Source organism: Coenobita brevimanus, chromosome 73, assembly GCF_032717465.1.
Source record: "Coenobita brevimanus isolate Jiangsu-jjx chromosome 73, ASM3271746v2, whole genome shotgun sequence".
In the NCBI taxonomy this organism is placed as follows: domain Eukaryota; kingdom Metazoa; phylum Arthropoda; class Malacostraca; order Decapoda; family Coenobitidae; genus Coenobita; species Coenobita brevimanus.
The window spans coordinates 25,619,877-25,691,965 of record NC_137026.1 but is presented as its reverse complement, the minus strand read 5'-3'; positions in this window follow the sequence as shown (position 1 = coordinate 25,691,965).

Here is a 72,089-nt window from a genome sequence, read left to right as displayed (position 1 = left end):
ACGTCAGCAGTCAAGGACGACGTGACGTGCTTTATCACCACACGCTCTCCACAGGTTACCCTTGACCCTCACTTGTTGGTGACCAGACCACAGGTTATCACCAGGGTATATTATTGTTTAATACTAGTATAAACAATACATGTCATGTGAAAAGCAGTATTTTGTAAGGGTCAAGACTTGACTGCCCCGGTAATTGGATGACTGTCCTCGTCCTCTCGTCCGAATTTACCTGTCTCATCTGCTTTTTTTATTTTTCCTTACGATTTGTTGCTTATTCAGCGCAGCTGGTGACTTGTGTTGATGGTTATGCAGTTTAGTATTTTACTAACGTGGATTATGAAGGTTTGTGTTGTATATGGATGGACCTGATGGTTATGTGGACTTCATGTTGGCAGTATTCAGTCATCCTCCCATCAGTTTTCCTGTATACCTGGAAACATAGACATTTATTTCATTTGTCTTCCTGCAGGTGAAATATTTTTTTGGACAAGACCTCGACATCTTTTCATTATCTGGCCGTCAGCACCAGTAAACAAGCCAGTATTATGCCGCATATCGTGATAACATAGTATTGTCCCATATGAAGTGATTTACAGTGACGGATGATGTTTTCCGCCGTAATTACTGTGTGGCCGCCATGATATATTGTGATGGATGCACCAAATACTGTGTGACATTGCGTCAGCGGCCACAGACGTTGATTATTGTGGACTTGTGCTACATATACACTTGTCAACCAACCTAACCGGTGGTGAAGATATGGCTGTCTGTGAGTGTGGCAGCCTCACTCACTCAACTTGGTGGTTCTGTGAGTGTGGCAGCCCCACTCACTTGGCTTGGTGGGTCTGTGAGTGTGGCAGCCTCACTCACTCATCTTGGTGGATCCGTGAGTGTGGTAGCCTCACTCACTTGGCTTGGTGGGTCTGTGAGTTCTGTATGCTCAGGGTTGTCACCAAGGAGCATCATTAGTAATCTTATGAGTCTTAGAGGTCTGTCTCAAGGTGAAGATCTTCTGATGGTTTGGCAGAGAATAACAATAAGACATCATCGCACTGGGAAGATATACGACCTGTATTAAGTGTTAGGCGGGTTATACAGTCTGATCTTCTATTGTGCATTGGCAACATAATTATTAGAGTATGTTACAACTACTCAGCTAAGTCACTGGTCATTACGGAGAACATGGTAGATGGGGGCGACCATCATTCACTCAGTCGATGTAGTGCCGCCTACTTCTTCCTTCACATTTCTCATTCTTTTTCGGAGTCCACCTTCTTTTCTTCCTATTTCTTCCATCGTTCCTGTCACTTTATCTTACTCCACTTTCCTTTTCAAGTTGCTTTACATTGAGTGACGGGCCAAACGGTTTCCTGTAAGCCAGGAAACCATTTGCAACACCAACCAACACATACTTGTTCCCTGCTGTGTCAGCAAGTGGGTTGGTGGAGGGTTAGTGTCTCTTTTCGTACAACAGCTAACTCAAAGTCAAACGGCCACCTCTTACGGGATTATGTCTTCTGGATATAGGTAGATAACTGTAGCATCAACATTACCGCCTTCCTTTGGAATTATATTTCTTTAGTTAAAATCCAACTACTCATTCAGCTGGACGAACGTCACTGGATATTTTATGTCGGGGTTCACAGTGATATATATTTTACATTTCATCTGGCACTGACTGACAGTCCATTTAGGTTGTTTTGTAACGCAAGTAATTATATAATGTGCAGCAATGTGGTCCCTGCCACACCACCATTCTTATCTGCCTTCCCTCTCACACGCTCTTGTCAGTCTTTCCTTCCACAACACCACTCTTATATGCCTTCCTTCCCACACACAGTCTTGTCTGCCCTCCCTACCACACCACCACTCTTGTCTCCCCTCCCTCCGACACCACCACTCTTGTCTGTCCTCCCTCCCACACCACCACTCTTGTCTCCCCTCCCTCCCACACCACCACTCTTGTCTGCCCTCCCTCCCACACCACCACTCTTGTCTCCCCTCCCTCCCACACCACCACTCTTGTCTGCCCTCCCTCCAACACCACCACTCATGTCTGCCCTCCCTCCCACACCACCACTCTTGTCTGTCTTCCTTCCCACATCACAACTCTTGTCTGCCCTCCCTCCCACACCACCACTCTTGTCTGCCCTCCCTCCTACACCACCACTCTTGTCTGCCCTCCCTCCTACACCACCACTCTTGTCTGCCTTCCCTCCCACAAGCTCATGTCTGTCTTCCCTTCCACAACACCACTCTTATATGTCTTCCTTCCCACACACAGTCTTGTCTGCCCTCCCTACCACACCACCACTCTTGTCTGCCCTCCCTCCCACACCACCACTCTTGTCTGCCTTCCCTCCCACACCACCACTCTTGTCTGCCCTCCCTCCCACACCACCACTCTTGTCTGCCTTCCCTCCCACACCACCGCTCTTGTCTGTCCTCCCTCGAACACTACCACTCTTGTCTTTCCTCCCACCCACACCACCACTCTTTCTGCCTTCCCTCCCACACCATCACTCTGGTCTGCCTTCCCTCCCACACCACCGCTCTTGTCTGTCATCCCTCCCACACCACCATGCATGTCATCTCTCCCACCCACTATTGTCTCTCACCCACACCCTCGTCGCCCCTGTCGTTTGAGTGGATCTGTAGTTCTGACTTAAAATCAGTATTGGGTAGCTAAACTTATATCAGTAATTTTTATACTGAACTTCACACTCAAAGGAATTTTACCTTGCCACCAGCTTTTCTTCAGGCCTGCTTATTTACCCACCGTTTCACCAACTAAGAAGCTTTCTACTCGTACTAAATTATGATCACAAAGCTTATTACTCACGGTAATTGCCTCCTTAGGCTCCCTTCCCATGTACTGAGTAGGAAACATTTTCAGTACCACTAGCATTCGTTCTTCGATAATCATTTGTCTTTTATCTGTACATGAACTGGGCCCTGCAATGGCGTGCGACTGACAAAAGAAAATATATATTTTTTTGCCTTTAAAAAATTATTTTCCCTTGCCACCCTCACGTTCTTTCATCCTCACACTCTCTGCTTCCTTCCACTCCCCACACACCCTATCTTCCTGCCATTCCTTCCCTGACCTCTCTTTTTTTTCCTCTCTTCATCTTCCATTGCCTTCCCCTGTATATGTCACCTGGGAGACATATCTCTCTGCCACCTCAATTTCTCCACCTGTCTGTAGTCTCCTCAGTACCATCATCATCTCAGTATCGTGGCCCTCTGTGTGATGTGATAACAGCCACACTGATTGACGCTGCTTTTCCTGCAACTGTGAATAACAGACTTATGGTAGGACCTCTTTGGGTTTATGGTAAGTAGCTACTAAATAACACTTTGTAGTAGACGCAGAATCCAAGTCTGCTTCTCAGGAGACATGCTTTATATATCTATCTGCTGATTATAGAGTCACACATTTTTTTTTTTTTTTTATTGCAAAGATGAAAGAAATACAGATGAAAGTCTGCAGAACATTTGTTGTTTTCGTGCAAAATTATACAAAGGAGAGCACATTGTAAGATCAGCTCACATCGAGATATCTAAACACATCGCACCTAAAAGGCTGGAATCCATAGGGAGAGGGAAATGCAGACAGTGAAAGACAGTTCCTGAGCTGACCTATTGTGTACATTAAGGAATGGGAGTATCAGTTAACATTGCATTGAGAGAACTAGGCAGTAAGAAAGAGCACAACGACACTAAAAATATAGCCAGATCATTAGCTCATCAACTTGCTTCCCCATTTTCCTTCTGTTTTTCTACCTTTCCCCCCACCCTCCCATTCGCCCCCCCCCCCACACACAAACACACACTCACACACGTTACTCTCCATCGTCAGATGTTTGCAGCAGCACCTCAGATTGACTGTGATGGGGATTCTTACTTAGTTATTGCCAAACATTTCCCGCGCCTAAAGCTGCCAGGCTGACCCCGTCACACTGGAGGATTGATTGCCTCTTCTCCAGCTCTGTTTGCTATCACACTCTTGCATCCCCCAAACCCTTTCTTGGCTGTTTCTTGTCTTACTTTCTGTCTTCCGTTTATCACCCGTTCTGGAGTCCGTTCTGATCCGCTTATTTTGTACCTCTGCCTCTCATTATGAGCAACTTGATTATACTGTCCCCATTCTTCTCCTTCGGCGCCATACTAGTGTATGCTTTGTAAATTTTTAAAGAATGTCTTGTTGTTTGCACTTAGTCACTTATAACTAATATACTGGCAATGATTGTCATAACGTTAGCTCTGATGTATGTAAATGTTCTTAAGATCGTCTTAGGATGTATTAATTACTCGGCTAATGAGGCAGAGTGTTGGTGTGTGATGTGTGTGTGCTATACTGCCCTTGTGATGATGCCCGGTTTTAATGCAAGCCACTCTGTAATACGACCCATTACATCTGTGTTGCGGCATTTTGTGATCACCACAGTGTTTATGTATGTAAGTGCCTGCAGTTATTAGGATGTATGTTTATGTATGTAAGTGCCTGCAGTTATTAGGATGTATGTTTATGTATGTAAGTGCCTGCAGTTATTAGGATGTATGTTTATGTATGTAAGTGCCTGCAGTTATTAGGATGTATGTTTATGTATGTAAGTGCCTGCAGTTATTAGGATGTATGTTTGTGCATGTACGTACCTGCAGTTATTAGGATGTATGTTTATGCATGTAAGTACCTGCAGTTATTAGGATGTATCTTTGTGTAAGTGCCTAATTAAGATGTATGTTTATGCATGTAAGTGCCTGCAGTTATTAGGATGTATGTTTGTGTATGTGACTGCAGTTATTAGGATGTATGTTTATGTATGTAAGTGCCTGCAGTTATTAGGATGTATGTTTGTGTAAGTGCCTGCAGTTATTAGGATGTATGTTTGTGTAAGTGCCTGCAGTTATTAGGATAGAGGAAGGAAGACAGTAATAATATGTTCACATTGCGTCGCTTCCGTTATTATCGACAACGACGAATGTACTTAATTTAATGGGGTTTATGATACTCCACCAGCTGTCAGTCTGTCTGTTGGCTCCTTCTGTACTGTTGTCTGTCCTGTTCTAATATTACTGCATCGTTGGAGTATTACAAACTACACAGTGGTTTATATATCGCTGTGTTTTCACTTTTCTATAGCGATGTATTGACTAGGGATATATAAAATGGAATGTAAAAATCATTATTAAAATTTTAATACGAACAGTCTGCTAACTGATGTGTTCTTGAGCAACGATACTGTAAATGTTTTCATTAATGAACATAATAAAAATCTGTCATAACATATCTAATATCTCTAAAACTTATCAATCTCTTATTAAGAACTTAGAAGAAATGGGAATATTTAACTTAAAAACATTTGTAGTTATTGCAGTGGTTTGAGTTACTTGTTCCAGACAGACCTAAACATATTTAAAGTGTTCCTTATCCCAAGGTATTGGTCCATATCTGTAGTGTTATGATAACCCCAAGAAATACATGTGTGCCTGTGTAGCCTACAGTACAGGGGGAACAGCACACCGTCTCAGGCCAGGCATCTCCATAGGCCGTGTATGGACTGCGATTAAGCCCGACTGTTCTAAAGTGGACAAATGGTGGTGTCAATACAGATCACCACATTTAAACTTAATCTGATGGTGACAACATTAGGACAGTGACATCGGAATGAGCTGATCACCCTACGTCTCTCCCTTACTCCTGTTTGCTTCCCTCTTTCTTCCCCCTCTCATGTTTGCAAGTGTGGTAAGGGCTTCAAATGTTTTGTTTTCAGGAAAATTTTCTCTGCCAGTTGCCACAAGCCTCGGTCTGTGTTTGTGTTATCCCAGTGGTCCATATCAAGTGTTTTCTTGGGTCCTTTGGTATTTATTTTGGCACACACGAATCCAAAATTCTCTCCATATCCTGCTGCCGCCTTGGGTCAGCCATTCTTATTCTCCAACGTAATAGCGTCCAAGTTTAACATAAGCCTTCTTAGCGTCCATTAGCTTTTTAGTTAGGTGTTCTTCCAACTCAGGTGTCTCCTTTCTTCCCTCATTTATTGTAATTAATATTATGTTCTCAGACACTGTTAGCATTATGCTGCTAATCAGGCATTACGCTGCTAATCAAATTACTACCATACTTATCGAATTCTTTAAATCTTTTGGTATAGCCAAGACATGTTATCTGATGGTGACTTCTTATTGGCTACTTGCCTTTCATCGTTTGTTGTTTTCTTGCCTTTGTAAATAGTTTTAGCATCGTTGTTCATAAATGCGAGTAAATTGATTGAAGTGAATTTTTCTCATTTTGAGGTAAAAACTGAATGGATACCTTTGAAGGATTCACCGTTGGTGTGTGTGAGTATAATATTTATTGTTTAAGTAATATTACCGTCTGCCCAATACTGAGCATGTTGATACAACATGAGACAACAGTGAGTGGTTATTACAAAATGGAATATTGTTTTAGAATTCATCTATCTATCTACTGTTACGGAACAGAGAAAACTGTCCCTCAAAGTTCCAGGTTCAAAACAAAAGAGTTAGATAAAATTACAAGTTAAAGTTTAATGCACAAACTAACAACAAAACATTCAGGACTCATAAGGATAATGTAATGGCAAAAAACAGGTTAAATATATGGTTAACTGCAATAGCCTCTATTAACACGAAATTAGCAAGAGTAAATTTATCTAAGTCAGCCCTGATAAAATGAAAATACACTGGGTAATGCTCAGTTAATGCAAGATAAATTATTACAGATACAAACTATTATGATCAATTGCTAACAACAAGAACCCTACATGAATCACAAAAACCTCACTAGGCCTACAAATTAACAACTTATGCTCTACAGAACAAGAACAATATGCAATAACACTTATACTCAAATTACACAGCTGCTAGATGGTTGGACAAAGAGTTGACAATCCTGCTCAGAACAACAGAAAGAGCGACTTACTCTACTATAAGGGAGGAGGGGGGGGGAGTGAGGTAGAACACGCTCGTGATCAAACATGCAGCATACTGTACGTTAGAGTTACACAAAGGATGATGAAATCATAGGCTATGTAACACCTCCCCACAAAGAAAAAGAAATTTACAAAGGAAATTTCTTATTACTCTAAAACAATCTGTCTAAAGTCTAGACAAGCAGTCTGCAATAACATTTTCTTTCCCCTTGACATGCTGTATGTCTAATGAATACTCCTGAAGAAGTAGACTCCATCTTGTCAATCTCTGATTTTTATCTTTAAACTTACTAAGGAATTTCAGTGGGTTATGATCGGTATAAATGACTATGGGGTCAAAACCAGAACACAAATAAAATGAAAAATGTTGTAAACCCAAAATCAAGGCCAAAAGCTCTTTCTCAATAGTTGAGTAGTTCTTTTGAGGTGGAGTGAACTTCTTACTGTAATAAGATACAGGGTGTTCAATACCCTGATCATCCTCTTGCAGCAAAACAGCCCCAGCTCCTGTATCACTTGCATCAACAGCCATCTTAAAAGGCTTAGCAAAATTTGGAGTAGCGAGCACTGGCTGACTTAATAGGACAGCTCTAAGTTTGTTGAAAGAGGATTCACAGTTATCGGTCCAGACAAATTTAACTCCCTTTTTCAGTAGGTCTGTAAGTGGTGATATAAGAATTGAAAAGTTAAGAACAAATCTCCGGTAATAACCTACCATTCCCAAAAATCTTTGAAGCTCTTTCCTACTTTTAGGTCTGGGAAGATCACTTATAACCTGAACCTTAGCTGCTGGTGGTGCAACATGTCCATCACCAATTACGTACCCAAGGTACTGAACTTTAGCTTGACCAAACTCACACTTTGATAAATTAGCTACAAGATTAGCCTGAACCAAATGCTCAAGAAATTTACTGACATGGCATAGGTGATCTTTCCAGTTGTCACTGAAGATTAATACATCATCAATATAAACAACACACCCTGCCAAACCCTCTGTTACAACATTCATGAGCTTCTGAAATGTGGCTGGTGCATTCTTCATACCATATGGCATTACAGAACATGCAAAAGTCTTTCCTAGTGTTACAAAACATGAGATCTCCCTAGCACATTCAGTCATAGGTACTTGCCAGTATCCCTTTAACAAATCAAACTTACTTATGTACCTAGCCTTTCCGATCTTGTCTATGCAATCTTCCACGCGAGGGAGAGGGTAAGTGTCTGTTTTGGTTATCTGATTAACACGTCTGTAGTCGATGCAAAGCCGCTGTGACCCACCCGGCTTAGGGACCAGAGTGACAGGAGAACTCCACTCGCTCTGACAGGGCTCAATCATCTTGTGGTCCAACAGGTAGCCAAGCTCCTTCTCGATGAGAGGAACTTTCACTGGGTTCACACGGTAAGGAGGCAATTTAATTGGCTTTGCGTCTCCAACATCGACATCATGCATCAACACAGTGGTTCTTCCTGGAGTGGCACGGAACACTTGCGGGTACTCCTGCAGTAATGCCGAAAACTCCTGCCTTTCCTCGGGAGGTAGATGAGAAAGCTTAGTATGGAGATCATTCATGATATCAGGATTCTTCCCCAAACTATCACTCAGGCTCATGCTGCATGGGAGAACTTCACTTGCAGACTCGGGAGGAACAGCTACATTGCAGACTGGGTTATTTTCGTCCCGCCTGTGATATAACTTTAGCATGTTGATGTGACAAAGTTGCTTGTTCTTTCTACGATCTGGTGTGGCGATGACATAGTTGACATCACTGAGTTTCTTCTCCACGAAATAAGGACCACTAAACTTGGCTTGAAGAGGTTGCCCATGAACTGGTAGCAGAATCAAAACCTGATCTCCTGGCTGAAAGTGGCGTAACTTGGACTTCTTATCATACCAAGTCTTCATCTTCTCCTGAGCAGCTCCTAAATTCTCTCTCGCCAGCTGTAAAGCAGTGGACAGCCGTTCTTTGAACTTCATCACATACTCCAGCAGGTTGACGTCATCTTCCTCTGATAGCCAGCATTCCTTGAGTAACTTAAGGGGTCCTCTTACTTCATGGCCAAACAGTAGTTCAAAAGGTGAGAAGCCCAGTGATTCATTTGGAGATTCTCTTGCGGCAAATACAACAAATGGAAGACCTTTATCCCAGTCTTTCTGATGTTTCAAACGGTATTTCTTGAGCATCGATTTGAGTGTTTGATGATATCTCTCCAAAGCTCCCTGGGTCTGGGGATGGTAAGCTGAAGACGTGATCTGGGTGATGCCCAACTCTTTCAGAGACTGCTTGAAAACATTTGACATGAAATTACTTCCCCGGTCTGACTGTACCTCCTTGGGCAGACCAAACTTTGTGAAGAACCCTAGCATTTCCTTAACGACATTCTTTGCCAAGATATTTCTAAGTGGAATGGCTTCAGGATAACGAGTAGCCATATCAATCAGGGTCAACACATAAGAAAATTCTGAAGAAGTCTTAGGAAGAGGACCCACAATATCCAACACGGGTGAATGGAGCCTCAAAAAGAGGAATGGGAACTAGAGGTGCAACCTTTTCGGTCTGATTACACTTCCCCACAACTTGACAGGTGTGACAAGACTTACAATACCAGGAAACATCCCTGAAGATACCTGGCCAGTAGAAGTGTTTCAAAATGCGTGCCACAGTCTTCCTCACTCCAAGGTGTCCTGCCAAACTGGAATCATGAGCCACTCTAATGATATCCTGCCAACAAACACGAGGGATGACAACTTGATGTACAACCTCCCATTCACAGTCGGCTGATGCTGTTGGGGGTCTCCACTTCCTCATAAGTACTTCTGACTTTACATAATAACAAGTAGAGGCATCGGCTGACTCTTCTTCACTGTAAGCAGAGTTAGCTAGACCTTTCAACTCAGGGTCAGCAACCTGGAACTCAACCAACTCTTGACGAGACAAATTATCAACACTACGGGATACTGCCTCATCTGGTGAGTGGTCCAAATTAGCAAGAAAAGCGTCAGCTAGGATAACATCATCATCATCATTATCCTCTAAGTCACCAGTAACTTTAGACTTAGCCCTAGTGACAGCACATGCAGGGAACACATCAGGGACATCGCAATCCTGGGTCGCAGCCAGTGGCTCACTAGACAACTGAGGAGCTGGATACACTTGACTTCCACCAATATCATTTCCAAGTAAGAAAGTTACACCTGACATTGGGAGTGTCTCAACCAACCCAACCATAACGGAACCATTAACAAAACCAGACTCTAAATTCACTCTGCACAGAGGGACAGAGAAGTAATTATTCCCTACACCTTGTAAGATTACAGTTTCATCAGAGGAATTAACATTAGAGCCTAGAACACTGGTCAGCATAAGGGATTGGCAAGCACCTGTATCACGATATATTTGAACTGATTTCCTGTCATTACTGTCCAGAGGACTGACAAAACCATCAGACAGGAAATTAGCACATGAACTCATGAGAGTGTCACCCACGTTACTGCTCAAAAGAGGAGCTCCATCATGAGAATTTAAGTTACCCCTCAAAGCAGGTTCAGTTAACTCAGTTAAAGAATTCTGGGAACTCTCAAGGGTGGACACTAGACCAATTGACTGAACATTTAAAGACTCCTTTTTGTTCACATCACGCTGTCTCCTGAAACATTTCTCCGTAGTATGACCAAGCTTTCTACAATAAGTACATTTACTTTTCTGAAATCTAGAGGTGAAGCTGGTATTTACTTCCTGAGAAACATCATCTTTATTCTCTTTCCTGTTACCTGTACTCTGAGTAGAGGCAACGTACTTACTCTCAGCTTTCCTTTTTTCTCTATAATATCTCTTGTGAGTGAGAAAATATTCATCAGCTAAAACTGCAGCATCAGACAAATTATCTATTCTTTTCTCATCAAGATATAGGCTTACATCTTTATAAATACACCTTGTGAAGTCCTCCAGCAAAATCATCTGCTTAAATTTACCAAAATCAGAATCCACATTCTTAGAATTTAACCACTGCTCTAACAGATCTTCTTTGATTTTTGCATACTCAACATGGGATTGCTTATCTTGCTTGTAAGTTGTCCTAAATTTTACTCTATAGGCTTCAGGAACAAGCTCATAGGCCTTAAAAATCAAGCTCTTAACTACATCATAATTATCAGATTGATCCTGAGGCAAAGATGCTTAAGTTACTTGAGCTTTACCGGTGAGAACAGTTTGAAGGAGTACTGGCCAATACTCTTTGGGCCAATTAAAACCTGTAGCTACCCTCTCAAACAACTGAAAATACTTTTGTTAAATCAGATTCATTAAAAGGAGGGACAAGTTTAACATTTTTAGCCACATTAAAATCATCAGAGCTAGATGATCCAGTTCCACCTTGTTTCATGCGATACTCATGGTCTGCCTGAATCCTAGCTAGTTCAATTTGTGCCTGAGCCTGTATCTGTGCCTCATGAATCCGAGCCTGAGATTCAGCCTCCTTTGCATTTGCTTGAAATTCAGCCTCCTTAACACGAGCCTCCTGCAGGTCTAGCTGTAACTTAGCTATTTCAATCTGCGTTTGCTCATTTAGAGGAGTTACATTAAACAAGCTCTTATTAATCATGCCAACAATTTGATCTTTAGAATGATGAGAGTGAACTGCAATTCCCAATTGTTGAGCAACAAGCTTAAATTCATTCTTTGTTCTGTTTTCTACATCACACACTGTTTGCACATTTGACAAAAAATCTTTGGCTTCATCAAGCGTAGTAATAGCAGACACCATGAATAAATCACAGTCACAAAATATCAAGCAATATCCTTATGATAATATCCTGAATATCCTGATAAGAGGTCGCCAAATTTATGTTACGGAACAGAGAAAACTGTCCCGCAAAGTTCCAGGTTCAAAAGAAAAGAGTTAGATAAAATTACAAGTTAAAGTTTAATGCACAAACTAGCAACAAAACATTCAGGACTCATAAGGATAATGTAATGGCAAAAAACAGGTTAAATATATGGTTAACTGCAATAGCCTCTATTAACACGAAATTAGCAAGAGTAAATTTATCTAAGTCAGCCCTGATACAATGAAAATACACTGGGTAATGCTCAGTTAATGCAAGATAGATTATTACAGATACAAACTATTATGAACAATGGCTAACAACAAGAACCCTACATGAATCACAAAAACCTCACTAGGCCTACAAATTAACAACTTATGCTCTACAGAACAAGAACAAAATGCAATAACACTTATACTCAAATTACACAGCTGCTAGATGGTTGGAGCACTCACAATAATAACTGTACAGGGGAGGACAGAGATGTGAACAAAATGAGGAGTAGATCTAAGTGGCAATAATGTAGAGACTGAGCTCATTATATAGGGGCCGGCAGAGCTTGATACAACTTGTAAGAAGGACGCGCAAATGAAGCCATGGGGACAAAGAGTTGACAATCCTGCTCAGAACAACAGAAAGAGCGACTTACTCTACTATAAGGGAGGAGGGGGGGAGTGAGGTAGAACACGCTCGTGATCAAACATGCAGCATGCTGTACGTTAGAATTACACAAAGGATGATGAAATCATAGGCTATGTAACACTACATACCTAGGCTGCTTCCCCCAAGGAAAGGGAGGTAGCCGAGACAGGACGACACATTCCCCATTTACTCATCCATTCAAACACATTCATTCGCATCTTAGCCCCAGATGGGAGAACGGACAGATCCTCACCGCACCACACCGCACAAGGGTCAACTGCGCAGTGCAATCAATGACATCCGCAGCAGGGCCCGACAGCAGAGCTGGTTTACCCCTGCCACATCATAACAGACCCATCCCCTTACCCGCACCTGACCTGACTAGCTGATCAGACCAAATGTGGGGGAATATCCCCTCAGGGCTGCGTCATCATTTATTCATTCACAATTTCTCTCCATTTACTTCTGTCACGCACAGCCACTCTTCCTTGCTCAACAGACATCCCTCTTGCATCCAGTGCTCTCTTCACACTGTCCATCCATCCTATTCGTGGTCTTCCTCTCAGCCTTACATCTCTCACATCAGGTCTAGTTATCTTTTTCACCAATCGCTCATTATCCATTCTCTCCATATGCCCAAACCATCGCAACACCCTCTGCTCAACTCTTCCGGCCATCTCCCGAACAACTCCAGTTCTCCTTCACACTTCATCATTTCGCACTCGATCCATACGTGTCGCTCCACACATACTCCTCAGACATCTCATCTCCATTACATTCAAAGTTTTCCTCTCTGCTACACCCATATTCCATGTTTCAGCCCCATATAATGCAGTCGGTACTACAACACCCTCATACAGCCTTCTCTTTACATCCATTCTAAGCGAACGACATCTAAACACTTTTTTCATTCCTCCCAGCACCTTTCCTACTTCATTTATTCTAAACTTCACTTCTGCATCTATTCTTCCACCCACAGCAACATGTGACCCTAGATATTTAAAACACTCTACCTCCTCAAGCAACTCGCCATTGAAAACTATATTCATCTCCCTACCATCTACCAACCTCGTACACTTCATCACTTTACTCTTATTCTCATTTACTTTCAATTTCCTCCTGTCACACACCCTTCCAAACTCCTCTACCAACTGTCTCAACCTCTCCTCTGAATCAGCCACCAGTGCAGTATCATCTGCAAACAGCAGCTGCTTCAGATTCCACTCTCCACCATCAACATTCACCAGACTCAGACCTCCACCTAAAACTCTTGCATTCACCTCCCTTACAACACCATCCATGTAAATATTAAACAACCAAGGCGACATCACACATCCCTGTCGAAGCCCCACTCTCACGGGAAACCAATCACTCACAGCATTTCCCAGTCTTACAGACTCTGTACTATTTACATGAAAACTTTTCACCCCCTTTAGTAACCTACCATCAAGTCCATACAATCTTCAACCAGTCCACAAAGCCTCCCTATCAATTCTGTCATACGCTTTCTCTAAATTCATGGAAGTTAGTAATTTTTAGTGTGTGTCATGTATAGGTGTGGTGAAGTATATGGACTGAGATCTGTTATGTGAGATGCCTGGGTGACACCTGATAATGATCCACCCAACAGAGGTAACATTACAGAAAGAAAATGGTTGATCATCATCATCATCATCATCATCATCATCAAAATAATAATAATAATAATATTATTATTATTATTATTATTATTTTCAGCCTGTCTTTTCCCCTGAGTCTCTCGCTGTCTCCACCCTTCCCTCATACACCCTTCATTTCTCGTTCAGCCGTGTTGCCTTCCACTCGTCCCTTCTGTCCCATTATAAGTTTTCAGAAAATTATCGATGCTTGTCCTCCCTCTTCTCTATTACTCGTCACTTTCTTCCCTCTCTTATATGCTCCATCTCTGCTTACCTCCATTATGCTTCATTTCTCTCCCGTACCCAGTGTCTTTCCTCCCTCACTTCCTCCAGTTCTCCCCTCTCTGACAGCTTCCCCTACCTCTACCCTATTCACCCTCAACCTCATTCTCAACATCACGCTGACACACCCACGTATACCCTTACCCATTTCCTTAAGTTTATTTTCACATATTTTAACTAACTCTCTCACTTTGACGATCATCCATGTTCTTTCCAAATGCATTGACCTTGTAAATGCTCTCTCTCTCTCTCTCTCTCTCTCTCTCTCTCTCTCTCTCTCTTGTTTGGCTCAGGTATTCTCACTTCTTTGTCACTCTTATTTTCTCCTACACATCGCTGTCTTCCTACCTTAATTTGTACATATCCATTCTCTCTCTTTTCGGCCACACTTTCCCATCCAGTTTCCTCTCCCTCTTGAATATCCTTCCTTCGCTCTCCCATTTCTCCCTCCCTGTTTTCTTCCTCACGTAATGTTCTTCTCAGCCACCACTGTTCCACCTCATACGTTTTATTTTTTTTTCCCACCATTTCATCCCGTTGTCTCAGATCCCTGCCCACCCGCTGTGATAGTAAGAAACAGGCTTAATATGGTGACGATGATGAGTTGTTCCTTATGTTGTTATGCTCTCCTTGATTTTCTTTTTACTCCACTTTCATCTTTCACTCTCTTCCTTCACTCATCTATCCTCCTGGGCTGTCTTCCCTTCTCTTTTTACTCCGTACGTTTTTCCGTCCTCGCAGTCGCCTCTCTCTCCTCTCTAGTATGCATTCCGGTTGCCTCCCAGTGGTATCACCACACCCTCCTTTGTTGTGTATTTTCCTTTCTGCAACATCTGCATTTTCACTCTCCCTCTTCTGATGTTTCCTTCACTTTCCCATGTCCCTCAGTTATTTCTTATTTTGAAAAGTACGTGTTACGTGTTGGCTATGGTGTCAAGCAAAGTTGCATTTATATGTCTATTAACTCATAAAATTCCGCATATATTAGTATATAAACAGTCCTAAAAGTATGATGGTGATTACTGGTTGCTGGGAGGAACAAATCTCACGACCTCCATTAACTCTGGCAGTCCGGCCCAGCATTACTTACATATTGCATTATATCCCACTCCTTTACCATTCACACACACTTCTATACCCATGGTCTTCTTCCTAAATTCTTTCATCTCCTCATTCAGTCACTACCCCTACTAATCATTCTGTTCTTTATTTTTTTTATTTACAAAATTTCCTTTTTCCTCTCTTAAGTTAGAGTGTTCCGTTTCGCCTGTTACTATAACATTCGGAATACATTGTTTAGGAATCCCCATGATAAATACTCCAAGGAATATTCGCCGTTGCAACACATCACCTACACTAAACACCGCCTTCCCCCATGTGTTCCTTCTTCATCACATTACCTGTTTCCCCTTCCTTTATCTTCCATAAGCTATTACTGTGTTTTCTCACTCACTTTATTACCTCTTTATTTTTTATTAATCACTGCGTATCAGATACCCCAAACGCATCATTATCTGTGTTCTTCTTAACCTCTTGAGCCTGACAACAATTTTTTTAAACTTTCATCGCGGTATCTCCCAACAAATATATTTTCCAGACGGTTGTTTTCGAATGTGGTGGTATTTTTACCGCCTTCAATAAGTCCTCCACTAGTAGGAAACACTACTAATTTGATCAAAATTCCCAGTGCGTTACAAGAAATGATAAAGCAAGTGCTAAATTATCAGACAGATGCACGCCATCACTTTTCAAGTACGGTGGTGAAGCACACGTTGGCTCAGTGGCGAAGCATGGTGACGAAGCAGGGAACCAACCAGTGGACTGCTTGTTTACACGGGCTTACCTCTCAGTCTCCATCGTTACTGGTCAGTGTGAGGTACAACGCTGGGCAGTATGGGAATGGCACACAGGCACACTAAGCAGCGACTGATGACCGCACTGCCTCGGATGATTAAAAAAAAAAAAAAAAAAAAAAGGCGGTCTGTTTGAGTTAAAAAGTCGTTAATAAACAAATGGCGTGATGTACCAAATCCCTGCTGAGAGAGAGAGAGAGAGTGTGTGTGTGTGTGTGTGTGTGTGTGTGTGTGTGTGTGTGTGTGTGTGTGTGTGTGTGTGTGTGTGTGTGTATGTGTGTGTGTGTGTGACGGGGGAAGGGAATGTCAATTTTTTATGCTACCTTCTTCCACTGGGAGTGGACACAATTTCGTTAATTAATTTTCCTCTACTAATATAATACAGAAATTCACATGATGTTGATTACAACCGTATTGACATGCTAATATAATTTCCCCAGTGACGTTGCCTCGACCCACCATTAGTTACCTCCGCCAACCAAGTTGGAGGTGGCTATGTATTCACCTATGTTTGTCTGTTTGTCCGCATAATCTCTAAAAGTTCTCAATGAATTTCAAAGAAATTTTGTGGAAGGGTGGGCCATGGGCCAAGAAAGAATTAATTAAGTTTCGGGGCTTATCCGAATCCGGATCTTATGTATCCTGCACATTATCTCCAAAAGTAGTCTATTAATTTCAATAAAATTGTATGAAAGAGTGGGGCCTGGAGTCAAGAAACAATTGATTAAATTCGGGGGCGGATCCGGATGCTATGTATTCCACACAATATCTCCACGGATCCGGATCCGAATCCATTTTAATGGTAATGGCATTGTCGGAGGTATGCGCTCTCTGAGTGTATTCTAGTTTAGCACTGCGTCAGTCGTGCTGCATACCTTTTTTGTCTCTCTCAGCCACCAGCACATACCTCCACGTCATAAGTTTCCCGTCATGTGTTTTGTTGTATTAGCGCTTCTCCCCAGTAACTTTTTCTGTTAAATTGTTTTCTACCTACCGGCCTGGCGACACTAATGTAGTGACTGTGGGTTTAATGACTGTATTTGTACAATACCATTCAATCTTCCATCAACCATTCAAGTCCTCTTATATTCCACAGATTCACATCTGCCTGCCTGTTAATACAGGATGTTGGATAGGTGCCGGACTCAATTTCAGAGGGATCGTAGGCTCCAGATAATTTGTGGATATTGATTAAGAATAGGGCAACTTTCTCGATCCAGTTTCCCATGTCCCGCAACGGAAAAATGCAAAACTAATTAAATAAGTGGCAGCCGGTGGGCTCGCCACATCACTTTGTCATTACGCATTTTTTTATGACTATCCACAGTCCACGGAAAGGAGGAAACTGCATGAGAAACCAGTTACTAAACCAGGGTCGAGAATTATGAAATAGAACTGCCAGTGCTGAGGCCAGGCAGAAAACAAATATATGAACCTCTTCCCGTTACGAATGATATCTAGCAAAAAGTTTCAGATCAGTTAAGAAAGTAACATCAAATAACAGGAAGACACCCAATTATCAGGTGTCACCGTTCTCACCTTAAACTTTACTCCAAATTTCTTTTCCCAGCGGGAGGTGGCGGCGGGGATGGCTAAGCCGAAGGAAAGTGATGGAAGTGAAAATAACAAAGAGCAGAAGCAAAGAAAAGTGCGAGGATATGGAGTGAGGATGACGCGGTGGGTGTGAATATGCTGGTGAAGGTTAGCGTGAGTGAGAGTGCGTCTGTCAGTAAGGCTGTGGTGTGTGTGTGTGTGTGTGTGTGTGTAATGGGGCTGTTGAGTGGTGTGGTATATGGTATGAGTGTCTTACTGGTAATATTCAATTTGCCTGTCACCAATTATGGTTCCTATATCTCTCGTCCTATATTGTCTCGCCTGACTAAAGCGTCTCTCATTCCCTCCAGCTCATGCCTCCCTCCCTCCAACCCAGTCTCTCCCTCCCACAATCTCTCTCACTACCATTCATTCTTCAGAATCCTTCCCTCTTATTATATATTTCCGTCCTTCTTGCTTTCACTGTCGTTCATCTCTTCAGTTCTGGCCTCGTACATTTCCTTTTGATTACATTCTCTTCCTATACGACTGTTGCCACTTGTGCACTGACGCCACGCTCCCATAATTTTTTTGTGCAAGGAAGAAGGAACGAAAGGCCAGGAGCTCGCAAACCGTTTCTTCCAAGAAAAAGCAAAAGCAATACAAATGAGACAAATTCAAGGTCCGTTCATTTCTAGATGCCTGGACACACTGCGAAGACTGGAGATCATAGGAAGTAGGAAATACAGAGAGGGAGACAGTTCCAGAACTGACCTGTTGCATAAATGAAGGACTGGGAATAACGGTTAATTCTTGCATTAGAAAGTTGGACAGAAGAGGGATGAGAGTTTGTTGCTAGACGGGTGCTACGCGCCCGTTTCAGAGGTGGAGGGAAGCAAACAGACAGTTCATGAGGAGCAGTGACCATTGAAGTAGCGATAGAAAAGAGATAAAGATGCAACAGTGCGGCGAAGAGACAGAGATTGAAGGAGGCAATTTATTCCCCAGCTGTGTGTTGTGACAAGATTAACAAGCACAGTGGAAGAGGGGACACAGGTCCTGAGTGAGAGTGTGTTTATAAAGTTACTTGGAGAAAATCTGATGAATGAACTACACTGAAAGAGAAACCTTTAATTGAATATGAAATTACTTTCGACATGCAGATGAGGAGAATATCTGAAAGTGAGAATGACTGTGACATGAAGTGATAAATAAGAAGACGAAAAACCCGAGATAATAGATAAAGAAAGTGCGATGGAAAGTAACTAAAAAGTATGAAGGCCTTTGTGTTGTCCACCACTGATCAGTTTTGGAAGAACCGTATGGAACTGAGGAAGGAAATTCTGGCACTGTACTGTAGGCCTCAATAGTAAAATCAATGGCTTCATTTATAAAGGCATCAGACCCTTGCCTCCATTATGGTGATATGAAAGTGTTGGATTTTTATTCTAATTAAAGAAGGATCAAAGAGAGTCAGGCTGTGGAGGATCAATAGATCTGGTGCAGTTGTTGCTCGGTGTTGGGCGAGGGGGTGATTCACTGAGGTGGCCAGAGGGAGGGAAGCCGAAGACACCAGGAGAAAACAGTTCAGGAGGTAGTTAGGTAGACAGAATGGACAATGATTATGACATTGATGATACTGATAATGATAATGATGATATTAATGATGGTGATGATAGTAGCTGGAGTCAGGAAATTGAACGGGGCGGGGAAGAGCAGGGCGGGACAGTAGCACACAGCTAAGAACAGCTTGGATTTTAAGGAACTGATGCAGACTGTGTAGGAGCTTGCCTGTATCCCTTGACTAATACATCTAAATGATCAACAGCGATTTTTGCCAGGCTGCGTGAGGTGACGAACGGCACAATACCCTTACACACTGGTTAGTTCGTGGTAGCAGGAGAGCATACTGTAAGTGATCAACTGTAATTCCTGCCATGATGTATGAGGTAAAGAACGCTACGGTACTGGCACACACTGGCTAATTTGTGGCAGCAGGCAGGACAGACGTATAGCCATAAAGTACAGTACAGACGCTTTCAGTTTATGGCAGCAGGCAGGACAGACGTATAGACATAAAATATCGGTACTACACCAGTCAGTAGAGATAAATGTCTTGCTGGGATATATCGATACTACACCAGTCAGTAGAGATAAATGTCTTGATGGGATATGTCGATACTACACCAGTCAGTAGAGATAAATGTCTTGATGGGATATGTCGATACTACACCAGTCAGTAGAGATAAATGTCTTGATGGGATTGTACAATCCCAACAAGATATTAACTCCACTGACTGGTGTAGTTTCGATATCCTTAGTGATCATATCGATCTTACTCCCAGGTACAGTGTTTACATATTTTTCTCTCTGTTATTTGGTGGAAAAGCAGAGCCTTTGGCTCTCACTACTACCACTACCAGTGTGGTACACTCCATTGCACTGAATTTTGATTCCCGATGACGCTTCTCTGCTTTATCCTTAGCTTACTAATTTTGGCCTTAACGTGCATATATATATATATATATATATATATATATATATATATATATATATATATATATATATATATATATATATATATATATATATTCTGACTGCCTGTATATTTTTCCCTTTGTCTTCAAAAACAGAAAACATGTTCATCATAAGAATTCCGGGCATTTTCTTAGGTGTTTGTTTAGATTTACGTGAATTCTTCGCTACCTGGAATGCCTGGTCAGCTGGGGTCATACTCAGTAGGCTTTCTTTCAGCTTCGTTAATTCAGCCTTCAGGTCTGCGTTCTCCCGTTTTAAGTCCTCCAGGCCTCATCTTTCTAAGAGTAATATGATCTTACTGAATTTTGTTTGATAGAGGTGGCAGCCGACGATTTATAAAGGTTTTTTTATGTACTGGGCATGTGAACATTTTGCAAACTCTTCTTGAACCGTTTCAGCTTCTCTTTCTTCTTCTCTTTCCTCTTCCTAGTAATTTAATGTTCTCATTCTTCCCTCTTCATCCCACCTTCACGGGTCCTTTTGTGCCTCCAGCAGCCGCCACCGACACTCCCGTTCCTGCAGCAGAAATTTTCTATTGAACTGAGGAGGCTAAAAAATGGAAAGAAAGTAAGAACCAGAGAATTACATGATCCGTAAAACTCAATACCGATGATGGAATGAAATATTTTATTACAAACGATATGGTTAGAGGATATACAGTAGTCGTGGACAGGTTCATATCTTGTTAGAAGCAGAATGAATCTTCGGACCTCTGTAGCATTTCAGCTGTAATTTGTATGTTAATGAACCAGTGCTTACCAAGTCTTCACGAGTTGCATGATTCGACATTAATGGTAAAGATTTTTTTTTTTTTTATGTAAATGTGTGTTGGCCGGGATGCGGAACATTAAGTAACGTTCACTATGCCTCTCTTCAGTTGCAGCTTACAAAAATATTTTTGCATATACCGTTGCAAGTATTATTTTATGTGGGGCATTCTGCTTTTCAGAATTTCAAGGCGACAGGAGCTTTGAGCGATGCAGTCGATAAAATTATGCCGCTTTTTACAGGTATGATAATGCTACACAAGTCATTAACAGGTAAGACTTGAAGTATGGGCAGGGCAGTGAGTGAGTGATGTGGGGTGTTGTGATGCAGTGTAATTAAAGCAAAGGGAAGATGATGGTTAGGGCTGGGAGAACCTGATAATGAGTGGGTGGAACTGGTGCAGCCTCACCTGGCTAATTGACTGCTGGACTAATAGTCTTACCTGACAATTAAACTTCCCTGGCACTTGACCTTATCTGTACTGCTAGATTGGATTATCTGGTAATCCTGATGTTCTTATTTATCTGTTATGTGTATTATATTGGTCTGGTTTTGCCATAGGGCTTTGTTGACCAAACATACCGCCATCTGTACATCCTACGATACAGGAGGGTGGAGGGCAAAACCGGAAACTCCAGAATTTCTAGTTGATCCATGTCCTTTAAGAGTTTAAATTGTTGCTTCAGATCTCTTTGCCCCTTGTGAAAATGGACTAAAATGTCTACATTTATTTGAGGGAATTTTTGATGCTTTAAATTGTTGTTCCTGTTCAGCACGTACATCATCACTTTTAGGGTATTTTCATCATTAAGTTAATTCCATCATTCCACTCCTTTCCCAGATCACTTTCATTGTTGAAGTCATAATGTAAATTGTATGTATAGCGTCCCAGACATCATTACACACAATTTATCTGTGGGAACATCCGCTCAGTGCACGGAACACCCCGTCGTGGGCAATTGCTTACCAGCAGTTGATAGATTTGTTCGGCCAGACAGACCGGGGTTGCTCAGCAGCAGCAAGAAATTTCTTCTCTTTTATTGCAACTTCTCAGACATCCTGTTTCATCCACGACTTTCAAAACTGTATCGTGATAGTTTTTAACATCGTTTTGCCAGTGCATTCCACTTTATTTTTGTTTTCTTTCGTTCTTTCTGGGGAAGGAGGGGAGCATTCAGTCTGAAAGTTACCATATTGCTTTCTTCAGAATTTTGCTTCTTCTCTTTCTTTTTTTGAGAATATCGTTCCTAACATATTTAGCATCCTTTTTATTAACCAACTTTCTCTATATTTGGGAAGTTTTTATTGCAATTTAAATCTCTCATTTTTTCAGCGATGTTTAACATTACAGTTTTCTCCGCATATTTAATAACTTTACAGCATCATGACATTTTTATATTTGAGATTATAATTCTGCTCTGTTTCAGAAAGACTTTTTGAACTGGAAGGGATATATTACTGTGAATACTCTTCACTGCAAATAGTATCCCCTACGCTGAATAAACTTTTGATGGTAGTAAGAATAAAGCAAAAAAGACGCCATTTGTATTGAAAGGTTAAAGTTGCAGTTAGTAAGTCCAAAAAATGCTTTCTATAATTGTTTACACTGTTTTCAGCATTATTCCACCACGGTTGTCCTTCATGTTGCTGATTCTTATTTATTTTTTTTACCTCCCTGCTCAGAGTATCAGTCAGTGAGTCAGACATATTAGTCGAGCAGATAGGTGAAATAATAATTTAAATGGTGATATTTGCACCAGAATTTACATGAATATTCTTCTTAAGTCACTTTTAAGAAAAGTATGCGGCCCACTTGAAATTGCAAATTGGGTGCCATGCTGACCTAAAAATGCATATTTTGAGCAATGAATTCCAATCGCTTGGCCGAATTGGATGTTTCTGCTGTCGATTTATGTTTTTGACAATTCAGAAGAATTTTCAAGACTAAAACTTCTTAAGTGCTGTCTTCTACGAATATTTGCACAAAGCAGGATATGTTTAACAAAGGTTTATTTTCAAGAATCAGTAGAGAGCTAACATAGGACATACTGAGATACACCAAACAGTACCTCTCCAAAGTCATCTTGGCATCAGATGTAAAATAGTCAGATGCAGAATCGCTGATATATATACACTGGATGGGGCATGTTGCATATGACTACAAGTGGGCGGTTGAAGCTTGTGTGCGATGGTCATCTTGGTGGTCCCATTGAGCCCAAGCACCTGCATGTATACACATGTAATGCAACCCAATAAATGGAGAACTTCCATCAGAACTGAGGCACCTGTGTTATTAATTTGGGAGTTACTCATTTACTGCCATAAATAAAGTCACTGATAATGAATAACCCACTTACTGTACCATTGCCACCCTTTATGGTGTCACAATATGAATGACGCCAGTCTGATCACTATCAGTGTCCCATCGGTAAACTCCCGATTAGCTGGATGCATTTATGCCAGCCATTTTCTTGCCGTCAAGTATTACTTTAGCGTACAGCCTATATAACTCAAATTGCACACAAACAATCACAGGTTATTGAAGAACAGAAGCCAAATATTCGAGGTTTTTGCGAGTGAGTAGGTGTAACTGACAAAGTTATATATCAGTGGAGTGACGAGAGATCGCATATTGCACATTAACCCCTTAACCGTGGGGTGTCACTTTCGTGACACTTGGGAGCAGGGGATCATACCGCCGGGCGTCACTTTTGCGATTCTGTGTTATTTTGAATTTGCCTGGGCTTTCAAGTGCTGGCTTGTATCATCTATCAGTACTGCCAATGTCCAACACTAGTCAGCACTCCTAATCCCATCTGTACTCCCATCCATTGTTGACAATTTAGCCATTTCTCCCCGTTCTTGACTCCCCTCCCTACCTCCCCTCCATTACCCTCTCCTCTCGCCTGCCCGGTCGTGCTACGCTAAGTAAATCTTCCCTGGAATTTTCCACTGATTTCATCCATTGAAATAAGCCCTATGCCCTATTCTTATACCAAATAATATATACAAAAAAGAAATAAGGTAAGTCAGAGTGCCATACACCTGGAATTGGCTAATTATCACCTGACAACACCTCACGTGCACTCGTTTGCTAATTTTCGCTGTTTATTTCCCCTTGAAATGTGCCGTATAATCTATTCTTGTAATAAAAATATATATAAGAAAGGAAGGAAGAAGTCTAAGTGATATTTACATTCACCTGGAACTACCTAATTATTGCAGGCCACCACACTGTATTCTATCCTAAGTAAATCTTCCCTGGAATTTTCCACTGATTTCATCCGTTGAAATAAGCCCTATGCCCAATTCTTGTAACAAATAATATATTCAAGAAAGAAATAAGGTATGTGAGAGTGCCATACACCTGGAATTGGCTAATTATCACCTGACAACACCTCACATGCACTCGTTTGCTATTTTTCGCTGTTTATTTCCCCTTGAAATATACCGTATAATCTATTCTCGTAATAAAAATATATATAAGAAAGGAAGGGAGAAGCCTAAGTGATATTTACATTCACCTGGAACTACCTAATTATTGCAGGTCACCACATTGTATTCTACGCTAAGTAAATCTTCCCTGGAATTTTCCACTGATTTCATCCATTGAAATAAGCCCTATGCCCTATTCTTATACCAAATAATATACACCAAAAAGAAATAAGGTAAGTGATAGTGCCATACACCTGGAATTGGCAAATTATCACCTGACAACACCTCACATGCACTCGTTCGCTAATTTCCGCTGTTTATTTCTCTTTGAAATATGCCATATAATCTATTCTCATAATAAAAATATATATAAGGAGGTAAGAGAGAAGCCTAAGTGATATTTGCATTCACCTGGAACTACCTAATTTATAATGTATTGTTTAGATTTCCTGCCAATCATTTCATAGCTATATATTAGCAGCTTTCACGAGACTGACGTTGGCAGTAATGCTTTCTCCCTAGGTAGGCCACCCCGGCTCACCAGTATCAGTTTAATGTCGTCTTTCAAGGTGAAAGTACGTCGGATTCGCACCTGCTAACTTCTGCCGCTTTTTAGCCCCATGCAAAGGGCCCTGTGACCTCTACCCCCTACTAAACCTCGTGTGGAAAGAAGTAAAGGGCTGACAATTGATAGAGAGTGACTACGATCTTTCTGGTGAGTAAAACAGTGCAAGTGGAATTGTAAATAATGTGTAAACAGCAAGTGAAAACAATGGATGTAAATATAAGTGAACAGTGGAAAATAGTTTTATAAGTTACTGCAAGTGACTGCATAACACAGTGTAAATAAAATAGAAATGTAAATAATGTACATAAAATAGAGAACGTAAATAGAAATGTAAATGAGTAGTATTATAAGAATACGAGTATATATACTAGGAGTAATGAAAGTGAAAGTTTCACTCTAGCATGTATGAATACTGTGAGTTATGAGAGTGAAGGTGAAAGTGACATTCACTCTCAATGCTAATATACAGGAAGAGAAAGTGAATGCTACGTAGTTTACTGAAAGAGAAATTGAATGCCTACAGTGACAATAAGCTACTATTACTGAAGGAAACGTATGGATAAAGACTGTAGATATATATAAGTGTTATATAGTAATAGAAATATAAACTGTGAGTGTTTTTTTGAATAATAAATGACAGAACACCAGCGGCGAACGATGTTAAGTGGGAAGGTCATACGCCCTCGTAATTTTCATTGCTTTCACAGTTTTTTTTTTTTTTTGGAGTATGGATTCCAAACTGAGAATCATAGAATAGTGTTTCTAGTGATAATATCAGGCTGTGGTAATCATATTATGGGTTGTCGGGAAGTGTAAAGTGGAGACTTCGTTACCCAACTTCAGAGGTCTCCACAAGTCCTACGGTACTCGACGAAGGCTCAACAAACACCCCAGGAGAAAGCTGATGGTATGTACCATAAGCATATATGATTTTAATATTTTAGGGCTAATAACTGATTTTTGGCAAATATTTTTAGAGTCTGTCGGAGCGCGAATATGCCCGCAGGAGCCGCAAGTCAAAGCAAAACAAGCCCGCGGTTAAGGGGTTAATAGTCATAACATAATCCAACATATTTCAACAGCATACACAATCACTCTTGCCTGAATAGGATCAACTTGGACAGTTGATTCCTAAGTGATGGTCCATTCAGCTTCGTGAAGCTCTTGGCCAAATGATGCATCCTAATTTTTATATAACAAGATGCGATACATTTGATCACCACAAATAGATGATTATGATCTGCTGGACAGTCCAGCATGTGCCCATGCAACTGCACATACAGTTGTTGCTGTCCAACATCGTCCAACACGACGGTAGCAAGTACTGACGTGATGTGCAGTGACCGAGGCAAGGCACCCTACATGGGTGGAAAGCACCCTCAGTTTCCATGAAACTCTCCATGTAGTTCAGTTCTTACTGAGCCATCAGGGTGCAGTTTGATGGCAATCCCCCACACTGGGCATTTGCACCAAAAAATTTAGTAAATATGTAGCGCACCACGGACGCTGGTGGCACTTCCAGTTTTACACTATTTTTCAGCTAAAATATATATCGGATACTTGAATGTTGTCAAATATTGCCTAATCAAACTCTGCCTGTTTAATCACCAAACAACAGAGTTCAAGTGAAATTAAACAAGGACCACAAATGTTTGTAGTGTGCAATAGTTTCATTGACATTAAATTTTTGGTGGAGTGGCCACTGATTATCAAAACAGTCAGAAGAGCCATATTTTGTTGTTGTTATTTACCCTGATATCAGAAAATGCAACCAACAATACACTGACAGAGAGAATAGGGAAGCAGCTAATAAGAAAAGGGAAAGTTCATTTCACCCAAGTATTTTATTTAGTCCAATTTGATTGAAGTGTCTGGGTAATGTAAAGGAATCGAATGATAAGAAAGAAAATGGAAAACGTAGTAAGTATACATTGTAAAAACAGATCAAGTGTTACTGATAAATAATCTGAGTGCAGGGATATCCACCGGCAGACTGTTGTGCATCACTGCTTATTTATGATGAGCTGCCCGACAGTTTTCATATACTATCCAAACCCCATACTTTGTGTTCTGGTCTTCTCTTTTGTCCTCATTTTCTTTTCATATCGTAACCCCCCCCCCCCATTTATGGACTCTCATCCACTTAGTACTCATTATTTCTGGTTCTACTTTTCCAGAAAAAATTACGTGTTAATTACGTCGTCTTGCGAGACTGGATGGGATTAATATTAAATTTTCTACCTACTCCCCCACCCCTCCATTTCATCCCAAGACCCTCTCCTCGCCCATCTGTTTGCTTTCCTTTGCCTCCTGCCGCTTACCTACATGTAGGCTCACTTCCTTTTCTTTAATATGAAATCATCGCAGACTGGGAAAAAACAATTTGTGTTAGTGATAGGAAACTGATGAAAGAAATATGTAACAAACAGTCAAGTAAGGCTTGTAGCACATCTTGTAATGGGCAGACGAGATGTCCTATTCAGAATGCTAGTAGCATTTACAGAAAGAAACAGTCGTAGTGTGGTGACGGTGCAATAGTGCAGCCTGGTGCAGTGAGAAGGCAGGTAAGGTGGGGATGAAAGATTTTAAATTTTTTAAAAGGCTGATTGGGATTTTAGGTCGTGGGGGACGTTTCTTGGAAAGAACTTGGCAACATCTTTCCAGCCTTCTCGTGTTTTTCTGACTCTATTTTCTCTTACCCCTCTTCTTCCTTGCATTCCTCAGTTTTTAGTATGTTATTAAACATAGCCGTTTCTCTTCTCATATTTGTTCCTTCTGATATTTATAATCAGTACTTTTCGCGACTTACTGTACTGTACGGTATTTACTAACTTCATCTTCCACATCTTTATTCTCCAGATATAACCTTATTCTTCTTCATTTACACTCCCAACTATTTCCTCTTCCCATATTTAATATTATGTCCTTCTTTGCCGCCCTGCCCTGACAGTTAGTATATTCACATTCCATATACTCAGCTAATGACATGATTGTGAAGTTGAAATAAATGTAAAGGGATGATGAAATTCCATAGGAAGTGCTTGCAAAGAGCTTTTCTGACACATAAGTACAGGGCTCAGTTTAAGAATAGCATGAATCGTGGTTTGCAATATATTAAGTCTTGTAGTCCCTTTCCTTAACTGTTTGTTTTACCTACAAGTATTACACCTAAATAATATTTTCTTGTTATTATTGTCATTACAATATAGCTATACTCAGCATAAAGCGTATAGAGTAGATTATTAACGTGCTATGCTAAAAAAAATAAGCTGATAAGCAGTAAGTGCTAGAGAGCCCCCAAACTAACAACAATACACCCCATTGTGTGGTGTAATGGCCTGGCAACTTTTCAGGAAACTTTACGGAAATGGTGGCCGAGGGATCCATGTTGTACCATTACCACGAGGCTCTACTGCCACCCTCGTCAGTTGTACCCCAGTGGCTGCAGGTCCAGGCTCTGCTGCCACCCTCTTACTTAGTTGTACCCCTGTGGCTGCAGGTCCAGGCTCTACCGCCACCCTCTTAGTTGTACCCCGGTGGCTGCAGGTCTAGGCTCAACTGCCACCCTCTTACTAGTTGTACCCCGGTGGCGCAAGTCCAGGCTCTACTACCACCCTCTTACTCAGTTGTACCCCGGTGGCTGCAGGTCCAGGCTCTACTGCCACCCTCTTACTCAATTGTACCCCGGTGGCTGCATGTCGAGTCACTGCATAGTACATTCAGTGTCCTGATCGGCAAGTTGACTGGTGTATCATTCAAATCAATTTCGTAACTACCTTGGTCTCTAATTTATGTTACAATGATCTTGTTAAACCGTCAGACGAACCCTAACTCCAGGCAACAAAAGCGGCCTGATCCTCCAAGTTAACACTGCAATATTTTTACCTCTGCCAACCAAGTTGGACGGAAGATAATGATTCATTCATGTGTCTACCTGTTTGTGTAGAAGATACCTCAAAATGTTAATATCGTAGTTCAGGGAAATTTATTGGGTAGGTGGGAAGTGGGTCAAGGAAAGGTTTATTTGACTGTCATGAGGATCTGGCTCCGGATTAAGGAAGAAATCATAGATTCAATTAGGGTTGTCGGAAATAATGTGTTCTCTCAGATGGGATAACAGGGCAGACCAAGACCATAAAATTAATGAACTGTGTGACACCATAAAATGATAACTTTCTCAGAAAGAGGAATGATAAAAATGTATCAAAAAGTTTATTGGCATTGATGGAGGTATGCGCTCTGAGTGATATCTTATGATAACTGTGGTTTATTGATCATGACAGTGTTGCATTGTGGAGTGGCAGGGCAGGTGGTGGTGTTGCGTTGTGGAGTGGCAGGGCAGGTGGTGGTGTTGCGTTGTGGAGTGACAGGGCAGGTGGTGGTGGTGTGTGGTGGAGTGGCAGGGCAGGTGGTGGTGGTGTGTGGTGGAGTGGCAGGGCAGGTGGTGATGTTGTGTGGCGGAGTGGCAGGGCAGGTGGTGGTGGTGTGTGGTGGAGTGGTAGGGCAGGTGGTGGTGTTGTGGACTGGCAGTGCAGGTGGTGGTGTTGTGGAGTGGAGTGGCAGGGCAGATAATGGTGCTGTGTGGTGGAGTGGCAGAGCAGGTGGTGGTGTTGCGTGGTGGAGTGGGGGGGCAGGTGGTGGTGTTGCGTGGTGAAGTGGCAGGGCAGCTGGTGGTGTTGTGTGATGGAGTGGCAGGACAGATCGTGGTGTGTGGTGGAGTGGCAGAGCAGGTGGTGGTGGTGTGTGATGGAGTGGCAGGGCAGGCGGTGGTGTTGTGTGGTGGAGTGGAAGGGCAGGTGGTGGTGTGTGTGGTGGAGTGGCAGGCAGATGGTAGTGTGTGTGATGGAGTGGCAGGGCAGTTGGTGGTGTGTGTGGTGGAGTGGCAGGGCAGGTGGTGGTGTTGTGCAGAGCGGCAGGGCAGGTGGTTGTGTTGTGTGGAGTGACAGAGCAGGTGGTGGTGTTGTGTGGTGGAGTGGCAGGGCAGGTGGTGGTGGTGTGTGGTGGAATGGCAGGGCAGGTGGTGGTGTTATGTAGATTGGCAGGGCAGGTGGTGGTGTTGTGTGGTGGAGTGGCAGGGCAGATGGTGGTGGTGTGTAGTGAAGTGGCAGGGCAGGTGGTGGTGCTGTGTGGCGTGACAGAGCAACTGGTGGTGTTGTGTGGTGGAGTGGCAGGGCAGGTGGTAGTGTTGTGTGGTGGAGTGGCAGGGCAGGTGGTGGTGTTGTGTGGTGGAGTGGCAGGGAAGGTGGTGGTGTTGTATGGTGGAGTGGCAGGGCAGATGGTGGTGTGTGGTGGAGTGGCAGAGCACGTGGTGGTGGTGTGTGATGGAGTGGCAGGGCAGGCGGTGGTGTTGTGTGGTGGAGTGGCATGGCAGGTGGTAGTGTGTGTGGTGGAGTGGCAGGGCATGTGGTGGTGGTGTGTGGTGGAGTGGTAGGGCAGGTGGTGGTGTTGTGGACTGGCAGGGCAAGTGGTGGTGTTGTGGAGTGGAGTGGCAGGGCAGATAATGGTGCTGTGTGGTGGAGTGGCAGGGCAGGTGGTGGTGTTGCGTGGTGGAGTGGGGGGGCAGGTGGTGGTGTTGCGTGGTGAAGTGGCAGGGCAGCTGGTGGTGTTGTGTGGTGGAGTGGTAGGACATCTCGTGGTGTGTGGTGGAGTGGCAGAGCAGGTGGTGGTGGTGTGTGATGGAGTGGCAGGGCAGGCGGTGGTATTGTGTGGTGGAGTGGAAGGGCAGGTGGTGGTGTGTGTGGTGCAGTGGCAGGCAGATGGTAGTGTGTGTGATGGAGTGGCAGGGCAGTTGGTGGTGTGTGTGGTGGAGTGGCAGGGCAGATGGTGGTGTTGTGCGGAGCGGCAGGGCAGGTGGTTGTGTTGTGTGGAGTGACAGAGCAGGTGGTTGTGTTGTGTGGTGGAGTGGCAGGGCAGATGGTGGTGGTGTGTGGTAGAGTGGCAGGACAGGTGGTGGTGGTGTGTGGTGGAATGACAGGGCAGGTGGTGGTGTTATGTAGATTGGCAGTTCAGGTGGTGGTGTTGTGTGGTGGAGTGGCAGGGGAGATGGTGGTGGTGTGTAGTGAAGTGGCAGGGCAGGTGGTGGTGCTGTGTGGAGTGACAGAGCAGCTGGTGGTGTTGTGTGGTGGAGTGGCAGGGCAGGTGGTAGTGTTGTGTGGTGGAGTGGCAGGGCAGGTGGTGGTGTTGTGTGGTGGAGTGGCAGGGCAGGTGGTGGTGTTGTATGGTGGAGTGGCAGGGCAGATGGTGGTGTGTGGTGGAGTGGCAGAGCACGTGGTGGTGGTGTGTGATGGAGTGGCAGGGCAGGCGGTGGTGTTGTGTGGTGGAGTGGCAGGGCAGGTGGTGGTGTGTGTGGTGGAGTGGCAGGGCAGGTGGTGGTGTGTGTGGTGGAGTGGCAGGGCAGATGGTGGTGTGTTTGATGGAGTGGCAGGGCAGTTGGTGGTGTGTGTGGTGGAGTGGCAGGGCGGTGGTGGTGTATGTGATGGAGTGGCAGGGCAGGTGGTGGTGGTGTATGGTGGAGTGGTAGGGCAGGTGGTAGTGTTGTGTGGAGCGGCAGGGCAGGTGGTGGTGTTGTATGGAGTGACAGAGCAGGTGATGGTGTTGTGTGGTGGAGTGGCAGGGCAGGTGGTGGTGGTGTGTGGTAGAGTGGCAGGACAGGTGGTGGTGGTGTGTGGTGGAATGACAGGGCAGGTGGTGGTGTTATGTAGATTGGCAGGGCAGGTATTGGTGTTGTGTGGTGGAGTGGCAGGGCAGATGGTGGTGGTGTGTAGTGAAGTGGCAGGGCAGGTGGTGGTGCTATGTGGTAGAGTGGCAGGACAGGTGGTGGTGTTGTGTGGTGGAGTTGCAGGTCAGTTGGTGGTGTTGTATGGTGGAGTGGCAGGGCAGGTGGTGGCGTGTGGTGGAGTGGCAGAGCAGGTGGTGGTGGTGTGTGATGGAGTGGCAGGGCAGGCGGTGGTGTTGTGTGGTGGAGTGGCAGGGCAGGTGGTGATGTGTGTGGTGGAGTGGCAGGGCAGGTGGTGGTGTGTGTGGTGGAGTGGCAGGGCAGATGGTGGTGTGTGTGGTGGAGTGGCAGGGCAGATGGTGGTGTGTGTGATGTAGTGGCAGGGCGGTGGTGGTGTATGTGATGGAGTGGCAGGGCAGGTGGTGGTGGTGTATGGTGGAGTGGTAGGGCAGGTGGTAGTGTTGTGTGGAGCGGCAGGGCAGGTGGTGGTGTTGTGTGGAGTGACAGAGCAGGTGGTGGTGTTGTGTGGTGGAGTGGCAGGGCAGGTGGTGGTGGTGTGTGGTAGAGTGGCAGGACAGGTGGTGGTGGTGTGTGGTGGAATGACAGGGCAGGTGGTGGTGTTATGTAGATTGGCAGGGCAGGTGGTGGTGTTGTGTGGTGGTGTGGCAGGGCAGATGGTGGTGGTGTGTAGTGAAGTGGCAGGGCAGGTGGTGGTGTTGTGTGGAGTGACAGAGCAGCTGGTGGTGTTGTGTGACGGAGTGGCAGGGCAGGTGGTAGTGTTGTGTGGTGGAGTGGCAGGGCAGGTGGTGGTGGTGTGTGGTGGTGTGGCAGGGAAAGTGGTGGTGTTGTATGGTGGAGTGGCAGGGCAGATGGTGGTGTTGTGTGGTGGAGTGGCAGAGCGGTGGTAGTGTTGTGTGGTGGAGTGGCAGGGCAGGCGGTGGTGTTGTGTGGTGGAGTGGCAGGGCAGGTGGTGGTGTGTGTGGTGGATTGGCAGGGCAGATGGTCGTGGTGTGTGTTTTATATCAAATGTCCTCAAAACAAAAGCTAAAAATAGAATTTATTTTTGACTGCAATCCCCTATATTTGAAGCTGGTTTAAAGTCATTCATTTAGTGAGTTCATCCCATAAATTTTGATGACCTTGTTAAAACTCAGTGCCGTGGATTCCCCTAACAATGTTTTTCTTCCTAAAATATCTCCCGTGCTTGACTGAAGAGCTTGACGTATTCGTCAATTCTTTGGTGGAGAGAGAGAGAGAGAGAGAGAGAGAGAGAGAGAGAGAGAGAGAGAGAGAGAGAGAGAGAGAGAGAGAGCATTGCATTTGACCACTTTTTTTGGCTATAAAAATGAGGGATGAATGAAGGAAACTGTTGACATGCAGTCCACTGGTGCAAAATAAGACTTCGTTAGTATATGGCAGTTTGCTGGCGTACTTGTACCTTACAGTGATGCAGGAAGACACGATTGCTTAGTGATAGCGAGTTGTCTCTTGATTTGCGCGTGCCTTATAGAGCAGGGCTGAAACTGTACCCATGGCAAATTTTTAACTGTAGGATGCAGGTACTATGGTCTCTTTTTAAGGTACCTTATCGTCACACTTGTTGGTTCACACCATTAACAAGTCCAGACTGACAAAAGTAGTCCGACACAAGAATTTCTTATGTATAGCTTTACTATTGACACACCTAACCAATTCGAACGTGGCCAGAATGTGCAAGGGTTAATAATTTTGGTTTTCACTTTGCCAAGGAGAAAGTCCGGTCCTGAAGTGGGCCACATACAAATTAGTTCAGATACAGACTGATGCAGATATCTACCTAGTACCAAAAGGTGAGGGCATGTTGATTCATGTTTACTCACTGTTATTGTAAATTGGTCTTCTCCAATAGCCGTAAAGCAGTAGTTAATTCTTATCAAAACGTGATGCCACAATACAGCACGGAATTCCTTAACCATGTTATGTATGGTGATGTGTAATTTATATTTTTTTAACTACCAAATTATTTTTCATATTAATTGAGATCTGTCTTAGTGAGAGAGAGTGGGAAGGAGTTTGAGTGTTTTCGTATCCCTGTGCTCCATCTCAAGTGTTATCCCAGTGTTCTATCTCAAGTGTTATCCCTGTGCTGCCTGTCAAGTGTTATCACAGTGCTCTACTGTACCTCAAGTGTAATCCCTGCACTCTATCTCAAGTGTTGTCCCTGTGCTGCATGTCAAGTGTTGTCCCTGTGTTTCATCTCAAGTGTTATCTCTCATCGCCCCAGTGAGTTCCCTTGATATTCATTCTGGCACACACGACTCGATACAGTTTCTTGCACATCCTGCTGCCGTCCTATTTCACTCCTACTCCTGTTCTCCCTTTTATTCTGTAAGTTTAACATAGGTGGCCATATTATAAGCCGTGGGGATTTCAAGTGCTTGTCCTTCCTTTCTTCCTTAGGTGCCTCCATCGCTCGTCTGCCTGTTAATGTTATGTTTGTTACGCTCTTAGTCATTGTAACATTCAGCTTTCAAGTGGTTGTCGTCCTTCATGCTCGTTTCTACATCGCTTATACTGTTATTGTAATGTATGTAATATTTTCGTCACTGTTAACAGTTTGCACCGCATCATAATATATTTTCCTTAATCCGTTGATTGTTCGGCTCCGCCTAGAAATGTCTTCCACGTTTCGTTTGTTTTTCTTTTTCTTTTTTCGTAGTTTCTTTTAAACTCAGTATAAACGTGTATAACCTAACCGATGTGTTTTTCTCTGTTGCAGGTAAGAATTGAGTGAATGCCAATGACGGATTTACACCTGACATTTGTGAGTATGATTTATGTTGTTTATTTGTGGTAGGTGGGGATGCTCACCATCCACTCATTCGTTGTAATGCTGCTCTCGGGTGTCTACCCTTTCCTCTCCTCTATCCTTCTTTCCCTCCATCCTCTTCTTTCTTTCATTCTTTCCTCGTCCTTCTGCATACGGATGACTTTACACTCTCTCTTCAGTCTTTCTTTCCTTCATTCTCTCCTCTTCCTTCTGCCTATGGGTAACTCTACACTGAGTGACAAGCCAAATGGTTTCCTGTACACCAGGAAACCATTTAATACGCTGGGTGGTAACCATATAACCAGGTTGTGGCGCCTGGTGATTTAGTGAGTAATTATGGCGCTCCAGTCGGACAGAGCCAGTAAAAGTTTATATTCAAGGGATGGTTGGAGTTTATTGCTCGTGTAATGCCACTCAGGGATGAGTGAGGCTGGTCACTCTCATCGTGAATGTTGGGACCAATTTGCCAAGCCCCGGGCTTCTGCGCTGCTTTTGGGGCAATGTAGGATTGGATGATGGATGAAAAAAAAAAAAAAAAGAATGAATGTAACAAAGAAGTTCCTCTGGTCCAACAATCACCCGTTGGTACAACATGGATTAAAAGCCTATCATTATTCCAATAAGGGCAATTCGTTAATGCTTAAGATTATTAATACTGTTCCCACGGTATGAATGTGGTGGTGTGTATAAGTGGAGCTGTGTTGTGAGTATTCTCAATGGCATTAATTATGATTCACCATCCGACGAAGTTCAACATTTTCAATAAACATTGTCTTTCGTTTCCTGTGCCTTTAGTCTCGTGTGTTTTGCCAGCCTCACTTCTTCCTCATGTCCCTTTCAGTGTTTGTTCACCCATGCTTCCTCCTTTTCACTGGGATCTGCCGCCTTCTCATCCCTTCCCGCCTTTTGTATAACTCGAATGGCGCCTCGATGGCTGCCTTCCATTTCTTTCCTCCTTTCTTCGTTTTACTTTACATCCTTTTTATTTTTCACCTCTTTACACCTCCATTCCATTCCACTGTACCTCAGTTCTCCCTCGTACCCACTGTTATTCGTCCCACACTTCCTTCAGTTCTTCTGTGTCTCACAACCTCGGTCACACCAGCTATATCATCACATTCAATGAAGATGGAATCTAAAAATGAAAATCCGATGAGTTCCAGTTCATAGTTTTGTGGAGATACAGTCCGGTGCGGTTCCGTTAGGTACAGTTATCGTTGGCTGTTTCTGGTAAAGGGGTTCCGGTAATCCAGTCCTGTGATCTGCTCTTTCTCTCACCTAAGCTTAATAAAATCGTTTGGAGAAAGGAGTAATGAAAATCACAAAACTGCACTGGATTGCAGAGGTTATAAACGCTGTCATTAATGATGGAAAATAATCAGTACTATCCATGGTCAGTTCGGGGGAGGCGGTGGCTGAATCGTTAGAGACGCTGCCTGCAGTCCTAATGGACCCAGGATCGAATCCCGGCTGGGACAGGGAACAATTTAAGGATTTGAATTTCCAAAAAGCAGACTTTACTAATCTACCAGAAGACCCGCCGACATGTAAAAATACCCCCGCTGATACCAATACACCAGTCCTGTGTGAGACAGCTCTAGCATGTATTCAATATGGACGGTGGGTGTTAGCGCCGAAGTGGTGACATGAGGTGCAGGAGAACTATTGGGCCTTGGGATAGGTCACTGCCCCCAAGAAATAGGCCCTGAAGCCTTTGCCCAGAGTCGGAAACGTGTAAGAAAAAAAAAAAAACTAGTTTTAGCGACGAAAAACATACCCGGTATGCTGATTAAATGCCATTGTTGTCATTGTATATTGGTGGAGCTGTGTTGTGGGTGTTCTCAGTGAAAGTAATAATGATTCATCATACGACTAAGTTCAACATTTTCAACAAACATTGTCTTTTGTTTCCTCTGCCTTTTGTCTTCTGCCTTTTGTCTCGTGCGCTTTGCCAGCCTCACTTCTTCCTCATGTCCCTCTCAGTGTGTGTTCACCCATGCTTCCTCCTTTTCACTGGGGTCTGCCGCCTTCTCATCCCTTCCCTCCTTTTGCATAACTCGAATGGCGCCTCGATGGTTGCCTCTCATTTTCTTCCTCCTGTCTTCGTCTTACTTTCTTTTTATTTTTCACCTCTTTATACCTCCATTCCATTCCACTGTACCTCAGTTCTCCCTCGTACCCACTGTTATTCGTCCCACACTTCCTTCAGTTCTTACGTGCCTCACAACCTCGGTCACACCAACTATATCATCACATTCACTGAATATGGAATCTAAAAATGAAAATCCGATGAGTTCCAGTTCATAGTTTTCTGGAGATACAGTCCGGTGCGGTTCCGTTAGGTATAGTTATCGTTGACCGTTTCTGGTAAAGGGGTTCCGGTAATCCAGTCCTGTGATCTGCTCTTTCTCTCACCTAAGCTAAATAAAATCGTTTGGAGAAAACAGTAATGAAAATCACAAACCTGCACTGGATTGTAGGGGTTATAAACGCTGTCATTAATGATGGAAAATAATTACTACGATCCATGGTCAGATGATCCATTATGCTAGTTTTACCGACCAAAAACATATGTTGATGATAAAAAATTGTTGTCATTATTCTACCGCCGATAAAATGAAACACCATCAATTATGAGTGATCCATTTTCCTGTTCTGTACCCTCGCTGTTCCACGAGAGAGAGAGAGAGAGAGAGCGAGAGAGAGAGAGCATGCGGACAGGCGAGTGTGTATATATATATATATATATATATATATATATATATATATATATATATATATATATATATATATATATGTGTGTGTGTGTGTGTGTGTGTGTGTGTGTGTGTGTTTTCATATTGCACAAAAATGTAAAAAGGTAGCCTGTTGTGCACTGTCTTGGCGGTGATGTGTCACCCGTACCGAACTGCCCCAACAACTCCATGTAGAACCAACAACGAAGCTGCTTCATTCATCTGAATCAGCTGGAAAGGAAGACGTGCGCCACTTCGTGAGGCACCAGAGAGAACGCAGTGTTTATCGGTGACAACAACAAAGGTAAAGATTCGTTCGTTAATAATAATAATAATAATAATATTATTATTATTATTATTATTATATTATATTATATTACTGTTGTATTGCTAGTGTTATAAAGTGTGCACAGCCTTAGTAGAATTAGTAATGTGTAAAGTAGATCTGTAGAGCAGATTCAAACCTTTCAAGCTCTGATGAAAGTCCGTCCAGAGCCCAGGGATGAGAAATCCATCACTTGTAACTACTTAGACAAAAATTCTGGTACGAGAATGATTTGGGGAGGGGGGGGGGGGAATTGAAGCCTTCATCAACAACGGAGGTCCCAGAACATGAATGAATACTCACATGAACGTTCGTGAATACTCGTTCGGCAGTGTTTGTTTTCGTTTCTTTGGCAAAGTATAAGTGCACCCTCAGCTGTCACGTGATTACCCATGGTGCTCTGTTTTCCTCCCTCCCTTCTCGCGAGCGTCAGTCGAGTTGAGGTTGTGGTAGTGACAGTGTTTTTCAAAAAATATTCGTTTATCTCTTCTCGACCTTCACCCACCTGGAGTCAGGATGCTGTAATTGGTTTGTTATCATGATGGCCCAGAGAACTACAGGTGTGAGGAGGATGTACGAGATGAGAGAAATAAAGAAATTACAACGAAATTACCTGAGCTGGTGTTTACAGGACCCAGCCATCTTCCATCTCGAGGTCAGTGTTGCGGAAATTTAATTCATTCAGTATCATGTCACTATTTTCCGTTTGTAATGATCACCACATGATTTATTTTTGTTAAAATGTGTGACCTATTTTTTTCGATTTTCATTTCACAAATCATTCATTTGGATGTCACTGCCCAGTACATATGAAGACTTAATTGATTTTCTTGTGTTTATAGTAGGTTGCTTGGTGTTTGTACTTTAAAGACATTTAAATAAAGAACTGGTATTGGCAATGACGTGTCTGCTTCTAGAATTTTCTGGCGTGTTGTACAGTACTTCTTTGCCAAACGTACGAAACATTTTAGTTATTTCTCACTTCGGTCCTCTTCAGGTTGCGTCATATTATTTATGTTAAGTGACAGTACTTTAATGCTGAGTATATGGCAGGTGTATTAAAACTACCAATGGTTATCAGTCATTCTGAAATGCCGTATAGTAAGAGTTTCGAAATGGATGACATCTATTCCACTGTGTAGATGGCACATGTGGAGATTAGGATAGTTTTGCTGTGCTCTGGTATATATTTTATTCTTGCGATCTCCGGACGACTTTATTCAACAGACTTACGAAGCTAAAAGCGTTAAATTTAATCATGATCAACTCCAACACGAGAGGCAGCTTATGAATAAAGGCGTCAGACGGCAGCAGAAATAAAAGAGAGAGAGCGCCATCGTACCAAGGTTGATGAGTATTGATAATTTTTAACCTAGCTAAATCGATTTGGATTTCAAATATTTCAGATCAATGAAACTTAATTATTTGTTTTTTGTGCCCAAATAACAGACTATGCGGAACTGAAAAACAGCCACACCCATCCATGCAGTATCATAAAGGGGATGAAGTAAGTTACTGGCCAATCGGTGGCCTGGCAGAAGGTTTACTGCTGTATAAATTTTCATATTCTTAGGTAAAAAACAAAAAAATGGTGTTGTCTTCCCTGGGGGCCGCCTCCTTTAGTTCTGGGTGGCCCTCAGAGGCCCCACCTTGACTGGCACTTGGCCTGGGTGAATGTCTACCAGTATGCAAAAGACACACACACACACACACACACACACACACAGAAGTAACAGTAACTCTCCATTCCCCAAGATACTTCCACTTTCATTATGGTAAGCGTGACTCCTAGCAGTGTAGTAGGGATTGGACCCTCATTCACTCTAAGAAATTACTGGTGTGTAGTGAGCTTTCCTTGCTGGTGCATTCAGTACTATCACTGCTACAACACAGAAATCCCACTTGCATAGCCACACTTACACAGCCACACTGACTTACACACACAGTTTTCTATATCCAGGCATAGAAGAAACCATGCTGTTTAATTCCTAAGCGAATTTGCGTTTGAAAAAAGGCAATTGTAGTTTTTCTCTGTTGTTCTCCGCACGGAATGCTAATCTGGTGGCTGGCTGTGCTGTGATAACGGAGTCTGTGTAGCTGTAGATGCCACACAGCTTGTAACAGGAGGGCCTGTGGACACGAATACCATTACAGTGTTTACCTAAAATGCAAACTGCCAGAGACTGTCGTATCTGTTACATTTTCAGTGTTTTATCTACAGTAAAATGTAAACTGTTAGAGCTTGTTGACCTACACTTAGAATGTTTTACCTAGATTGCAAACTGCCTGTTATCATTCATTGCCTTGCTTGGGACTTACTGTATATTAATTGTGTCCAGGTAGTTCCCCCCCCCCCTCAAATACTGGTGTTACATCTCTGAACAATGGTAATTTAAACTTCTTTCCTTAACCCGCCGCGTACCGGCTATTTTTAGTCCTATGGGTCACCCCAGTGCCGGCCATTTTTCGACTTTTTTTTTTTTTTTTTGGCTAAAATGATAGATTTTGATGTGGAAACAAGGAATTTCGCCATTTAAATGCTCACCGAGGCTCGGAAATGAGTTTTATTGAGTCCTGCATATTCCTGTACAGGTATAGTCGCTCTCTCACGCTCACCACGTACGTGAGAGAAGGCCGTTTTCTATGTATGGTATACTCAGGTATTTATACTGGGAAGGTATACAATGTTCAGTACACTTTTCTGATTACTTATTACTTCAGCATCTATCAAAATTTGCGTGTCTTTCTCACTGTAAATGCATTATCTTACACTTCCTTGAAGATAGGTACAACCTGACTTCATTACGTACAGTCCTGGCACTTACGAGAAGGTATTTACAACATGACATCACTAAATAGTCCTTTCACTTACAAGAAAATATTTACAACTTACACTTACATGAAAATATTTACAAAATGCCTTCACTATGTACAGCACCGGGTGAGGCACACAGGCAGAGTGAGGCAGAGCGAGCGTGAGGGGGGGAGTGAGTGTATGGCCTTGACAGCGTGGGGGATGGTAGAGGAACAGTTACCTTACATGCCTGCCAGTTTTTACCAGCGAATTTTGCGAAGTGCAGTCACAGTGATGTTTTTTATTTTTAACCGTTTTAAAATAGCACTGGCATTGGCCGCAGAATTATGTCAGACCATTTTAAAACTCCACTGGCACATGGAGGGTTAATGTCCCCCTATTCCATATTGTTCTTAGTACAAGGCGCTGTACCAAACAATTAGAGAAAAAGAAAAATCCTTCGTAAATTTAACCCTATCATTGCTACAGATGTACAGAAATATATATAGGTTCAACACAGACGATTTATCGCAGCATAAGACTTCTACGTTGTCAGAGATAGTCTCCACACACATTTTGCCGTACTTACCACACTGGTCACTAGCTACTACACTGACATAGCCTCCTTCTCGCTGCTGTTTTGGTCTGCCACCCCATTTTAGTTTTCATTGATCTCCCTATTTCCTTGACTACATCTCTGGTCTTGCTGGCTCTGTCAATTCGTGCCTCCTTCCCTGTCACTCACACATCGTCCCCTACTCTTCCACTGCTCCTTTGATCTCTGCCTCTCTGCCTTCTCCTTGTTCCTATCTTCTCTTATGTCTACCTTTCTTCCACTCCCCCCACAATATCCTTGCCACCCTCCCTCTTCCATTTGTCTCCCAGTAGAATGCAATAAAATCTCTCGCGCTGTACACCCCCCGTCAACAGCACGGTGTACATTTGTCATCACCCACACAAAATCAGCCTGCTGCTTCTTCTGGAACTTCACATCTACCCATATAAATTTCCTCTATATTTGACATACTTTCGTCCGTAAAGAACACTTATAACTGCAAGTATTTGTTGAAGTGTCCACTTATCTGTTGTAAGTCTGGTTATTCTAGATATTTATTGATCTTCCTTATATCCTGGTCAAAATCCACAGTATCCTACGTTGATATTGCCTGTTTAATACTGTTAGCACTGAATGAAGGAACCTATGATTTCTTGACCTCTAGTTATTGCATAATGTGACGGTCCTTCTGGTGGTGATCGTGTGAGAAGTTATTGTATGAGGATGAATAACACCGTCAGGGGTTGTCGTGCCCCAGGTATCATCTCTGCTTCCATTGGGTTTCTCACCACAACCACAGTCACAGAAATATTGTAATTGATAAGGCCAGTGTTTGTACTTGTAATCTTCCCCTAACCCCGTTGAACGTTTCTTGGTTATCTCTGTCCAGTAATTCCCCAGCCTTCCTCCTCCTGCCCACTCACTGTCTCCCTCCTTCCTTCCCTCTCCTTGTCTCCCTTCTTCCCTCCCTTCCCCTCCTTGTCTCCCTCCTTCCTTCCCGTCCTCTCCATGTGTCTCTCCTTTTATCCCTCTCTCACCTTGTCTCCCTCCTTCCTTCCCTCCCTCTCCTTGTCTCTCTCCTTCCTTCTCTCCCCCTTTCTCCTTGTGTCCCTCCTTCCTTCCCTCCCTCTCCTTGTCTCCCTCTTTCCCTGCCTCTCTCCTTCTTTCCCTCCCTCTCCTTGTCTCCCTCCTTCCTTCTCTCCAACTCCTTGTCTCCCTCCTTTCCTTGCTCCCGCTCCTTGTCTCCCATCATCTCCCCTCCTTTCCTCTCCTTCTTTCCCTTCTATTCTACTCCTTTTCTTTCCGTCCCTTCTTTATCCTTTCCTCCTTTTCTCTCCTTTTTTTTTTCCTTTCTCTCCATTCTTCTGGCTGTCTCACTTCTCCCTACTCCTTTCCTCTCCATGTTTTTTTTTTCTTTTTTTCTATCCCCCTTCGCTCTCCTTGTCTCATTTCTACTCTCCTTCCTCTTCCTTATCTCCATCTCTTCTTCTCCTTCCTTTTCCTTGTTCCCCTCCCCTTCCTCGTCCTTTCCTCTCCTCGTCTCCCTTCCTTAGTCCTCCTCCTCCTGTCTCCTTGTCACACTTCTGTCCTCCTCCTCTGTCCTCCCCTCCTTCTCTCGTGCGTTCCTCTTTTTCTCTCCCTCCTTTCCTACTTCGTCCCTCTCCATGTTTTCTTCCCCCGCCTTCTCTCCCTCCTTCCCTCTCCATGTTTCCTCCCCTCCCACCTTTCCGCAGCGACCATTAAATCCTCCAGCAGTTAGCATGATCATTCTCATTCTGACAGAGTTAGATTGTAGGAGGTGACACTACCGTGGAATGATAGACTTTGAGGAAGCAGGAAAGGTGGTGGTGAAGTATAGAAGGGAAGAGGCGGAAGAAATGTGACAGAAAAGGCATTGAGGGAAGGAGACAGAATGAGAGGAAGAATAAACAAGGTAATGAAGTATTGCCATGCAATACAAAGTTCCCTACCGGACAATAACCATACATATTTACTGTGTCAACAATGTGGGTATGATAGCAATACGTATGACAGCGCCCGGTATTGCCATGCAATACAAAGTCCCCTACCGGATGATAACCATATATATGTACTGTGTAAACAATGTGGGTGTGATAGCAATACATATGACAGTGCCCGACCTTGTTTAAGCCCCAAGTGTGACCTTGACTTTGGGAGTAGGTGGCTGGTTGTTGCACGCTACACACCCTCATGGTATAGGGAACAGTTGTGTGAAGTCATATGAAAATCTGTCCATGTATGTGAAAGTTACAGAGCGGGCACAAAATTGCAGATGGACTGACGGACGTACTGACGGACTGACGGAACCGCGAAGACCTGTAGTCCCCAGCCGGTTTGACCAGTAGGGGAATATCTGGCTTGATTTAGGAACACGGGATGGGAGGGAAGTGCAATGGAGCAAGTTTATACGGTGACATTTTGTCTGCTGAGTGCCGATGAAACAGTAGGATGACAGTGACAGTAGGATGACGGTGTGACAGCAGGATGAGTGAGACAGCGAGGTGACGGTAGGGTAACAGTGTGACAGTACGGTGACGACATGACTACGGGGACATTGTGATTGGTGGGTGGCAGAGTTACTTTAGGGTGAGTATGACGGTAAAGTTGGTGTGACTCATTGATAGGGTGACAGTGTGGCACTAGGGTAACAGTATGACAGGATAATAGAGTGATAAGAGGATCAGTGATAGTAGCGTCACAGTGTGACAGTAGGATGACTATGATAGTGGGGTGACAGTTTTACCAGTTAGTGTGACTCATTGAAAGGGTGATAGTGTGGTACTAGGGTAACAGTGTGACAGGTTAATGGGGTGATAAGAGGGTCAGTGATAGCAGGGTGACATTGTGACAGTAGGATGACTATGATAGTGGGGTGACAGTTTTACCATGGAATGAGCGTGATTGTAGGGTGAGAGTGAGACAGTAGTGTGACTGTGAGAGTAGAGTGACTGTGACTGTAGGATGACAGCAACAGATAGGCAGTGAACTTTGCTCCTCACATTCTACTAGTACAGATGGCTAGCCTACCAAGTAATTATGATTGTCCTCTTTTTGTCTGGTTCGCATGTTCTGAATGAAAAGGATATCCGTTGCAGTTTAAACATGACTCTCAGTATACTTCTACGTTTCATAGTACAGTATAAGTGCTCGTGGGCCCTTCAGGCCCCTCGCACTTGCTCCTGCGGATGGCTGTCGCACTGCGCGCTCTCTTTCTCGTGCTTCGCATTCATTCATTTTGCTTCTTATTCGTTTCCACACGCTTCGCGCACTCGTTGCGATCATTTCAGGTAATCCGAGTCATGTTTATATAAAGCTATCAAAAACTCTACTGTGATCGCAACCCTAATTTCACGCACTTACACCGAGAGCGGAGTTTTTTGGTCAAACTTTGATCGCTCATTAAATGTAGTAAAAGTTTTTCAATCGTGTCAGCGATTTTTTTGCGATTTTTTTGCCAATTTTGGTGAGATTTGAATGTGTAGTTCTGGCTGCCCAAAATACACACACACACACACACACACACACACACACACACACACACGGCTACTGCTATAGTACAGTATATTAGATATATCTGATGCAGTGAGACCTGTTCGTTAAGGTCTGTCTTGCTCCTGGCTGTGTCGCTCTGGTGTTGTGATTGATAGCTGCCTGTCAAGGTAGCTCATCACGGAAAACCATTACAACACTTGTAAGGTGTAGGGTTGTTTATCTGATTGTTGGTGACTGGCGTTGGCTTGTGAGTGTCCACCTCACAAACTCACTACCAGTCGATGTTGCTTGAATCCACCATGAGAACGTTCTCCAAATCTGGGGCCAGCATTAAAGTGACCGAATCACCTAGTCGACCCATGAGTCTGGGGTTGGTTCAAATCCCCCGCTGTCCCTTCCCTTTCCCCAACAAGGAAAGGTTGTGACAGAGGCGTCCTTTTGCTGCATTAATACAAGTAGCTCCTACCCTTTTCATTATTCCTTTTCCTCTTCTTTCTCTTCTTTCAAGACTTTCTTTGGCGTCCATTCAACAGTTTTCGGTGAACATGTACTCGAAATAACCATTTGTATCACGACAGATACGGCAACACATTTTTTTTCAATCCACTGCACAACATCTCTCCTCCATACCTGGGTCAGCTGTTTTTAATCATTCAGATACCTTACTGTATAGTACCACATACAACTGATCACCTTTACCACAGCTTCCTGCAGCCACTCTCTCCTCCTGCCTACAACCTCCAGTCTTATCTGTATACAGCTGGTCAACTCCGTTATAAAGTATCATGGCAACAGGACCTTTCTTGCTGGGTGGCACTTATTGTGGGATGGGCCTCCATTTGTATAGTCTGGGAGGAAAGTGTGATTTTGGCTTGACAACTTGAGAAACTGAAGATTTATCTGGGTTAGTCTGTGTGGTAGCCTGGAATTCCTCTGGTGGAGGTGAATGTTGACACTGGTGGGATAGTATATTTCCTACATTAAATTTCAGTTGGGTATCAATTATGTGCCATACAGACGGAGGTAAAGGTGGAAGACAAGGTAGGAGGAGGATACTAAAGAGATGGAGATGGAAGAGGGAGTGTTAGCTGAGGGTTGGATGGAGGTAGGATTAGATAACAAGGTAGCAGGAATGTGTATACTCGTAGTACGTGAATACAGTACTCTTATATTCGGTGCGAGAAGGCAGAAGGTTAGTGTGGATGAGGTCTAGGGTAAGTGGAAGTGAGAATGGTAAAGATGTGACTTCGTTGGTGTCTGCTGGTGCCAGAGTCTTGAGCAGGTCTTTATGCCGCTGTAAGTCATGGCTACCGCCTTAACAGATATCAGTGGCCCTCATCGGGTAGGTGAGTAAGCGGGACGGGTTGTGTGAGTTTCGGAGGGAGAGAAAGTTAGACATGATGTGGGGGTGTTAAGTGGGGAAAGAGGGGTCAGCAGTACGAGCATCAGTTGGACCACAGGAGGGTCGATGAGCACTGCGGCAGTGCGGCAAGTGTGATGATAAAAGTAAACCTTTAACGTGGCAGGTCCCATCATGGCAGTGTAATCTGAATCTTTATCCTGTGACCCCAGGCGGTTACGTATTTAGTGCGGGTTTTACCTTAAAAAATAACACCTGGTAAAAGTGTGTGCTGTGTTGGAACTTAGATAATGTATAACAGAAAATCATAGCATTATACTGACGAGATGAATTGTTTGTGACCCACTGCACAAGTTGTACTGTGTCATTCTTACTGGTAACACTAGACACTTGTCTGCCTACTTGTACTGACACCAGTTTAGAAGCAGATGACTGAATTGCTGTATGACTTGAGGTTTGCAGGTTGTAGCTCACGAGTTTCTGACCGACAGTTGCTGCTGATGTATTGTAAATTCATCCAGTACTTTATCGATGTTAGTTTTCCTCAGATCCAGCTCTCTCCCCACCCCTTCCTCACACTTATACCACTCCTGCCTCACCCTTATACCACCCCTGCCTCACACACACACACCATCCTTGCCTCACCCTCATGCCACCCCATCTCACCCTCATACCACCCCTCCCATACCCTCATACCACTCCTCCCATACCCTCATACCACTCCTCCCTCACCCCCATACCCTTGTTGCCTCACCCTCTTTCCACCTTGCCTCACCTTCGCTGTATCTGCTTCACTCTCACAATGTCCGGCCCAATCATAACACAATGTTTTCAGGTATAGGTGTGTGTGTGTGTGTGTGTGTGTGTGTGTGTGCGTGCGTGTGTGTGTGTGTGTGTGTGTGCGTGTGTGTGTGTGTGTGTGTGTGTGCGTGAGCGCGCGCGTTCGTGCATGCAGATCTTCATAGAATTGTTTCCCTCATCCCTCTTTCCCTCCCTCTCTCCCACCCTCTTCCTCTCACATTCATTGATTCATTCCCCGCCTCTCGCTTCTCCTAGTCTTCCCTCTCCTATTCCACCATTTCTACCTAGGAATGTTATTTATTTCTTAGTATATTAATTCATGAAAATATCGTCGATGTAATTTCTGTACAAAAGAATGTGTGTGTGTGTGTGTGTGTGTGTGTGTGTGTGTGTGTGTATTATATCATGCTGAAAATGAAATAGCAACTGTTTATTTACCCTGGAAACTGTGAAACTGGTATATACCTCCTGATAGGCCACACATACCTATCGTCAGCTGTTGGAGCTTTTGGCTTCTTTGTAGAGATGAGTTTCAACGCTGTCACGTCACGTATCTGGCAGTGAGACGTGTCCTACTCTCTTCGATGCGCTAGATGGCGGCATTGTCATTGGATGACACTTCCTCTGTTACGGTGGCTTTTCTGCAAAGTCATTGTCATTGGATGACACTTCCTCTGTTACGGTGGCTTTTCTTCAAAGTCATTGTCATTGGATGACACTTCCTCTGTTACAGTGGCTTTTCTCCAAAATCATTGTCATTGGATGACACTTCCTCTGTTATGGTGGCTTTTCTCCAAAGTCATTGTCATTGGATGACACTTCCTATATTACGGTGGCTTTTCTTCAAAGTCATCTCTTGTGTATTTGTATTTATACCATATAGTTCACTGGCATTGATATTTGTTGCTCCACCACCAGATGTATTATCATTAATCAGTCAGTGGTCATCTTGACTCACCGTTCTCCTCGTTCTCTCACTTCCATTCTCTTTGACCGTATTATTGTCTCATTTATTTTCTCTTTGCCATTAGTTAAAGCCTCGGAGAACCTTTCCTACCATTCTTATCCCCTTCAGCCTTTCTCAGTACTCTCATAAAATTTTTTGCTTTGGTTCCTCACTTTCTGTATCTCTCCATTTTTCGCCTCTTTCTTTTTCTCTGCTGGAACCCATCATCATAATCCTCATCGGCATTGTTGACTTCTGTCACTGCGAAAGGTTGTATCTCTGCTGAAACGGAGACGAGGAGACCAGAGCTTCATGGGTCGTCCACCTTCCCCCCCCCCTTTTTATTTTTCTTTACCCCGGCTCCTTATTTTCACATCCAACTCTTCTTCTCTTCCCGGCCGCTTCCTCTCGCTGGGGAAAGAAGCAAGAAAGAAAGTGGAAGGTCAGGTCTTAGCTGGGGGTGAAGGCTGCGGCAACAGATAGGCTAATTAGACGTTTTGCTTTTATGTGGTTTTCTGTTTCCTGAAGTGAAATCTTTTTCCCAGATTGGACCGATAACTGAACGAGATTTGTTTGCGTTGTGCATGGAATCAGCTGTGGTAGTTGTCCCTCACAATTCCCTTCCCTGCACTTTCTGTACTTTCTTAGAATTTCATCCTTTTTGTTCTGATGTTACTGAATATACGAATATGTGTTACAGTATAGGGATGTGGTGAATCCATCGGCCAACACATTTTGCACAGGTAGTCTCGTAACTCCTACTCAACAGAAGGTGTGGAGTGGGGTCAGGATCCAGTTCTTTTCTTACATAATTCAGGTGAGCGTGTAAGTTGGGTCTCGCCATAGTCCATGACCCAATAAGAACTGGCCAGCAAAAGTTACTATGTGAAATGTAAGAAAGTGTGAATAATATATGAAAGATAACAGTATTTGCAGACCTAAATAGTTTCAGGAGAGGAATTAATGATGTAAAGGCAGTATGTGAAGTAAAGACGACAGGAAAGAAACTGGATAATTGTCAAGGTGTAGCATGTGCAAGATCAGGTTTGGTTATGCATATAAGGGTTAAGAAAGGATTTCTCTCTCGCTCCTGTGTGTGTGTGTGTGTGTGTGTGTGTGTGTGTGTGTGTGTGGAGAAGGAGTCAGTGTAAACCTGGAGAATTGCCTTTCCCCAGATTGAGCATTGAGTGTGAAGAAAGGTGGAGGAGCAGCAAGAGGGCAGGAATTCTTGGGCAATAATTTTCCCCTGCCTGAGCATAGCGTGACAGGTGAATATTAAAGAGGTGTGTGTGTTGAAGGAGTCGAGGGAGCAGAGTAGAATCTGATGATGTACTGTAATTGGTAGCGTTAATTTTTGGAGCCCTTTGATCTCCACCGAGTAAGCTTCCGCCAAGTGTATATCTGTTCTCTATATAGAACGTAGTGGCCACTGATGGCGTTAATCTATCCACAACATGGTGTCCTGTGTGTTATACTTATGTTCGATGAGTTTATTCATCTTGGGAGCCTCCTGGTAGAGAAGCGACTGAAGACCATTTCCATGACCCCGTTCTGTACTACAGTGTCCCTGGTCTTTATGTTTGTTATTGCTTACCGACCGTCTTCAGTTTAGGAGAAAACTCTCGTATAAATAGTGTTACAGACAACATGAACCCTGTCATAGCAATAATGTGTGTGTGTGTGTGTGTGTGTGTGTGTGTGTGTGTGTGTGTGTTTTATTCTTAGTGCCATTATAAAATATTATTCAGCTCAGGGGAGATCTCGCATAGAAGGGGTTAGGGTAGGAAAGGAAGGGGTAGAGAGGATAGGTACAGTGAAGGAAGGTAGAGATATGTGATGGAAAGGAGGGAAGGAAGTGTGTACACGGGAGGGTGAGGGACTAAGTTTGTTGGAGTGAAGATAAGATAGAGAGGGAACTGTTTGATGAAGGCAGAGTGGAGGTGGAAGTAATTATTATATTAATGACAAGTGTGGGTCTGGGAAAGATCAAGGCTTTGCCATAACTAGTGTTTTTATGTAGTATCCGTGGGCAGCATGTTTGATACAGGGCTGGGATGCAGACAGGTGTACATACCACAGATTGTTTAATATTATTTTTGGTATTGTTCAGGATTTTAATAAGCAGCTTCCAAGGTTTTCACTCTTGACTGCCCACCTTCCTGGCCATCTGGGAACGTTAGTGGAGTTTTATATATATTAGACTTGTGGACGAGCGGTTGTTATATTTGAGTAGCTTTGTAAGTAGTTAATCTTCTTTCTCATTTGTCATGTAGTGACAGGAGAGGTAAAGAATAGTATGGGACTATTTTTATTTGTCTTGGAAATATTAACAAGTCTCTCACTCACGAGTGAGTTGAGCAGAGTCCGTCTCCCTGTCTCGCTCTCTCTCTCTCTCTCAAGTTGCTAAGCCCTTCCTCCTTCTGACCTGCCTGTTCTAAGGCCTGTCTCCTTCTGACCTCTCTTTCCTAAAGTCTGGTGTAGCAGGGGTGTGTCACGTGTGTTCCTTGTGAGTGGAAAGTTATAGAAGTCTGTGTGTGAGTATGTGTGTATGTGTGTGTATGGTCACTAGGCGCTGTCGTGTGCCTATAAAGCATTCCTTGAGTTAAGAGTGTGTAAGCATGTTTAGCATTGCTCGATTCTCGCAGACACAATACCTTCTCATCATCTGACTCCCTGCTTCTGTCTCTCTATCTATCTATTTATCTATCTATCTATTATGATATGTAATTATAATATGGAGTCCTGATATCTGCTCGGTCACGCGAAAATGGCGTACCATCGACAGTTAATAGTCCTAACATATTATATACATATTATAATGAACTTAAAAGCTAATTAAGTGAAATACATAATATTGTAAAAGTAACATAATTGTATGAATATTGTATACATATAATATTTATAGTAAATAGTGATTATTTAGTAATATTACATTTTAAACAAGTTGTATACATATTTGAATAAATGCATTAAAGTAAATTATTTAACTGTAATACAGTATGTACTTGGGTTATTGTAGTGAAATGCATAACTGTGTTGGCCTTATAATTGTAGTTACATTTTGTTAATGCAACTGTTACATAAGTGTCTTGGCCTTATAATTGTAGTTAAAGTTACATAAAGGTTACATCTTGTTAATGGAACTGTTATATAAATGGTACATATTGTTTGCAGTTACATAATTGTAGTTAAAGTTACATAAAAGTTACATCTTGTTAATGCAACTGTTACATAATTGGCAAAGTGTAACATAATGCAATCGTTTGTCGTTACATAATTGTTACATATCGTTTGTAGGTACATAATTGTAGTTAAAGTTACATAAAAGTTACATCTTGTTAATGCAACTGTTACATAATTGGCAAAGTGTAACATAATGCAGTCGTTTGTCGTTACATAATTACATCTTGTTAATGCAACTGTTACATAATTGGCAAAGTGTAACATAATGCAATCATTTGTCGTTACATAATTGTTACATATCGTTTGTAGGTACATAATTGTAGTTAAAGTTACATAAAAGTTACATCTTGTTAATGCAACTGTTACATAAATGGTACATATTGTTTGTAGTTACATAATTGTAGCAAGTGTAACATAATGCAATCGTTTGTCGTTACATAATTGTTACATATCGTTTGTAGTTACATAATTGTAGCAAGTGTAACATAATGCAATCGTTTGTCGTTACATAATTATAATATGGAGTTACATAATTGTTACATATCGTTTGTAGTTACATAATTGTAGCAAGTGTAACATAATGCAATCGTTTGTAGTTACATAATTGTAATAATTGCAGTCCTGACATATGCTGCGGTCGATGATAGTGATGATGTGTCATGCCACTTGCTTGTGGAGACAATTTGCTTTTTTTTTTTTTTTTGTGGTTTATGTGGTATTTTGGCATATGTAGTAACACTTACAGTTATTTTCATTTGTTTGTTATGTGATCTTACTCTATTTCTCTTTTTTCATTCTTACTTTTTCTTTCTCTTTTTTTTTTTTCTATAGTTTGTTTTTCTTCGCTTGTGTACGCTTTTTCCATGTTGTTCATGGTTGCATAATTACTGGCTAATTTCCTTGGGATACTTTTTTAAAGTTTACTTTATATTGCACAGATATTGAAAATGATATTATATAGTCCCATATTTTGTTATTTTATATAAAAAAAATATATATACACTATATACAGTATTAACTATATACACTGATTTGTTGTTCACTTGTACCTATCGTGGGTAATATGTGTGTCAGCACTGTGTGGAAATCATTGTCTTCACGATTGTGTTGAAGATGTTCATTCTTGCTAACGTCATTTGTGTTGGCCTTTTTTTTTTTCTCTAGTTTGCCTTGTAACTTAATTTATATGTTTCCACTAGGTAGCTTTAATTAATAAATGTTTAATACAGTTCTTTTAATCGCTCACTGAGTAACTGTGATGGTATATTTCCTTTATCACTTTGTAGATATAATAATGTATATCTGTATGTATGAAACACGTATTTTATGTAGGTATAATTGGTAACACTCGTTTGTAGTAAATAAATGTTATATTTATTGTTGGTGATTATTTAGTGTTTGAGTTAAGCAGATAACTGAAGTAAGTATGTGTATTTAAGCTGTAACTATACAACACGTTTTATATGTTTGTGCAGAAGCTTATTGTCTATCACTGTGAATTGTATAAATGAAGTAACTATGTAACTCACTAATTTTTACCATGGTGGGAATGGTGTGACTGGTGGTGCAGGTGGTGTGTTGACCGACGTGGCGTCTTTTCAGCAAGCACGCATGATGACGTTGACTTCTCACACTGGTAGCTGTGATGAGTGAATAAGTAGCGATGAGTAACTTGAGTGAAGATGAGTAAGATGAGTTGTGAATATGGACTTGGTATTTTTTTCTTGTGATTTACTCGTTGTAGGATGAAGACTGCCACTACTTGTAGGTGCGTGTAGAAGATTATACAGATGACTCGTAGAGTTGTTAATTGCAGTTGACTGTAGATGGTTGTAGTTCGTTGGTTCGTCGTAGAAATTGCAAGATCGTATCAATATTTTGTTAAACTACTTGCAAGGCGTCGTGTGATCACTTCTAAATCAGCGTGATGATCGTGGAGACGGAGGGGGCTGGTTGGAGAGAATACTGTCAGGAGTTGGTTGTAAGTTGTTGGTTGTGAGAGGTATTTTTTTGTTTTCAATCTTGATATTTTGTAGGAATTCACTGTTGATTCGTAGACGAGGTTCGTATACGTTCACTGCTACCAAATGTCATAAAAAACTTAAATGTCATAAAAGACTTTGTAGTTCCTTTGTGGTTACTTGTAGTTGAGTTATATATATATTAGACTTGTGGACGAGCAGTTGTTATGTAGTGACAGGAGAGGTAAAGAATAGTATGGGACTATTTTTATTTGTCTTGGAAATATTAACAAGTCTCTCACTCACGAGTGAGTTGAGCAGAGTCCCTGTCTCCCTGTTTCGCTCTCTCAGTCTCTCTCTCAAGTTGCTAAGCCCTTTCTCCTTCTGACCTGCCTGTTCTAAGGCCTGTCTCCTTCTGACCTCTCTTTCCTAAATTCTGGTGTAGCAGGGGTGTGTCACGTGTGTTCCTTGTGAGTGGAAAGTTATAGAAGCCTGTGTGTGAGTATGTGTGTATGTGTGTGTATGGTCACTAGGTGCTGTCGTGTGCCTATAAAGCATTCCTTGAGTTAAGAGTGTGTAAGCATGTTTAGCATTGCTCGATTCTCGCAAACACAATACCTTCTCATCATCTGACTCCCTGCTTCTATCTGTCTCTCTATCTATCTATTTATCTATCTATCTATTATGATTTGTAATTATAATATGGAGTCCTGATAATAGGACGCATTTTTTTCCCCACAAAAATTACCTTAAAAATCACCCAGCGTCCAAAGACACGGGGCTGCAGCAGCACACAAAGATATTCGAGCTTTAGGTGGGGATATTGTTTGAGAATTTGTTCAAATACAAGTGTACAACTTACCATATGTAGTATATATATATATATATATATATATATATATATATATATATATATATATAATATATATATATATATATATATATATATATAATATATATATATATATCTATCTATATATATATATATATATATTTTGCCAGACGCCTCAATCCCGTTTGGGGTGGCCACAAACAAATCGCCTCCAAGTCGCCCTGTCCCCCGCCATTTCACTGCCCTGCTCCCAACTCACACACCCCTCTCTCATGTACCTCTCCACCCCATCCCTCCATCTCATCCTCGGCCTTCCCCTCCCTCTTCCCCCTTCCACCTCACTCACATACACTCTCTTCGTCAGTCTTTCACCCTCCATCCTCTCCACATGGCCAAACCACCTCAGTGTGTTCCTCATAACGCTTCCTATCACATCCACATCAACACCACAACGCTCCTTTATATCCTCATTCGTCAGCCTGTTTCTCCATGTGACTCCACAGGCTCCTCTTAAATAACTCATTTCCACTGCTCTCACTCTTGACTTGTGTCCTTCCAACAACGTCCAAGCTTCACTTCCGTACGTTAGAGTTGGTATCACAATACACACACAGTACCATAAAATATTCAGAATACCGCGGAAAAGCTCTGTATGGTCGTCTCACTCGGCTGTTTGTTTACTTTTGGGTTGGTTAGAGTCGGTTTCGTTGTGTGGTTCAGCTCAGCAGACGACGGTCAAACAACTGTCAAGCGGGAAGCGAGAATAGTCATATGACACTCTTTAAGTTTTATTATATGAATAAAAGATGATTTCTTTTAATATGTGTGCTTGATATACCATTATCTTGGAATAATTCAGAGGTCAGTGGGTGACGAAAACTCCGATGATTTGTAATCTCCACACTCCACACAGCAAAGTCAGCTGACATGGTAAGCGTATGTTTAAACATACTTTTTTTTATTATCTGTATTATAGTTTGCTGTGGCTGTGCTATTACAATACCAGGTAATGAAGTGGACAATAGCTCAGTACATTGGAAGAATGACTAAATATGTTCATAGATAATAAGTAGCAAGAGTTTGAAGGTAGTAAACGTAGTAGTGGATTCGTGATTCGTCTTTACTGATGTTCATTGATTATTTCCCTCCTATTTTTTTCTGGATATTGCCTTGTCTAGTTTGGGGAGCGTCCAATGTCAAGGGGCGTCCTATGACACGGGAAGTACGGGTAATTCATCATGTTGTGAGGAAAGGCAGTGGTGTGGATGAGGCAGTGTGGTGTGGTTTCATCGAATGTAAGTTTTTATTTAGCCTGTGCTGTTATGCTTGAACAACTCTTCGTTACTTATTACGTTTGAGCTGTTGCTGTACCTAATATTGCCATCAGTGTCTCTCTGCTGTAGCATAAGTAGACACAGTTATTTCCCATCAACAAGCGCTTTCTTCATCCACGTGACCTGTGTCTCATAATGAAATCGCCAGATGGGAGGGATAAAGAAATGGGTTCGGTAAACATAAAACTTGGGAGATGTGCTGGAAATGTGGGCATTGTGCAGGAAAGCATTCGCTGTGAAAATGGGCAATGGACTAGTGGTGTGAGCGCCCCTGTTGGGGATGACCCTTGGTATTGCAGTCTAGTAAATTGTACAATTTACCAGTCTAGTGTATGTGCAGCATTGTCTCAGAGCTCCAGTCACTGCAGATGCTCCGGTCAACGACCTACGTCTCTAACAGCATCTCCTCAGATACAGAGCTGTTGACCAGGAAGTGGCAGAAACAGCCATAACTATCCTCCGTCAGCACACATGTTACCGTATATGAAACCAGAGACCGTTGTGTAGTAAGAGGGCAAGTGAAGAGGAAAAAAGAAAAATTGCACAAAAATTGTCCTCCATTCAAGAACCTGATGATTACAATGACCAATCAGCAACTTTTGTTGACTTCAGCACAAAGCTGGTGGACATCGTTGATAAGACCTCGTGGCTGGTCTTCAAACTTTTAATTATCGCTCCTACATGGCTGGACAAACCTGCCAAAGAACGGGATGACTGCAGTGAGTACAACCGATTTAGAACATTTGTAGCTGAACTGAAAGTCACCAATGACGTGGCAGAACGTGGTATCGCTCTGATACAGGATTTCGCTGACAATTGCGAAAAACGAAGGTAATCTACAGTGGTTGCTGCAGGCAGTTGAAGACCACCGCAAAAACTTCAAAAACTTCAAGAAAAACACTCCAACTAAACCAACTTTAAGACCCAGGTCAACCTCTGACATTGACGAGTCTGCAGCTGTTTTGGCTGAGTGTGCAAATAAACGTTTATGATTTATGTGATTTTTTTTAATGCAAGAAAGAAGGAACCAAAGGCCAGAGCCCGCAAATTCCTTTACTCCTCATTTTCTCAAGACGAACAAAATGAGATGCAGGTTGAAGGGGTTTGAATAAAAATTAACACAGTAAGCTAAAATCACCCAAAAAATTAGCATCACAATTTTTGAGGTCGATGAGGAACCCCAGGACGAAATTTAATATTATTAAAAATGATGTCACCGGCTTTCTATTACACCAAAGAATGGAAAAAAATACCATCACCTACAAATTTAAAACTTTTTGTTATTCTAAACCACCCTAGTCGTGAACGTCACAGCTTCCCATAGTGATGTCGTGAGGAGAACTTTTCCCCGTCCTTCTAAGTATTATTTAGCAGAATTACAAACATTTTACTTACATTATTTCAGCTTTACGCTACGCTAATACGTCGTCATCGACGTCTTTGTCATCATCATTGTAACCCAATTCTTTTATTTACACTAATCAGGACAGTAGTAGTACATATATGTTATGCTCGCCCGTGCCTGTAATTTACCCGTTCTTTTAGTGTATGATTTTTCATGTCTGCCTCAGTTACCCCCAAACTTTCTCCCTTATTTCCTTCTTCCCCTCCGCCAACTTTCCCTCTCGCCTTTTCTCCAAAGTTTCCGGCAGCTGGGAACACCATTCTTATTCAGTTAGAGAGGATTCAATATAGGAGGCGGGACCACGTGGAATGGTCGAACAAGGAGGGAAAAATACATTAATATATGAGAGAAAGTGGTGTGATGAGGGGAGAAAGGTGATACAGAAATTGTAAGGAAGGCAGTCTAAGCTGATTCAGGAACTTAGAAAAGAAGATGGGGTGTTCGTCATGCAGCAGGAATTCCTCCGACGCGAACTGTAATTCTTGAGCAAGCTGAGCAAATGACAAGACCAGGTTGGGTGGCACTGGAGGAGACTGAACGCTACATGAAGTATGATTTTGTCAGGACTGTGCTTCAACATTGCCAGAGTCAGTGTTTGTATCCCACAGATGGATGGTGTGAACGTAACGTCCTTGAATAGTGGACACTTGGTGGTGCTTTTGTGTTTTCGTGTGTGATCTCGATCAGTACTGTGGGAATACTTCTAACAATAATTATAGCACCAGTGTATATAAAACAACCCAGTGCTGAGCACTACAGTGGGTTAACAGAAAATGAACAGAGTCGATAGTTGTCCATGTGTGAACTGTATAGTCACATGTATAGTAGCTGTATCTTTATACTATGTTATAAGACGATTCAGTAAGATGAAACGCTGATTGCTGTGCACTGAGATGCAACTAAACATGTCAGATAATCGCCTTTATTTTTTTTCTGCTCCCAGGCATCCAACTTTCTGCTAGTCTCATTAGAAGTTTATGGCAAACTTATCGATAAAAAGTATAGCAAACATTTAGACAGCACACCAAAGGCAAAACACGGTTTTTTTTTTTTTCCTCAACACATGCACCTACACTTACAGATAACAACGGAAAAGTTTTGTAGATCACGCAAAATACAATATCACTTACTTCCGGGGGACAGTATTATGATATTAGAACAAAGTTACCTGTCTAAGAATGAAATCTAAAGTCTTTCATACCCTACCTGTAAACTTAGAGAAGTTGCTGTACTGCTCCTGCATGATAGTACGACAAGGTTGAGGGTAAACACTTTCCTGAAACAGTTTAAAAGCAAAATAAGGTGTATTATACCTCAGGCAGTGTCCCGTTCACCAGCGTCTTACTAGTCTTCATCCCCCCCCCCCCGGTGAAAAATCCTCCTATGGTAGCCTCAGCGCGTCACTGGTTCTAGCTGGCAACATAGCACCGCCTCTAAATCTGCCAGGCTCATTTACCCACACTGGAGGAATGGTGGTTTTGCCCTTGTTTTTACTGTTTCTCCTAGTTGGTGGGGATGTCATAGCTTTGTGTACAACCCCAGCTGACTGTCCGGGGTGCAGGTGAGGATACTTTGGAGGGGTGGGGTGACGGGAAGCAGGAGTGTAGGGAATGTGAGGGGGTGTAAGGCAAGAGTGGAGAGAGGGAGAGGGAATGTAAAGAATGAGTAGAGGGAGTGAGAGGGGGTGCAAGGCAAGGGTGGAGAGAGTGACTGGGGATTTAAGGCAAGAGTGGAGGGAGTGAGAGGGGGTATAAGGCAAGAGTGGAGGGAGTGAGAGGGGGTGTAAGGCAAGAGTGGAGGGAGTGAGAGGGGGTGTAAGGCAAGAGTGGAGGGAATGAGGGGCGGATGTAAGGCTAGAATGGAGTGAGTGAGTGGGGTTGTATGGCAAGAGTCGAGGGAGCGAGAGAGTGTGGAAGACAAGAGCGGAAGAAGTGAAAGTAGATATAAGGTAAGAGTGAGAGGTTGTGTAAGGAAAGAATGTTGGGAGTGAGAGGTCTGTAAGGCAAGAGTTGAGGAGGGAAAGTTGGTGGGGGAGGAGCTATGATTAGATGTAGGTGGTGGGTGAGGGGCTGGCTATGTTTATTGTTGGTGGGGGAGGAGCTATGTTTAGATATAGGTGGTGGGTGAGAGGCTGGGTTTGTTTATTGTTGGTGAGGGAGGAGCTGTGTTTAGATTTAGGTGGTGGGTGAGGGGCTGGCTATGTTTATTGTTGGTGAGGGAGAAGCAATGTTTAGATGTAGGTGGTGGGTGAGGGGCTGGGTTTGTTTATTGTTGGTGAGGGAGGAGCTATGTTTAGATGTAGGTGGTGGGTGAGGGGCTGGCTATGTTTATTGTTGGTGCGGGAGGAGCTATGTTTAGATATAGGTGGTGGGTGAGAGGCTGGGTTTGGGTGTGTATGGTGGGTGGGAATGGGCAAGGATGTGTGAGGCTGGATGTGGGCGGTGGGATAGTGCCTGGGTATAAGTGATAGTGTAGTACGGGATAATACCTGGGTATGAGTGATGGTGTAGTGGTTGGGTGTGGGTATAGGTGGTGGGAGAAACTGCATGTGGATGATGGATGAGTGGCCGTGTGTGGACAGTGGGAAAACTCCTTGTAATGGGTGATGGGATAGTGGCTGGGAGTGTGATTGCTGGTAAGTACTTGGACTGCTTGTGTTCTGATTAGGAAGTGTTAGAATATATGACTGGACGGTTTTCATGACAGGAGTGTGTAGTGTTTTGAGACAGGCACCAGTGATTCGTTGTCACAGTTAGACAAACTTTACCAGGTGATATCATAAGCCTCCCACACCTACCACACCATATCCTTTGTGGAGAGAGAGAGAGAGCGTTACTAGGTGATAAGGCCTTCCTCGTCTACCAGATCATGTCCTCTGTAGATAGAGATATAGATAAATAGATAGGGATAGAGAGAGAGAGAGAGAGAGAGGGAGAGAGAAAGAGAGAGAGGATGTGTGTGTGTGTGTGTGTGTGTGTGTGTGTGTGTGTGCGCGCGCGCGCATGTATCGATCATCATAACGAAGGGGTACTAATCCGCTTTTTTCTCAACTAAAAGATCATCAGGTCAGGAGGAACCTTTTTTTTTTATTGATAAATCTTTTGCTTCTGCCGGATGTTTAAAGAACATTAAATTAACCTCAGCCTCAAAAATGCATCTCTCTCTCTCTCTCTCTCTCTCTCTCTCTCTCTCACACACACACACACACACACACACACACACACACACACACACACACACACACACACACACACACACACACACACACACACACACACACACACATGAATACTCTCAAGTTCACTCCGTCTTATGTGTGTTTCTTCTTAATGTCTCTCTCCTCTGACCTTTCCTTCCCTCTCCCTCCTCTTCCTTTCCACACTTTCCCCCTCCCCTGGTCCTTCATTCCGTCTCCCTCCCCTTCCTTTCCACCCTTTCCCTTTCCCCTGCTTCCCACCTCCAATCCACCCCCCGCTGGGCCTTCTTCCCCACATTTATCATCATATGCTGTTCTCAGGCCTCACTTTGCCTGTCGCTCCATCAACCCACCATCATCCTTCAGACAGGCCTATTTTCCTTCTCTCCCATTTTTTACGCCCTCCTTACCTCCCTCTTTTCACCCCATGGTACTGGTTTACGCGCACACCTTCGTGATTTACTGTCGTTATTCTTTACTCTGATAAGATAATGATGTTGATAACCTGCTCCAACAAATGGCCTCACAGGGACCAACAACACTCACGTTGAAAGGCTTTCATTTTACTCCTTTTGTTTTCCCTTGTGACTTTGACTTTTTTTTTGTTTTTTTAGTTCTCGTTTCCCTTCTCTAAATTTCGTCCTAGCAGAATATTATTATCCCGGCCAACGAGTTGGAGGAGATTATGTGTTCACTTATGTTAGTCTGTTTGTTTGTTAGTTTGTCCACATGATATCTCCAAAAGCTCTCAATGAATTTCAATGAAAATTTATGGAAGAATGGGCCATGGACCAAGAAAGAAGTAATTTCATTTGGGGGAGGATCCGGATCCGGATCCTGCAGTGGCATTGGCGGAGGTATGTGCTTTCTGAGTGCTTTCTGGTTTAATAATATTTTAATATTAAACCGTTATTGCCACAGCATGACAGTGGAAGGGTAAAGTAGTTAAGGCTTATAGGTTAACCTGATGCTTAGGCTAAGATGCAATGAAGGGGCACGAGAGAAGGATGGAGCTGTATCGATTACAGGTGTGGTGTAATGGTGCTGGTGGTTGTGGTACAGTGGTTGTTTTGTGGTGAAGAGTTGGTGTACAGGTCGTCAAGTGGTGCAGTTTAGTTGTGATGTGAGTTATGTTAGTTTAGAACATAACTGGTTTAGAAGAGGTTGATGGGATAATCGTTTTATTGGCGGAGATGCTGCGGTGCGTGTGGTGTAGTGTATTGACGGAGACAGGCAGAGGACGAGGTGGGAAAGTAGAGAGGAGGAGGGATGGGAGCAGGTAGCGGAAAGAAGAGAGAGGGTGGCGAGGCGGGAAGGAGGTCCTGTGAGGAGGAAGGTGGAAATGGTAAGTAGTTCCGTATATCTGAGCTGTGTTGGACCGCAAGGAAAGATAATGTAAAATGTGTGTCTGGGATATGCAGAGAAAGAAGAGAGAATGACCATAACTGTAAAATATTAGAGAAGATGGTGTTCCGTATTGCATTTAAGGTACCATTAATTATTTTGAACAAAACGCATGACTAGGGGGACAAGAAAGGACATCGGAAAGTGTTATAAATATATGGTATGGCAGGAATACTACTGTAACTATCTCTGAAAAGGCCCACCTCTCTCCACTAAATACTACTCCCTGGAAGCTTTCTTTTGTACTGTGGTGTTCAGATGAATGTATTGTGCATGTATCCCAAAGTATATGCCTGGATTCCCTTTGTCGAGGCCAACCTTTACAGTGTTCGTGTCATACTGTAGATATATAGATAAACAAATAGGGAGACTTTCTCTCTGTAATGATGGCGCTTTGTGTTGAAAGTTAGATAGACCCTAATCGACTGACAGGTATGGGTACGCTAGATAATGTTCCTTTTATTTTACCGTCTTCTTTCCTCCTCCTCCTCACCTCACAACCCACCACCGGGAATTTATTTTTGTCCTTTTGTGCTTTTACTTATTATTTGTTCTTTACCTGCGTCTCTCTCTCTCTCTCTCTCTCAGCATCTGTTTTGCACCGGTAATGGTAAGCTTGCTCCTCCTCTTGACCCGTAGTGTGTATTTTTTCAGCAGAGGTAAACTGTGGGTAATGACAGAACAGCCCTCAGACCTTGGCAGTCGGTACAGCTGTTAGGCCCAGACTCAGTGTCACTCTTGTCGCTCACCCACACACTCCCTTCCTTTAATGCTTGGCTGGTTCTGTGGTTCTCGTGATATCAGATTTTCGGAAATTCTGATTGTATACCGATACTTTTTTAAATTATTCCTTTTGAAGCCAAGAAGTTTGATTAAAAATAGACCTTCTCGTTCAGGTGAAAGTTTACGTCCCCGTCTGTCAGTTTCTTTTTCGTAAAGTTGGTGTGGTGTGTCTAAAAAGCCGCCAACACGATCTGTCACAACACTAATTTTATGCCGTGTTTTTACAAATGTTATCGGATGGTACAGCCACACAGGCTGGCATCTCCACCACCTTACACTTCGTGTGGTGTTATATGCGGTGTGGATGTCAGTGTTGAGGAGGTAATGTGAATCCACACCATTGCCTGACAGGGATTTAAGTGTCCAAAATGAACTTGATATAATAAAATTGCACATAACTGGACGTAACTTGACCTAACAGAACCAGAAATGGCATCAATGATCCAAAACTGACGATGGGATGTTATGGTGGAGCTGAGTAGTTGTGTTATTACTTGATAATAACTCAACTCCCAATGGATTTCGTTAAATCAGCCACCGTTATAAAAGGCTGTCTTGCAAACTCCATTAGTATTATTATTATGGTGTCCGCATTAACTTGGAGACGAAAGTGTATTTCTTCAGCTTCTTTCAGTTTTCAGTATCGTGCCATTCTTTAATTTCTTCGCCAGTTTACTTGAAGCTTGCTACAAACGTCCTTTGACAAATATTCCCAGACACCCTTTTCATTTTTTATATTTAGGCCTTATACGGGGTTTCATGGAATCAAAAGTCATACGGTACAATGCAGTACTTAGTAACAGTGGTAGTAGTTGTAACTCCAGGCTCATCCCTTCGTGAACCAAGCGGACCACAGGACACCTTCACTGCAGCCCGATATCCTCCTGAGTGGAGGTGGAGAGGAGTTGAACAACGTTTTTTGCATCCAGGCGGGTCCTCCGTGCAGGTGCATCGGCGTCCCTCTCCAGCGCCACCTACTGTACAATTAGTGAAATGTGGCGACACGAATCCGTAGAGTCAACTACTACAAAGTGGGCTCTGGACATAAGCCTCTTTCAGTGCTGGAGATTTTTCCTTGGAGGCCATTCTGCATTCGTTTAGGAAAGATGTCAGTCTTTGTTGTGTGTTTGCTGCTTCCGCTTGGTCTCAGACCAGCAGAGTAAAGAATATTACTTATTACTTCTGTTGACTGTTGCCATAATGACGGAACTCTAATGGGATGATCACTTCAAAAATTTCAAGAAGATCCGATTGACTCCTGGCACAAAATGACTGAATATTGATGCAAACAGTATAACATCATGATTGTCAAGCAGTCAAAATATCGTCAGTGTTTTTAATAGTTTGGATATCACAGTCCCCTTGAAGTCGACCAAAGAAATTATGAAGGTGGTTTTCTGTATATATATATATATATATATATATATATATATATATATATATATACTGTATATATAAATTTAAGTTATTTAAAGACTTGGGTTCTAGAAATGCTGCCCCTGAATAATTGTACCCAGGAATGCAGTATCTTGTCTGAGTTCCTTATCATCTCAGATCTGCTGGTGAATTCCCCCATTATTCCACTTTTATTTCACCAAAATTAAGAATTCCCAAATTTCTCCCCTGAGTACCTTTATTGAAGAAAATTCCATCGGATTCCTGGGGTTACTACCCAGAGGGGGTGTAGCCTGGTGTGGAACTGTTGTGGTGCGGGTGATGGCGATGATGTTTAAAACTTGTCGAGACTGGTCGAGTGTGAAGGTGAGATGGGGTGACGGGGTTACAGTGAGTGTGAGGGTGAGATGGGGTGACGGGGTTACAGTGAGTGTGAGGGTGACGGGGATGCCAGTAAGTATAAAGTTCAGATGGGGTTAGGAGGGCAGTGAGGGTGGGGAGGCAGCAGCGAGTATAAGGGTGGGGGGGGGACTCCTGTGACTGATGTTGAGAGGGGGTTAATAATGAGGGTGAGAAAGGTGAAGGGTGGTAGCAGCGAGGGTGAAAAGGGTGACAGTGACTGTGAAGGAGTGGTGAGGGAGTGACAGTTAGTGTGATTGGTGGGATGGTGGTAGTGCGTGTGGGGGTGAGGAGGTGGCAGAAGGCTCACGAGTAGGGAATAAGAGAGGAGAGGAGAGCACGTACCTGTTGTGTGTGGAGGGTATCCTGAGTGGCAAGATGAGTGGCAGAGAGAGAGAGAGAGAGAGAGAGAGAGAGAGATGCGGTATAGAAAAGGAGGCAATCGTTAAAGACAACTTAGAGATGAAACACAATCCATATATGAGTGGAAGGAATGAAAAGGAGTATTGGAATTTAACATACAAATTACTTGGATGTCCTAAGGGATTTAATTCTATTTAATGCCAGATGATGTCATGGATATTATAGGCCTAATTATCCTGTTACTGTAGAGTTTGTGATGTGTTGGGGTGAGGAGTTACCATAGTAAGTGTACAAGGGTCTCTACATTATGATCATGCAGAGTATGATTTGAGGTTATTTACTTTATTTTGGATTTGTTTTTTTTTACCTCCCCAGAACATACGGTTATAATTTTATGTATATCAGTGACACCTCGAGCACTTACATGGCAAAGTAAAATTATATTATCACCCAGTCCGAGGCATCCTCCCTTTTTTTTTTTTAATCCACATTCGCGGTAACAAGTCTGAAATGCGAAATACAGTATTATATTTTGAAATAGTGTCGGGTACTGGGATGAACAGAAATTTATATTTTGGACTACAGTTACATGTGAAAGAAATTACATGACAGAGTAATTTTCCTGCAATTTTTCCTGCACGACTTTCATATTTCCAGATAAATGTGAGGAATGTGAATATATATATTAGCAGACTTAAAAAAAGAAACATGGGATTTTTTTTTGGTTGCCTGTTATACGAGCTGGTATATAAATTGGCCATGATTTTGTAGGATGTGTGGGTCCTTCAGTGATATTAAAGACTCAGTCGGTAGCCGTAATGTTTCGCACCAGGTCCACTATAGACTTACGAACACGATGAAGACATTTTTATTCACATTTGACTCGTAAATATTGCCGACTTGCATTAACCGGTTGGTTTTAACCCTGGATTGTCTCACCAAACTGGTAGAATCAGTATTTTGTGATAATTATCAGTTGAAGTAATGTGCTACACACCTGCCTGGTCATTTGATAACGCCGACCATATTAACTAGTGGTAATTAGGACTCATTATTTATCACAAAAGGGCGTTGATTGGTTATGGAAAACCCAGTCAGTAGCTTCACCAGTGGTTTCATTGTTGACCCTGACTTGTATGTTGTATTTCTCTCTCTCTCTCTCTCTCTCTCTCTCTCTCTCTCTCTCTCTCTCTCTCTCTCTCTCTCTCTCGATATAGGAGTCTTACCGATATAACCTAACCCACCCCACACTAAAACTTGACTAACCCACAGTCATACCCATACCTAACCCAGCCATTTTCTACCGCAGCCCACAGGCATTCCCTTACTTAATCCAGTTCTTCGCTAACCAAGCCCAGACTTATAACCTAACTTAACCGAGTCATTTGCCAACCAAAGCCACACTCATACCCTAAACTAACCCACTCCTTTGTTAACCAAACCCACACTCATAATCTAACCTAACCCAGTCATTTTCTAACCAAATCCACGCTCATAATCTAACATTACCCAGTCATTTGCTAACTAAACCCACACTCATAGCTTAACTCTAACCCAGTTATAACCTAAACTAGCCCAAAGTTGTAACGTAATCCAGCACACTGTCCTGCTCAGTCCTAACCTGACCAACACTAACTTACCCATCTCAGCCTCGGTAACATATTGTAGCACAAATTGACAGCCTAAGCCACAATAATCTAGTCCTACTCATATAACCTCGTTAAAAAAAAAATAATTGTATGGGAAATCTATCACTGTGTGTAGTAAATAAGCCTGTAAACCTTTAATCCGAAATGGACTACAAATTAGGTTTTTTTGGTAAATATTGGTGGCACAGTAACATTATATGCATTACTGTACCGTATAAAGCTGAGTTACACAAGGGTTCCTAATGGTAGTTGTTGAGACAACATATTCCACTTTCTTGCTGTGTCAGATTTAGTGGCTGTGATGTCCTCGGTGTGTTTAGTATAGTAACACCGTAGTTATGTACTGCTCTGTGCTGCAGGCCTCTGTCCTAAAATCATTGGCTTCATTTATAAAGGCATCAGACTTGTGGTGCCATTATGGTCTTGAATTATTATTTTAGCTGAAGAAGGATCGAAGAGAGTCAGGCTGTGGAGGATCAGTAGATCTGGTGCAGTTGTTGTTCGGTGTAGGGCGAGGGGGCGAGTCACTGAGATGGCCGGAGAGAGGAAACTATTCATGAGGTAGTTAATGAAACTGAGGTTCACAGAAAGACTAACGATGATGCCAGTGATCTTTCTTGCTTCCTTTTGCCAGACACCTTAATCCCGTAAGGGGTGGCCACAAACAAACAGCCTCTATGTCGCCCTGTCCCCCGCCATTTCACTGCCCTGCTCCCAGCTCACTCCACTTTCTTTCATATACCTCACCACTCCATCTCTCCATCTCATCCTTGGCCTCCCCTTCACTCTCTCCCCCTCCACCTCACTCACATACACTCTTCTCGACAGTCTCTCGCTCACCTAAGTGTATTTCTCCTAACACTTTCTATCACATCCATATCCATACCACAACGCTGCTTCATTTCCTTATTTGTCAGTCTGTCTCTCCATGTGACTCCACATGCTCCTCTCAGATAACTCATTTCTACTGCTCTCACTCTTGACTTGTGTCCCTCCAACAACGTCCAAGCTTCATTTCCATACGTTAGAGTTGGTATCACAATACTGTCATGCAGCAGCTTTTTTACTTCCATGATCACTTCCCTGTTTCTTATAATTGCGTTTAAAGAATCAGCAACTTTTCCTCCTTGTTGTACAGTGATGATATTGATAACTATGACAATGATAATGATGATGATAATAATGGTAGCTGGAATCAGGAAAATGAACGGGACGCGGAAGAGTAGGGCTAGACAGTACCACACAGCTTATAACAGCTTAGATTTTAAAGAACTGGTGCAGACTGTGTTGGAGCTTAGCTGTATCTCTCGACTGATACAGCTAAGTAATGAACAACGATTTTTGCGAGGGTGAGTGAGGTGACGAATGGTACGATACTCTTATATACTGGTTAATTCGTGGTAACAGGAAGGCCCAGGTGATCAACTGCAGTTCCTGCCAGGATGTATGAGGTAAAGAACGCTACGGTACTGGCACACACTGGCTAACTTGTGGCAGCAGGCAGTACTGACGTATGGCCATAAAATATAGACACTTTCAGTTTGTGGCAGCAGGCAGGACAGACATATGGCCATAAAGTATAGACTCTTACCTCCATTGCATCCACACAACGTTTTCCTTTACCTGCAATTAAGTGAACTTGGTCAGTTTGCTAGCATAACTTTCACATGCTTACTGACTTCCTCATCAAATATTTATCATGTCTTTTGCTTCTATATTGTTGTATGGACGCCTTTAATAACCGCTCTAACCTGTCTCTTGTAGACACAACTTTTTCTTATAAACTAACAAACGGCAAACCACATTCTTTCAAGTCACCGTCCTTTCACTTGCTTAAGTCATCAGGTAATTATTCCGATTTTCAGGAATTATGAAGGGATACAAATATTATGCTGACTGGCAGTGTGCACAATAGGGAGGGAGTATTGATCTGTCCAGGAAGGGATTATCTCAAATGATCAGAAACTTTCAGGGAATGAAGGTGAATCATATCATCGAGACACTGTGAAGGTTTTGTTGATGACGGGAGGGTGTGTAATGGGTGCATGAAGGGAAGGAGGCAAAGAGCCCAAGGAAAAAAAAAATCCAATTTTAGGGCACATGAGTACGAGAGACACTCATTTTATTGCTTCAGCTCAAGACCTGTCTCACCTTTGTAACTTCGTGTTACATCGACTCTTCCACAAAGAAACAATAAACGAACAACTGCCCAGCACTACATAAAGCGTTTTGGCAACACTCTCCATTCTCCACCCAACATCACACTTCACAAACACATTCATTATCACATAATTAACATAGCCATAAAAACCTCCAACCAAATAGCATCCTTCATGAACCTCCACCAGACATAAACCCATCAGAAACTACACTACCCAGAGAGACACGAGTACATGTAGCCAGACTGCCATCTAGTTTGGTGAAGTAAATTTATGGTAACGTCATTAGGGGGTCATCTCATTAAAGCTTAGTGCGATTAAGATTGTGTTAGGGCAGTTAGGGCGTAATGAAATGATCTCTCACGTCTCTCCCCTGTCCTTCCTGCTTCCCTTCCTTTGGCCCTTTCATTTTGCAAGCGTGGGAACTACTTCAGGTGCTTTCGTATCGTAAGCATCTTTCTTCCTGTTGGTCACAAGCCACGGTCTATATCAGTTTAATCCCTATGCTGCATCTCAAGTTGTATCTCTGGTCGCCCCAGTGAGTTCCTGTTGTAATTATTCTGGCACACACGACTCCAGAATTTCTCTTCACATCCTGCTGCCGCCTTGGATCAGACAGACAATTATTCTCACATTTAATCATCTACAAGTTTAACACAAGTAACCTTGTTACTAGCCTTTCAAGTGCCTCCACTTGTTTGTTTCTTTTGAAGGGTAATTTTAGCGTCAGTCATGGTAAACATGCATCAGTTTCAAATTTTTTCTCTCTTTCAGGTAAAAGCTGACTAGATGTCAATGAATGCTTCCCTCTTAGTATGTGTGAGTATGATGTTTACTGTTTATATAGCATTACGGTGCAGTCACTCCTGCCCAGTATTGAGCAAGGTGGCACAACGTGGGACTAGAGCGTGGGATTATCCTAACTAGGAATGTTAGCGTAATGTTAAGTAAGATTATTATTAAGATTATTAACCCACCTCCACCACTCCCACATTCAGTGTTATCCCCACCAACCATTCTCCATCAACCAGTGTTATACCCTTCAATCCTCCTCCACCACTGCCACCACCAGTGTTATCCCCACCAACCCTCCTCCACCACCAGTGTTATACCCACCAACCCTTCTCCACCACTGCTACTACCAGTGTTATACCCACCAACCCTTCTCCACCACTGCCACCACCAGTGTTATATCCACCAACCCTTCTCCACCACTGCCGCCACCACTGTTATACCCACCAACCCTTTTCCACCACTGCCAATACCAGTGTTATACCCACCAACCCTCCTCCACCACCAGTGTTATACCCACCAACCCTTCTCCACCACTGCCACCACCAGTGTTATCCCCACCAACCCTTCTCCACCACTGCCCCCACCAGTGTTATCTCCACAAACCCTTTACCACTACCTCACCATCCTTCTTCCACTGTCTTCCCACCTTGGTCACTTCCACCTTGCCACGTATGCTTCTACCCTTCGCTCCACAAGTATCACAAACGTTTGTGCTCAGTAATTAGGTTATTATCCACCCACCCTCACAGGAGAGGAGACGAAACTTATTGTAATAAAAAAAAAACAGAAACCGAAGGCTACGAACTGCAGTTATTATTATTTTTTTAACTAAATTAAAACAAGAATCTTTCGTAAAGAACCATTTATTAGGATATAATTGGACACTTTGGCTGTGGAAACCTAGATGTTACAGGCAGAGGGAAGAGAGGAGGAGGCTGTGTTTGTACAGTTGAACAGCTGTGTACAAAATAACCGAGAATACCGATTTACTCTTACACAAGAAAACTGAATAGGACAAGGGTGAGAATGTGTAGAGACTGGTGCTGCGAGCGTGCCGGTCAGAATAATGCTGTAGGTAAAAATGAAGGAAGTATAGAGTGAATAAGTACTGCAGCGGAGAGAGAGAGAGAGAGAGAGAGAGAGAGAGAGAGAGAGAGAGAGAGAGAGATTGAGATTGATAATGCACACTCTTTATACATTTGTTCCACTGGTTAATCCCTTCATTCATATTGCTACCTACCTTTTCTCTTCTGTTTCACTCATCCCCTTATCACCTCACGGAACCCTTCCAGTGTCCGTACTCTGCTGTAAGTAACATACGATACCTCTTCCTACAGACGTCATATCTCTCTTTCTCTCCGTTTGTTTGTTTTTTTCCCGACTGTTCCTTGGCGGCTGCGAGGTGTTGACGCGGCTACAACCTAAATAATCAATCAGTCAATCTTTGACGGCTGCCATCAGCCTCTCCACCGCCTGTCTTCTCGTTTCCTGAAGCCTCACCTCCTCTCTCTCTCTTCCCCAACTCAGGTCTCTGGCTCACGCCTCTTGCTGTCATGTATTTCACGTTCACACTCAAGATCCAGACCACACTGTCATTTGCATCTCAACTTCAGAATGTTAAAGGACGTAACTTTCCTCTCATCTTTCAGCCTCTACAGTACCTCTCTCATATTAGGTTACCTTGTGCCAAGAAGAACGATATCATCCTGGTTTTTAATTCATCAGCAGCATTTAGCGGGCATTAGGAAAAAGTTACTCTATCGTACAACTCTGGTGCAGTTAAAGAAAATGATCAGTTTTTAAAAAATGCATCCTTGAACAGCTCAGTGCTCGATGAGTTGCAGGGAATCACGTTACTCCCCAAATGCATATCTGTTTCGGCCGTCAAGAGAGGTAAGAGCTCAGCCTCCTACCTCGGCTTTCCAGACTTCAGGACTATATAGGTCATCGAACTGATGTTAATTCCTTCAATCTGATGCCGTAGTTTTGTTTTGTTCTTCCTTCCAGACTACCTTATCCTTCCTTGGAGAGTATTCGAACTGGAGGGGAAAATAATCCAGTCTTCATTAATGATTTCACAGCAAGACATCTTTCCTAAATTGAGCTAAATAGTCCGTAGGCAGCAAAACTAAACTTAAGTTAATAACACATAATGCTGAAAGGGTTAAATTCAGTTTTTGCTGTTTCATAAAGCAGTCTATACCTTCCAAACCTTTCTCTAGCATTCCTCCACCATTGATTTCTTACTCCTCCTACACTGTTCCTTCCCCTCTACTTTTTCCTTATCATTGCCTTCAACCTTTCCTCACCACTGCAACCCCAGTGTTATTTATATCTAACCTTCCTTCACTGCTTCACATCAACCTCAGCCACTTGTCTGCGACCTTCCTATCACACCTCCCTTCACGATTTCTCTCTCCAACCTCTGCCACATCTTTCCATCTCCCTATCTCACCTCCTTCCACCACTGCCTCTCGCCAAACTCTCCCACTTCTCTCCCATCTCCCTGGGGCTAAAAGGGGGCTGGGCGGTCAAGGCCAGAGTGTGCAGGGGGTGAGGCAGGTGGCCTTGTTTGAGGACGGGGCAGAGCTGGCAAGCGATGGCAGAAGAAAAGTCAAATGTTGAGTATGGCTGGAAGGTTATCGCAGCTGCGGGTAGTTGGACGTGTTTATGTAAAATGAATTTTATTCCCCCAGTTTTGTTTAAATCTTACACCATTTTTAATTGTAACTAAGTATGGTTTAGAAATTTAATGTCTTCTTCACGCCTCACTAATGCTTTACCAATAACCTTTCTTCCTACTGATTTTTCAAAACATTGGTTTGCTGCAATGAAATTAAAGATCACATGTAAATTCATGGCAAATATAGCGTCATAGCATAACAGAAATCCAGCAGAGGTAAGTGTTTATAACTCGGCTCTTCTCCTTCATATTTCCCACATTAGCTACTTCCTTTCCTCCCCTTTTCCTTCTCTCGTAATATTCCTTTTCCGTTCATCTTATTCAGTTTTTCACTTTCAAATCTGTCCTTCCATCTTCCATTGCTTTTCTGCTTCCTTGCCTGATCTATTTCTTAACTTGTCACCAGAAGTGGAGGAAATGTCTTAACGATGTTCCTTGTAGCTTACCAGTGTACTCCTAACCCTTTGCCAGCCAAAACTTTACCCGGCAAAATAACATCGCTTGACGTCAGCCAGAATTAAATACCAGAGTGAGACCCTTGGGAATGGTTAATATGCATTGTATTCTCTTGTCGTCCTTTCCTCGTGGCTGCTCTATCGCTCTGGTGTCTTCTGGCCCACTTCCTTCCCCTACATCCCGCCTCATATCCGTCAAAACCCTTCACCTGGATAACAGTAACCAAATATACGATAATATCTTCATTTATTGACATCTCTGCTTCAGCACGGGTTTTTCTACCTACTTTTGTATTTTCACATTTATCATCCTGATTGGTTTCGCTGCAACAAAATTAAAAATTTCATCAATTCCTCAGCCTTACCGGTACCGTGTTTACATAAGGAAATTCCACCAGATTTTGTTGGTTACTGCCCAGAGATGGTACGCGTGCCGTGATGATGATGATGCCGCCTAATTTCCCATCATTATCAGTCGTCC